Below are 60,948 nucleotides of genomic sequence, written 5' to 3'. Positions count from 1 at the left end.
TGTGGCTTGAGAAAGGTGGGGGGCTCTCTTGCCGGGTGGCTGTTTAGCGGTGGCCACCCTATTGTATCTTGAAGGAGGCAGGGACCATATTTGTTCGAAGCTGCAGGAGGCTGATGAGGTGCTAATCTGTTGAGAGGCTGTGTCATTGGGCCCCTGTTCCCAATAGCCTGTTAGCTGTCAGGGCCTGTAAAAAAGGCACAATTTATGGGCCCCAGGCCAGGACTCAGCCATCGGTGTCTACGGGTAAGCAAACACAGATTGGACACTTATGTTGTTGCTTTGGAAGGGTGGGCTTTAACACCAGGCTCCTGGGGTGACACGTAGACAGCCCCTTTTGAGCCCTCCTTATGAGTCTCCATCCCGTCTTTGCTCCTCTGTAAACACCACAAATTAGCCATCTGCATATGGATGGGCTCCCAGTCCATACAGGAAGCAGGATGAAGCCTGAAGATATCAGCTCTCCCGTAATGTAGGCCAGATATAAATTCTATACTATCTGCTTCATGTATGCAAAAAAAAGGATGAAAGATTAAAGCTCACCGGTGTTAGATATGCCTGCAGTGATTCTCTACTCAAGAGAGAAAAAGATTTTGTTATATGGTGCTTTGAAGCGTGAGAATAATGAAAGCACAGGGCTAGCCTGATGTGAGATGACTTCGGGTCAGCAGTCAGAGGTAATCCCAAACTTGAATTTCCCCATCAGCCTGGCATACAGATAAGACAGCAGCAGATATCACCCTCACACATCTGACTGACTGATGGAAAAGGGAAATGGGCCACTCAGATGAGTGAGATGTGTAGACATTGTTTGCCTTTTCTCAAGATGCTCATCAGTGATGACTATGGTCCAATAGATGTAAAGAGACAGACTGTACTTGTATCTCTTGGTATTAATTAAATCAAAACTAGATTGGGTAATTAATCTGTCTGTCATGGAAAGGATGCTACAAGTTGAGACGATTAAGATTAGAAAACCATTACTGATTCACAACTTTTTAATCGCAAGACCTAGTTTACCTTCTTGTCCACAATGACGGGATCCAACAGCATGATGGCCATGTTTGAATGGGAATAGCTCATCATGGATAATTGCATGGGTGTGATTGTAGAGATATTTAGACGCAGAAATTCCCATGAGAGCCTGGCACTTTAATTAACATAGCACTACTGCCCTCCCCTCCTGTTTTAATTGCCTCCAGTCTGTGATTAAATGTGTATTGACTCTGCAGTTGGTCCACTAATGAATAACAATGTGCTGATTTGATGATTATTAAATGTTCTGGCTCTAATACACATCCATCCATGGTTCGTTGAAAGTTCAGTTGTGGCTTCTGAGCTGATCTGTGTCAGAGTTCAGGTGTAAGATTTCTTATTTTAATTTAATTCTTGTAGCTTTACTTTAGTTTTAAATCTGACATACATATACATTTTAGGTATATTTGTTTTTTAAATTCACTTTACAAAATGCCTAATAAAATAGCTAAAATCATCAATATATTGCCCCATTGTGAGGTTTTATGTACTATGTGCATCTATAATTGTTGTTATCATAATTTGTAATCCATACACATGAGCTTATCTAATTTTGGTTCATTTTATCTTGAGCATACAAAAAAAATGCCATAGCCTTTCAAGGTAAATATTTAGGAAAATATTCATCAATTTCTAACAAAGCCATTAGATGCATCTTATTATCATTTTATAAAAGGTCTTGTTGGAAAATGGTACTTGAAATTTCTAAGTAAATTTGAAATTGTAATAATCTAATCCCTCAAAGACCCTGATGTGGTGCAGAGGCATTCTTCAGTGTCATCTAATCCATGCATCTCTCAGGAACCCACCTTCCTCGCTCTACTCCTGTGGTCTAATAGATAAAGTGTCACCTTGTTTGATAGATGAAGGGCAGCGGTCAACATTGGGTCCCTTAACATGACAAGTACTGAATCTGCAATGCCCTGGATACAGTCAACACAAAACACAGCAAATGGCATTCCTCACCACATTCCTCTCAATATCAAAAAGGTGCGTATTTGAGGATATCCTTAGTGCATTTACGCCTGTGTTTGCCCCCCGACCCACTGGGGCCAGTGCAATAACTTTGGACTCCCTCCCACTGCCTCTCATTGCAGTGACCACTCTCAGTTTTTATTTAGCTGGGTTGTGTGCCTTCCCAGTCCGGCCGCTTTTCAGATTCATTTCCAGGTAAACACAGTGTGGCCAGCTACAAACCTGAAGCCAACAGGCGTTGTCACAGCTGTGGCAGATAATGGCAAGTCCAAACTCCAGCCCGGCTCTGGAATGTTTACTGTCACCACAGGCAAGTTGGCAGCAAACATCTCTTTTTTTTCCAGCACTTTCCAAGAGGAAGACTCTTCCCTTTATTAATTTTATTTTGATGAATTACATGCTTAACCCTATGCCCTGTGCTGTTTTGTGTGACTTAGTGTACTCAGAAGGATACAAAGGCACAAAAAAGGACAGTCTTAATGGATCCTTTATGTTTTTTTAGTTAAAAAAAGAAGAAATCTTCACTTTGAAAGCTGAAACTAAAAGTTAACACATTCCCGCCAACAACTCCTGGGTGTTTGAAGGAATGTTCGAAGAGTTCCGCCTTCCTTCTCTCACAGAGCAGAGGTCAGTCTGTTTCCATCCCCCTGCATTGCACCCAAGAAAATCTACCAGTTACATTTCGGGGCCTTGCTCATGTAGGTGTTGTTCCTTTCACCTCTGTAACTGAATCATTAAACTTTCACCACTTAGTGCCTCTCCTTGTCATAACCAGTAAAGTAATGACATCTGAATGTGTGAAATGTGACACAGATCATTATGGAGGCTAACTGATCAAGAAAGTGCCAAATCTAGCAGGAAAATCTGGTCTGGGCACTACAAGAAACATGTCAGTCAAAAAGATAATAATCCATGCCAGTGTTCCAACTGATTCTGGTAAAGTAAAAGGTATTCTGCTCTCTTTACTAGGAAATGCATGGCTATCAAAGCCTGAGCTGGGATCACATTGACATCCAACAAATATTGCATGTTGCAATCAGGTTCTCAGGCATGAATAATCATTGAGCTGCAATCGATATGTTGAAATTAACTCTTGAAAAGACAGATTAGATTTTTTAACTTGATGGTTGGAGGTTTGCTGTCTTCCACTTGGCATCACGATTAAAAAAAAAACTCACTGTAATTGTATCTAAGGAAGCATTTTCAAACACAAGACACAATATTTTGGCTGATAAGAAAGATTAAATGTTATAAAATGTGATTTGCATTTACTTTTTTGTGTGTGTTTATTTTTCTTTATCATCAGTTTGCATTTCACAACAGTTTATACCAAATACAGAAGTGCAATTTTCTTTAATTACAGGCTTACATGTCGCTATCCAGATCAAAAATCACTGCCAAGAATTAATATGCAAACAGGCTTACATGCCTTCTCGTCATCTGACATTCAATCATAAAGGTTAAATTAATTAAATGCATCCTGATTTCAAACACCAACATCGTCTTTGTTGTTGGAGCTACGACTGACAACATGCTCACTTAAAGTAGATATCTCTTGGTGATCAAATCATCAGCATCTTGGTATGTTTCTAAAAGTAATATAGCATATTAGACTCTTTTTAATGTGCTCCTGGATAATTAAATTTTCATTGACAAGCCAAACAAAAAATAAACAAAACACTGACTGATGTTCCTCTGTGTGGCATGGAATGATGTTGGCCAATTTTTCTGTGCCACTTGTGAAATCAGCTCAGTTAGCTGATATCTTGACAAATATGTGTTACAACAGAGAAAAAGAAAAACAAAAAATACAAAATAGGGTGAGGGCAACTGCAGAAGTTTTTTTTTTTTTTTTTGCTTTTGACTACATCCAAATTGTGACCTTCACCCGTATGAGTGGACTCTGGCAGGTTGATGATTAACTGTGGAATCAACGACCTGTCTCAGTCAGGAACATTAAGGCATGCAGGTCATGGAAAATTCTTAGAATATTCAAGATTTGCCTGTAATTCTAAAATGATCATGTGTTTATATAATGATAATCGCTATAATGAATACTTTATAAACAGTCTAGGTAAGGTTTTTACTCTAGAAAAGGCCCTAAACTGTTATTTAAAAAAAACAACAAAAAAACAACATTTGCTTGTGTAACACACACCATCAGCTAGTGTCTGCGTGTCTTCCTGCACACAGAGAAATGACCCATTTCTATTAGACGGCATTAATGCGAAAAAAATAAATAAATAAATACATAAATAATTTGAATGTGTGTGAAATATGTTTTTTATTCAGAAATTTGAATCATGTATTACTCGCCCATTTCTTGATAATCGTGAATATTTTTTTAAATAGAGTCTGAATATCTGCTCACGAAATTGTGCAAATACTTGACCTATAGCATATAAAAATAACAGTGAAATATTCATACATATTTGCAGGTTAAATAATATTTTTTAAAATGTAGTTCTGGCTGAGTCAAGAGGGAAAGCCCAGATTTGACCATCTCCAGCTCTCCGTCGGTGCAATCCCAAATCCTCAAACACACAGAGCTTTTTCTCATGATCTCATTTCCAAGTTAAGCAGACTGTGTTAGTCCCTCGTCAACACGACAGGTTTACTCGCCTTTACTAATGGGGCTCTATACTGATAGTTATGCTCTTGCGTAAATATGCATTCAAATAGATGTACAACTACCGACACGTGGCTGACAGCGCTCTGCAGCCTCACCTTGATGTTTGTTTCATACAAATACTGTATGGGCAGCGAGAATTAAGAGGCCCTCAACACTCCCAGCCTTTTCTTCTTCTTTTTGACGGACGATTAACACATTAGGTAAACTCTCATTATTTAAAAATCCTCAGAAAACCAAAATAAACAAAAATGATAGCCTACAACGCACGCTTTCATTTGACTTACTTAAGATGGAATTAATTTTCAGTGCATACATTTGTCTAAAGGAATTTGAGTTTGACATTTTCCCACTCTTCTTTACTATGTTTCATATAGCCTGAAAAACTAAAAGAAAATACACGCAAATTATATCGAATTGAAAATATTTCCCGGACGTTTATGAGTTTAAAGAATTGTCTTCTGTGCCACAAACAGCAAAAACATTTCGAGTTAACGTCCAAGAGAGGGCGCTCTAAAGCTATCCCTGACATATTTAACAGTAATAAAAACATAAAGAAAGCATAATTTAGTAATTCAGGCTGAGGAAGCAAGTACAAAAATGTGTTTTATGACAAATGTCTGTTGACTTATGCGGAAAATGTTAGATTAACTGTGTTTTTTATTTGCTTTTAATCTAATTGTTAAACAGTTGAGACAAAGTGATGACATTTACTTGCTTTTTAGCTTTAAATTAACTCAGGTTGTAACAGCTGTTTGCTCTCCTGCGCACAAATATATATACAGGCTCTCATTCTGCATAGGATCTTTATTATCTCTAGATTTACACGAAAGACATTTAAAAGTAAGGTTTTAACTTGTAAATAGCCCAAAGACACGTATGCCTGAAAATACGCCCTTTCTGACAGTCTAATGCATCATACAAATAAATAGTTGTTTAATCCGGCTAAAATAATTCCTTTATGCATATTTATACTCTCACACACCTAATATGTAGATATTCATGTCCTGACTTCTCGTTGGGGTAAAACTATCAAGAATCCAGTTTAAGACTATAAATTTCTTGAACTGCAATGGACCACAAATGAAACTCAGTTGTCATGGAATTAGCTTGTTGTAGTATAAAAAGGCACACAAAGGAAGTGCACCAAACATTCCTTTTATAGTTCCTCAAAAAAAAAAAAAAAAAAAAAAAAAAAAGAAAGAAAACCACAACAACAACAAAAACCCCTTTAAGGTTAGTTTATAATGAAGCTTTTCATATGAAACTGTTCTTTTCAGCCAATGCAGGTGTACAATTGAGGGGGGGTGGGGGGAAGCTTGAGGAGTCTCACGCCTAGGTGCGAGGAGATCATTCAAATAGGGCCCAAGGCGTAGAAGTAGGGATTGGAGGCTTGCCTAGCGCACAGAGCTATATCACAGCGTTAACAAGCAGTGCGGAGCGTCATTTGAACTCCAGTCACTGACAGGACGCATCACGGCTGGCTCCGTAAGACACATGCACCATTCCTTGACGAAGGGACACACCGACGACCCAAATACTCTCAGTGGTCCCTAGTTACTGGCTATTAGAGAGACTTTTGGCTTTTCCTCTGCTGGGAGACGCTTTGTGAAAGTCCTCCATGATGCTTGGAGCAGTTAAAATGGAAGGACACGAACACACCGACTGGAGCACCTACTACGGAGAGCCTGAGGTGGGTACCTTAAATATATATTTTTTTCCTGTCTAAAGCCGATCCCATTTTATACAACTCAATATTAGCCCTGAGATAATATTAACTTTGTGATCAAATATTGACTTGAGGCGCCTCCAAATCCTCCCCCATCTCCACGCAGCGCACTATCCTAACAAAGTTGCTTGACATGAAGTGAGGGAAACTTTTCTCTCGGATTATAATTTCATATGTCTATCGATGTCACTACTAAATATGATTATTTTTGGTCACGTTTACACTCGATTTTAGTGTTTGGTTTTGGGGGAGATGGGCTCAAATATTTGAGCTGCAGACGCTATTTGCGTGAGCAGCGTCTTGTTAAGTGTAAACATTTTTAGAGAAATGGCGCATTTAAGCGGATTATTTAATTCACTTTATTTACCATACAGGTTGATTACATTGTTAAGCACGTACATTTGTAACTTAAAACTATCTTCGGCAAAAGAAAGCGCTCATAAGACGATGCCAGTCTTTACAAATTGCGCTATTATTCTGAATTAAAAACAAAAACATGATTTATAAGATTTAAATAATAACTGTATATGTATACATTTAAATACATTTCCTCTGTTTAGCTACCAGTGCTGAACTCATCTATGCCTGTTTTCTTCACTGACAGTGTTACACCTCGGTTGGCAACATGAACACAGGCCTGGGAATGAACTCTATGAATACCTACATGAGCATGTCCGGTATGAGCACCACGGCCAACATGACGGCCAACTCAATGAACATGTCATACGTCAACACGGGCATGAGTCCCTCCATGACCGGCATGTCACCGGGAACTGGAGCCATGAACGGCATGGGCGCCGGCATGACGGCCATGAGCGCAGCCTTGAGTCCCAGTATGAGTCCCATGACCGCACAGCCCGCAGCTATGAATCCCCTGACATCGTACACTAACATGAACGCCATGAGCCCCATTTACGGACAGTCTAACATCAACAGGTCCAGAGATCCCAAAACCTACCGCAGGAGCTACACACACGCCAAACCTCCATATTCCTACATTTCTCTCATCACCATGGCTATCCAGCAGTCTCCCAGTAAGATGCTCACACTGGCCGAGATCTATCAGTGGATAATGGACCTATTTCCTTTTTATCGACAGAACCAGCAGCGCTGGCAGAACTCCATTCGCCACTCTTTGTCGTTCAATGACTGTTTCCTCAAAGTACCCAGATCGCCGGATAAACCCGGGAAAGGCTCCTTTTGGACTCTCCACCCGGACTCCGGGAACATGTTTGAAAACGGCTGCTACCTGAGGAGGCAGAAGCGCTTCAAGTGCGAGAAGAAGGTTGCAATGAAGGACGGCACTCGCAAGCCGGGAGACGGCGGCTCCTCAAACAGTAGCTCAGAGAGCTGCAACGGCAACGAGTCCCCGCACTCCAACTCCTCCTCCAGCGACCACAAAAGGTCCCTGTCGGACATGAAGACGAGCCAGGCCCTGAGCCCGGAGCACGCCGCCGCCTCCCCGGTGTCGCAGGGGCAGCACCTCATGTCTCAGCATCACTCGGTCCTTGCGCACGAAGCCCACCTGAAGCCAGAGCACCACTACTCCTTTAACCACCCGTTCTCCATCAATAACCTCATGTCCTCAGAGCAGCAGCATCACAAAATGGACCTTAAGACTTATGAGCAGGTGATGCACTACTCTGGATATGGCTCCCCAATGACCGGAGCTCTCTCTATGGGCTCGATGGCGGGTAAAGCCGGTCTGGATTCTGCATCTATACCTGACACATCTTACTACCAAGGTGTCTATTCCAGGCCAATCATGAACTCCTCATAAACTCTTCACCCCGCCATCCGGCGTGGACTTTCTTCCCATTCGATTTGTACATTTGTATAAAACAAAAACAAACAAAAAAAAATATAGACTTTGTTGTACAATATGTATTTCAGATATTTTTGACGTTTCCCTTCGTTTTAGTTGTCGAGTTTGTTAGTAGCCTTAATTATTTTAAGAGATGATGTTGATGATAATAATTAAAGTAATGATAATAATGTGACAAAATCTGTTCGGCTTCAGGAATGGACCCCAAAGACAAACAAACAAACAACAACAACAACAACAGCTTGCTGTAAGATAGCTTACATCTGCATAACTGGATTCCTCAATGAATTTAAATGCCTCGCAGGATTTGTTCAATCATTTGTGTAATTCCTATTTATGGCTTGTATATGTGTATTCTTGTAGTGACAAGAACAGAATCTATATTAAAGTGTTAATGGTTTTGTTTTCTGAATATGATGGCTTATTATTATTATTATTATGATTATTATTATTATTATTATACAAGAATAGTCTATATATTATTAACTTATCTATATCATAAAAAAGTTTAGAACAGTTTCTATTGCGATGAGAGTGCACAGGAAAAACATATCACCTGTACAAACATATAGAATCATTTGTAATTAATCATTTTAAAAAGTTTACAGCAAATAAAAATTAGAGGTTAAAAGAGATAAATTTAAATTGGATGTACAACCAAAAACGGAACTATGTTTTATTTAGATCTCGTTTTTGCAAGTCAGTGCAAACGAGTTCGATATAAGTGCATCAGATATACATTTATTTCCATTTTTCTAAATTGTGGAATTTATTTTCACCCACGTGCTGTTGTAATGAGGCGTATTCTTTCAGCGGGGGATTAATAGCTTTGCTGGATAAAACCGGGAACAATGCTCTCAATTTGTCTCTCAGGAAATGCAAACAAAACAAATATATGCTCATTAATCCCAAACACAAATGGCGATATTGATGGGAAAAAAGGTTTATCGAACACATTAACTATTTTCTTATATTTTTGTAAAATGATAAAATAAAACATAAGAAAGGATACGCATATGGAAAAGTTTATAAAGAAAAAAAAATAGGTCAACGCTATTCATTCAAAACTATAAATTGGACGTGCAACCCATGTATTGGGCGTGCACATATAGCTGTACCACTCAACTTCGCAAATTCTGCCACTGAAAATATGATAAATAAAAACATACACAAATATAATCAGTAGATTGAATTCCCACACATACAGTGACCCATATAAGTCAAACTTCTAAACACTATACATGCATGTCAGTCACCCTTGCTACACACTTATCTTATCTCTCTCTCTCTCTCTCTCTCTCTCTCTCTCTCTCTCTCTCTCTCTCTCTCTCTCTCTCTCTCTCTCGCTCTCTCTCTCTCTCACACACACACACACACACTGCAAAGTTTAGATCAGTGAATAAGATTAAGTGTCATTGTCTCATAAAACAGCCTCCTGTGGCGCAGGAGAATAGTTGCTGGAAAAGGGGGCTGATTCAGGAACACAGTCGCCTGAATGTGATGCTCTAACTTCTCTCCCCTACAATCTGGGAGCCCCATTGTCTACTCCCTATTTTTAAAGTAGTCTGGCCCTCCCCTCTTGTTAGACAAGACAAGCTAGTTGTCTTTCACATGAATCCCAACTCCCCTTTCTGCCTGCTTTTCCCCCGCTGAGCTCAAATCCAAGGCCGGTGATGCAGTTTGGGGACATTTGCGCTCCTTTTTTTTCCCATAATGACACCCCTTCGACTTCTGAACACGTAGGGCCTAAAGTGTGCGTTTATTCTCCAGACCCTCTTTACAGATCGTACTTTAAACAGCGTGATCTGCGAATAAACAAAGCCAGTAAACAATAGAGTGGAGGCTATGCCCACATATAGGAAGAGTACACACACAAACCAAATTGCACAAGTGTAAACTTTAAATAGGATGCCGCAGCTCTGTAAATTTACACAGACATTAAATTTCGTTCTATTCATTTTAGACATATAATGCTAAGCTGATTTTTTTTATAGCACGCTGATCGATATCTCTGTAAAATAATCTTTTTTTTAACTAGCGGGGCAGTGAAATCTTTGCTTTGTGCTAAAGTCAACAGTGACAGAGTTTGAGCTCAAATAAATGCTGTGATGTCTGAAGCCCTTTGCAGAAGGCAGAAGGCGAGCTTCTACAAAGGGCTCCTGTGTGGCTTGCCAACAACATACACCGGCTATTTTGCACAGGTATGAAACGTTTTATTTTCGTATAATTCATTCTCTCTTAAGCTTTTACTTTTCTATTTGGAGGGCGAGGTAATTTGATTGCGCTTCCCGGGCATGCATGAGGATGGGGGGGGTGCAGAGGTCGATATCCTAAAATCATGGGAAAGGAGACGTATTGGATTTTGAAGTCTGGGTGGTACAAAGCTGAGGGGATCTGCAGATTGTGTGTTTGATAGAGGCTGCTTCATGTTTTGTGTCTATGAGTTGCATGCTGCTTAGAGAGATGATGCTGCACTAAAAAAAAACAACTGCCACTGACATGTTGAAATGTGTTTCTTAACAAAGGCATAAACCATCTACACGAGGAGGCCAACTATTTTCTCACTTCCACTGTGATACATTTTCCGAGGAGGTCATCCAACGAACGTTTTTCTAACCTCATTCTGGAAAACACAATTTTGCTTTTAAACGGGAAACAAGCGTGACAAGCGAATTTCTGCACTTGCAAAAAGAAATATTGGTCTAATTGCTCTCCTGGTGACTTTCTGATGGATATTTTTTGCAGTGTGCGGTTGATAAATACCATGTTGCTGCACAGATGTCAACAAACCAGTTAACGCAGATTCAGTTTCTGCTTTTCCTGAACAGTGTAACTCTATAAATCAATTTAATTTAATTTTCTTCTTGATCTTTTTGAACAATATTTACATTTGATTTTTTTAAAATAAAATGACTGATAAAATGAAAAAGAAATAACAGTAATTTACAGCTAATAAATAGCAAAGTTATTAATACAACAACAACAATGATAACAACAACAACAACAACAACAACAATAATAATAATAATAATAATAATAATAATAATATTGTTGTTGTTGTTGTTATTACTATCAGGGCAAAAGATGTTCAAGCGGCCCTAGTTCTAAATCATAAGTGGATGGAGAGCCCTCGGCATTAAATATTTGTTTCTCTATCCGACCCTTTGAAGGCGGGATAACCCCTGTCAAGCCCCCCTCATGCGCACTTTGAGACTGGAATGGCCTTTTGGATCTTTGCCGGTTCAAAGGTAACTAGCCTCAATCTTGTTGTGTCGGACAAAAGTGCACTGAGGCCACAACACTGCACCGTCTCCGTCTTCCCACTTAAGAAAAAAAAACAAAAAAAAAAAAAACGTTTTCTTTTTCCCATCAAGGAGGATACCTCTGCAGCTTCTGGCCTGCCGGCGCACATCTGTTGTTATAGCAACAGAATAAGCACCCCCTCCCCCTTTTGCCCGTTAACCTAATTTCTCTGCATTACTTGGAGTCGTATTTGCATATTTCTTGCCCAGGGCCTGGAATATACCTATAGACCTCCTTTCTCACAGACGCACAATACATCCGCGTCTTTTGCAGGCAGTTTGACTCCGGCCGCAAACATCCACGGCACAATAACCAGTTGTCAACAGATAGGCTACAATATAGTTAATGTAAGTAAATGTAGTCTTTCATTCATTTTGAAAAAAACCAAAAACAAAACGAAACAAAAAAAAAACAAACAAAAAAAAAACAAAACAAAACAAACAAAAAAATTATTACAAAAACATAAAAAACAAACAAACACACCAACGAAAAAAAACTAAACAAAACAAACAAAACAAAAAAACAAAAACAAAACAAAACAAAACAAGTGAGATTCTTTGACTTTTTAAAGTCTGGGCGAGTTTGGGCCTCTGTTTCAATGAGTGACTCAGTATCCTAAGCTCTAGGCATCCACCCATGGGCGTCAGCTCAATAAACTACAGCACATTTATGGCGCTACTATTCGTAAAATGAGTTATACAGCCTTAAAGGACAAAATACAAATAGGAAACAAAAATAATTAGATAGCTTTGCTGTTCATTACCATCAGGGCAGAAGCCGTGATGCAATATGATCTGTATGTGCAACTGAGTTCAACAGGCCTAACGACTAAACAAAGAAACAAACAAAAAGAGACTTCAATTCTTAGTGGTGTATTTATTAAATCAGGTGTAGCGTTTTTTAAGCGAGTCATATGGTGTTGCAGACACAGCAGGCTGTGCCGCACCTATAGGCTCTGCGCCGCAGCCCGCAGACTGGAACACCCAAGTAGAGCTGTCTCCATGGTGACGGCGGGACACCGGTCCAACAAGCTGTAATTCTGTCTCAGCCTTTTGCAGGGGAGGGACCGTCCACACTAGCTCGACTTAACTCCTCTTTCACCAGAAATACTCCTAATCCCATATCTTAGCAAGGCAAACTGTCATCCCTCAGTATATTAAAGGGACCACAAAGTCAGAACTCAGAGCCACCCATGGTCTCTCAGCAGGCGGCCCATTCCGGTGTCTTCGCTGCCCCGTCCGTCCATTCAGCGTATGCAATTTCTCCGCGAAATCACAAATAAATAAATAAATAAAATAATAAAGCGAAATTTAAATGATTATTTCCCATTATTATTATTGTTTTATTATTTCCACAAAATTGTATACATGCTATATTTACAGTATAGCTAAATTTAACATATAAAGAAAATATAGGCTTTGATTGGATGTTGACGTAAGAAATCAATAAACATTTCGTAGTTGGCTTTAATATTCTGCTCTTGATAAATCTAAAGGAGAAACGAAAAACAAAAATAATATTATCGTAACTGAAATATTTAAGAGATGATGTGACATAAATACTAAGCTGCATGATAAATCATGTAAATGCAATTTTATCCATTTAGTTGAAATGTAAAAATGATCCATAAACGCAAATAAACATACATGTTTAAGACCCTGTATTACAGATCAATATAGCTACTATTTACAGTCACAGAAAAAAAAGTAAAAAAGGGTAAATATAGTAACTATATTTTAACTATTAGAAGTTGTATTCTGGTTGCATTGCAGTTTGGTGTTTTGTAAGGCCTAATCCGCAAATGATTATTTTTTCTTATTTACCTATGTTTAAATCTTTATAAAATTATTTTGTTTTGTTTTAATGTCCTATTAATCATATTATAATTTTTAAAAAAGGAAGTTTTTGCATTTTTGATAAAAGTCAAGAAATGTATAAATCAAAGAGGGGCTGTTTAACTATTATGGCATTTTTATATAAATCATAATAACATTTTTATATTAAATGTAATGTAGTTTATTTTAATTTAATTTAATTGAAAATCTGCAAATTATTCTATTTTTCTTTTTAAAACAAATAACATAAGCTCTTTCAGTAGTAATTTGTTATAGTGTGTTGACATTTAATGCACCAATCAAGAGTAAAAAACACAGACTTCTGTTCTTCTGTTCATGACCTGGAATATCCTCCTAAAGTATAATCAGGGATTTAGAGATTTGTACCTTAGACAAACACCTTCCTCTAAAATTTGACTTATTTTCTGTGCTGATTTGATCTTTGTTTTTTCCTCTTATGATGCACTTTACAAAATCAATTAAACCTTGTCAAATTTTTTCATAGTTTTGTTTATAACTGATAGAATTGTTTTCTTTTTATCTTTGGAAATAAACGTCCATCTGTGGATGTTCTTGTGATAATGACGATGCTGATGATGAAAGGGAGGAGGTGTATCTATGTGAGGAAAAAAGGGAGACCACCAGAGAGAAAATGAGAGCAATGGGTAGATGGACAGGGTGAGAATGCGGATGCTAACTGTGATGTGTCCGCACTTTTCTGACACGACTCTGTGACATTCCAGTGCAGGACTCCTTCATGTCCTGAGAGAGAAAGAGACGGAGAAAGAAAGATCCATCAACAATGCCCATTGAGTACTGTGAGGCAACAGCTGGTGGGACATGCAGTGACCTAAAGGCAGTCTATTCAGGGCTGGACGGGGTGCCTCTCACTACCCTGCTGCTTTTATACGGCTGGAAGTGGATGGATGGTCAGTGTTTATCCACATCATGCAAATGGAAGAGAAACAGTCCCCACCTTACCAATCCAGTTGGGAACTGCTGAAAATCAATGGTGGTGAACTTAATGTAAACTTTTGAGGGAAAGAGTTCCATTTTATGTTAGTCTGACTGAGATAAATTGAATCACTGTCTAAGTTTTTGTTTCACAAGAGCAGTGAGATGAGTCTCAATCCCACACTGGAAGAGATTACCTTCTCAAGGAAAATAAAGAATACAAAGAAGAAGAAGAAGAAGAAGAGGAAGAAGAAGAAGAAACAAAGCAAAAATGACTTCCACACCAGATAATCAAAGTGTGATCAACCAAGCAGAAAAATTCTAGATTGAATACAGATCAAGGACTCTCAAAATGTGAAGTTAGGCATAGGTATGTGTATACTGCTTGAATGATTTGTGTTTCTGCATGGACTCATGCTTCTAGCTCCTCTTTGACAATTCCACAGGCATTTCCCTGTGGGCCTCATGCCTGTCTTAGAGATCAAACCTTGCTGGCGAAGCCACCATAAAACGATATGTCAGTCAGGAGTGGTAAAGGGATGCCTGCTTGACTGTGATTGATCTGCCATGGTTTCTTTATTCCCCTTGAGACTCAATACATCCAGGTTTTAGATTCAGCTCCTGCCAGTGCAGATGAATAGCACCATATACAGAGCCACATTACTCCCCATTTTCTGTGCCATTTTCACCCATTGTGGCACATTCAGCTGCACATGGTCATAACATGGAAGCCAACATGCTGCTATATCCCCTCACTTCCCCCTCAGCTCCAGTTCCAGGAAGTGAAGGCAGAGCTTTGCCAGCCAATCACAGCGAAGGACACCCAACTCATTAAAAGTTAATGAAACCTATAAACGTGGTGCGCCAGTGATTCATTTAAACCCCCAATCCAATCTCCTCTCCCAGCAAAGGCAAACAAGCCTGTGTGCCCCCAGTGCTGTCCTCAGAATAACAAACTACAGAATATTTTGCCCAGCATATGTTCTGCTATGCAGACATGTGCACACTGATAGGATATCTTACAATGGGACTTGTCCAATTTAGAAAATGCCATGGTGGTGTTCTGCAGGGGTAAATTCTGTAATCTGCGTTGGAGCTGAATTTAATGCCTTCGCCTTACACTGCACTGCTTGTCAGGAAAGGCTGCAATAGATATGCCATTTCAACATTCATGAGAATCACTGACATTCAAATAATGTGCTCATCTTAATACCATACATGAGTGAGAGGCAAACCTGTGTGAAAAAGCTGTTTATACTTCCCCCTGTTCATCCAAGGGTCTTCAACTATGCAGATAGACAAGGCCGAATCAGAGTGTAAGCCTTTTTTCTTCAGATAAACCAATCTCTCGCTGTCGAACAAGCTCTATCCATTTCACAGCACTCTCACCTAAAAGCAGTGCTGCTCTCAATTTGATAACAACCCCTCAAAAGCAATAAAGTTCCACTTTACGGGTGTTGAAATCTTGAGAGTGGAACAACATCCACCCTTGTCTTTTAGAGCTCTATTTCAACACAGCTTCAGTGCCTTATAAAGCTTCCCTTGGGGCATTCAAATTAAATTCCCTCCATGTATAGTGTCACTGTCAGCCCACTAATGAATTCCCATACCCTGACGTGAATCAAATTAATCCCCAATTTAATCCCATATAAATGGCTGTGTTATTTAAAATGGAAAGACGGATGTTCAGTTGAAGGATTGAGGAAAGCTGGGAGGTGTCTATAGGGCTGTTGAGCAGATTATAGTGAAGGATGAGGCCTGTATGTTTTCCCCACTGCAGAGTGGTCCCCTGATACACACTATTTAACCCTCGACTGCTTGACGCTGACAGATACATCAGGGAGTTTGTCACCTAATATCTGCTCAGATTAAAGAGTTGACTGGGAGATTTATTGGTCAGAGCTGAGACACTCTTATCTAGAAGTGCCCAATAGATAAAGTGTGAAAGTGCACTTATTGCACAAAATAAATTTATACCAACGGTTAAACTTGCTGTGTTCAGACTTGTTAGAACCAAAAATTGTTTGAAGTTACAGGGTCAGAGTCAGTTGCATCTATGTAATTAGGCAAATTCTACACAGACTTCCCTTCATATGCAAATCTTTAACATAAAGAGAAGTTGCATATTTTTTTTAGGAAATTTTTAGGATTATTTTTTCCTGACAGTAATGAGTGATTGATGGGTAGTTTGTTAAAGGGCTTATTCAAACAAATAGCATAACATCATGTGGTACAGTAAAATTTTGCTAATGTTTTTTTTTTTGGATGCAAATATGACGGTTCACTACACTACCTCTTTTAGAAAAGGTGGTGGCTTTTGGTTTAGTCATTGATGGGTGGCTGAAAAGACTACTGTAACTGTTTAACTGTCCATTCTTGTTCTGGTCAAAATGGAACCAAAATATCCATAGATGTCAACAGTGTGATGTTTAGAAAAAGAGTCAGCAGTGTAGTAATTGTTTATTATTACTGATTTGTGCACATGTTTCCAACTGTATCAAAAGTGTGACTTTGACATTTAACAAGAAAAAAAGAGGTCTCAACAGGGCAAGTCCTTTCTATGTTGAGCCCATTACAAAGTCTGGCTGTATTTATGTTTAAATTGAGTGACAAAGAGAAAAAACTGCCTGGAATAAAGAAAGAAAAAAAACTTTTATGGTACACTTACTTTATTTCAGTTGCAACAAATCTCTTAGAAACACAGAAGTTTGTGGAACAGTTTCTTATTTACTTCCTAATTTTCATTTGGTAAAAATGTCATAATAAAGACTTGTAATTAAATTTAGGAAACACCTTTCATTCATAGTGCCAAGTTTACTCAGTTTGGCTTTACAGATGTGGAGCTGCAATTGTTAGATTTTAAGGATTTAAAAAAAAAAAGTTCATAACAACAAAATAGCCTCAGGTTCAAGGTGCTAATTGACCTTTTTCAGATCATGAAGTAGTTGCTATATACAGCCTGGTTAAGTAAATATGTTGGAGGCATAGGTAATTAGTGACATGGGATGGATATATGAATGACAGACGGTTGTGAAAGTCAGGTTGGCAGTTTAGGGGACAGTTTGGAGCCTTTAAAGCTTGGTCCACCAAATGTCTGAACATCTATGGTTTATTGAGGCATCTGTAAGCGTACTCATTTTGTTGCCAAGCTTGGCTCGTGCACCTACCATCATGGAAAAGAAGACAACACACACAAAAGTTTGCTGTTTGCTCTCATTTCCCCAAATCCTTGACAGCCGTGCTATACCTCATCACTATTCACACCATTGTGCTGTCACAACAACTAAACACATCATTTGTGTTGCTGAAAGTCATCCTGTATGTATCCAATACCAAATGTTTGTCGACTCAGAAAGGAGATGGTGGGGGTTCTGCATAATTTGCTAGGAAACATTTTACCGAACATTTGGTGATAAAAACGCCGGCGTCGGCCCCAAGGCTTAAAGCAATTAATTCAGGATCCTGACATAAACTCTCCAATCCTTTGACAGCTTGGAGCTGAAATAAAAATGCTAGTTCTCCTGGGAACGGCAGGAGATAGCTGGCTCTTTTCTGGACTGTTTGCTCACTGGCCCTGAGAGCAATCTTCCCCAGTCAGAATGAAATGCAAGGACACAAACAATGTACCGGCGAGAGAATGGGAGATGGGGAATGAACAGTTTGGACTATTTGCTCAGCAGAAGGGCAGCCACAATGGCCGGCCCATGGCTTTCCCATGCATCAAGCCTCTTAGTCGTAGGCCTCCCTTTGTTGCCTGGTTTCTTCTTCCCTGGCCAGATAAGAGCCCAGCTGCCCTATACTTCTAATGCCCATTGTATGCCATACTGTATGATCATTTATCTGTCCACATTCTGCTTGCCATGACGCTGCTGTCTAATTGAATGGGTTATCGTGTGTGTATCTCAGTTCACCTTAGCATGTGTACTCGTTTAGGGGTTGAATTGCTCTCACTTTGCCATAAAAGGCAGGGTTGTGGCTGGGGAGGGGGATAAGGGGTGACCCCTCTCTTCGTCTTAGAGAGCGAAGCACAAGTCAAGAACTTTTGTGATAATGATGCAGGCCCGAGGCGGAATTTTAACTTCAGAGTAGTTTAATCAGTGTTAATATAAAACAAAACAAAAACAAACAAACAAACAAAAGGTTGGTAGATTTATTTAGAATGCATTATGCAATGCAGAATTGGACAAAGATGTGCTTTTCCAGCCAAGGACAGAAAGCTGAAGAGTGCCCTTGAGGGAGAAATGAGATGTGGCATTAAATGACCTGATGGCAACTCCAGGAGAGGGCAAATACTACAAGAGTTGTGGTTCTGGCTGAGAGAAGGATACATATTGTGCTCTTTTGTTTTGCTGTGTGGTTTTGCATTTACATTGACCTGTTCTCTGCTTAATGTGTATTCACACTCATGTAATGCAGTCTGCATAGCAGGAAATGGAAGCAGTGAGCTTCCCCGCTGCAGTCTGTCAGGAAGAAAATAATAAAACAAACAAAATAAAATAAAAAAAAAGGGGTAGAGGGATGCACAGGAGGATCAATTCACATAAGATGAAGGAGCGTATTCATGCATGTGAGCAGACACTTGCCAAAATACAAACACACACAGAAACCCATCCCCCTCTGTAAAGGTTGTGGTGTCAGGACCCCCTGGGTGGTCAGACTGAGAATGATTCAACACAATATGATGTTGTGAAGCAACACTGAAAAAAGATGTTCACCGGTTGATTTTACTGTCACTTTTGAGTGAAACACATACATCGTATATGCTTTTTCTTTAGGGTTGTATTGTATTTGAAAGTGATGAACTGGTTACAAAAGGTTTTTACACTCACAGACACTGCATTAAAAACTGTTCTTTTTTCTCCAGAGAGAAAACACAACCCATGATGACTCCACAATGGTTTATTCGAGCTCTTAATCTCTTAATCTATCAGATCAGATTTCAAAGTGCTATTTGCTGTGCCAAGACAGGCCCCAGGAAGGAAAGCCCTTTTGTTTGGGGCAGAAATTTTAAATTTAAGACCAGACTTTATACACAGGGACCAAAAAAGAGAAAAGAAAGAAAAAAGAAAAACAAGGGAAGACCTGTTACGGAAGCAATACGTTAAGAGCAACATCATTAAGAAACAGTAAGTACTTGTTTTTACATCCACCCTTGGTGCACCAACAGCGCTTTGCCAGCATGTCAGACCTCAGGTATGGCAAGATAAATAGCTGTCTTATGTGCTTGTGAGAGCCAGGCTCCTTGTGGGGTGGTGCTCTCAGCTTCACGCTCCAGCAACGCTGAAATAAAGCTCTGTTCGAGGCATTTCAACACTGCTTAAGGTTGTCTGTTGCCGTGTAATTTATGAGCTGAGAGAACTTCTTTTCTAAAGTTAACTACGACCTACAATCTTCCAGCATTCATGGGTGGAGAAAGAAGCTGTGTGAGTCATAGGAAACTTACAACACTCCTCCAATTACGTTTGGAGGTGAAGGTCTGAAGGATGCCTTTAGATTTTTGGTGTGTGGTTCAGTTGCTAAACCTGGAGGTGATATGACCTAAAGTAATTAGATGTCCAGGCACTTTACCGGGTTATTGTTTTGTCACCTGAAGGTTGGTGTATAGAGCTTGTAGGATAAAGTTAGGGCCATTTACTTCCATCCCTGGAGCTCTCAGTGGGTGGTCATTTGGACAGACATGCAGACATGCAGACAGACAGACAGACAGACAGACAGGGTATTTAGTTGTACTGGTATTTTGTCTTTTTTATTTTAAAAAAAGAAAACATAACAAAAAATATTGAGAACATTTGTAATATTTCTTTTTTATATGTCTAGCCATTTCAGACTTTCAGTTTTTCAGACTTTGAATACTCATGGGGTTTACATTAAAGAAAGAAGAAAAAAGTAGTTATTTATGCCTTTTTTACTGTCTGTTAAAATACTATTATACCATCAATTATCACGCATAATCCCCTCTGTCATTAAGTCTTTATTTATACAAATAAACTAACAAAGAAACAAAAAAAAAAGCAATCATACCGCTAAAAACAATAGCAAACAAACAATAAAAAACAAAAAAACAAACAAAAATAAAAACAGCATACCTCGAGAGTCTATGCTCATATTTTTATGAAAATCAGAGAATTGATAATAAAATGGAAATTTTGTATTTTAAAAATGTTAACATGCAAATAAAAGAAAATAACAGCTATTTTAAATGTGTTAAAAAATTTTTAAACAGTATTTTGTGTCAGATTTTTGATTAAAAAATAATACATTTAATACCTCAGAAATCAACACCTTTTTCATTAATGTGCACAGCAAAATTCACTACCAAAGCCACTTTACTTTTTGTATTATAATTAATATAATATTTTAATTAATATAATAATGTAAATAATTAAAAAAAAAAGCAAATGATAAAGGATTTAATTGCTAAAAAACCTAAGTCATTAAATTAAAATAACTACAGCATCACTGTCAGTAATAAATCTAAACATTTAGACTTCAGATTGTTAATTCATAATTCTATTAAAGATTAAATAAAATATATTTTCTAAAAAATGTATTCCTTCTTTAATATTAAAGAAAACTGAAGAGGGAAAAAAGTAATCCATGTCTGTGTGAGAATATTATTACATAAATTCGGAAGATTACTAGGTTAAAAATTAACTCGGTGTCGGGTCATACTGCAATACTGGGTTATCTTAAACACTACCAACCGGTTGCTGTAACCCAGTGTCAGTGTTATTTAAACATTATTGTTGGATTAATGGATAAAAGCTGTGTTTACTTGTATGGCTTTCAGCCTCCTGAGATCTGGTCCAGTTTAACACGTTACTGCATTTGTGCTTTATTAAGTTACTGCCGTGTCAAATTTAACTCAATAATTTTATATTCTTATTCAAATTTAATCCAAAATAAATAATTTCATCATGTATTATTTAAAATTTGAACTGCGGTTTTGCCAAAATAAATATTAAAACACATCAATGTGCTCTTCATAATTAATGTCTGATAATTTACAATTATTTACCTTTTTGTGGCAATGCAAAAACAAATGTTTAGTATTGTTTACAAATGCTGATGCAATAAGAATTAAGAAAAGACAAATAATTATAGGAATATTTTCAGATTCTTTGGCTAAATGTCACAGTTTATGCTGTAGCATTTTAGGGTTTGGCGTCACATCATTTCTGTTGAAAATTTTATTTGTGAGCTTCTCAACCGGATATGCTATATTATTCACATTACTTCTCTACCAGTGCGTGAATGTCAACACCCTGTAAACACCTTTGACACACATGCTTGAATGCGACGGGCGAGCTAACTAAACATTCCTGGGTGTTCTCTGTAAAGATTTACCACTCACCCACCAGACTGCACTGACCCATCTCCCTCGGGTGCTCCAAATTGCACCCGAGGAAAAAGCATTATGAACCCATTATTTTGCTTCAATTTTCCCAATTTATTTGTTGCATCTACAAACAACAATACAACATTTTAAATTACATAAAACAGCACTTACATTTCTTCATAATTCTATAACAGCTGTCCATTTCTCTTCTATGAATGCTTTAAAGTAGAATGGAACAATGCTCTATAAGGATTTGGGAGTATAATTCCAGCCCCGTGCTTATCTGCACACCCAGACTATTTGAGTGTTTTGAGATGCGGGCTCCCTGAGGATGGATCGAAGGCGTCCTAGTAGAACTGCACATCAAATAAATAGGAGGATGGGATTTATATGGAGGCTGTGTCTCTGTCAAACAGGGCTCTACTGACTGAAGTGATCCCCACGGCCCGAGTGGAGGAAAGGAGGGAGAGAAAGCCTTAGAGGGAAGAAGGATAGCTTTGGAGGATACACGCTGACACACTCACGCACACAAGCACACTCAAAAACTCACACAATGTCCCTCTCAGTCCTGGGCTGTGACCGGCCCATGGCATTGCCCAGGTATGTCAGCTATGTTTGCCAAGCCATCTATCACCCATGCACCTTCCCTCCAGAAACAGGAACTTTTGTTTGAAACATACACTTGTTAAGCCCATCCTTTGACTCCACTCACCCTAATTCATTTTCATATAACAGAGACAGAGGATTTATTAGTACCTATGTTTTTTCTTTATTTTCCTCTTGTTGCAGGTTGCACAGTACAAATGTGCTGTTAGGAACATAGACATACTGAGACGGTGAGCTACAGTACAGTTTAAGGTAGCGTCATCGGCGGCTCTTATCACTGGTGACCAGGGTTAGCAAATAAACACATTGTAGTGAAGTCAAGCTACATGGAAGGGAAAGATTTATGGCTGCATGATGCTCACATGATTGAGGAAATGTTTTTATTTTTTGGTTAAGTCTCTGCATCATGTTGAAATGAAAACAAATGTTAGATGGTTTAAAATTGTTGTTTGGGATTGAGTTATATATTAATAAAAGTGTAAGCTTCAAGTGCATGAAAAACTGGCATATTTAATGTTGACAGGGTGACATCTTTCTGTCAAAGATTATAGGGAGTACTTTATTGAGTCATTTTGCTGTTGCTGGCCAGCTTGGGGCATATTGTCTTAGAGCGTCATGAGAACAGACAATAAACATCTCAAAAGAAGCCTATGTGTGGGCTGGTATGTTTGCTAAAGCACCTAAGTTGGTAAGTTGGAGCCTGACTTCATTCCACAAAACACAACCTTCATTTATCTTTTGACTTCTACTCAGTGTGTGCGAGCAGATATCACTAAATGTGCCATGTTAATGATTGACTCTCGGCACACTAAGCATCCTGCATTGAGTGGCCACTTTGCCTGCACTTGTGCTGCATTTTAGCTGTAAATGTTTGTGGTCCCACTATCCTCTCCAAGTCCCATACAGGATTATTAGCACCGGAGGGGTGGGGGGTTAGGGTGGGATCGAGACTAACTTTCAATAAAGAACCATTGGCATGCAGAGGTAAATGGAAGATGAGAGTTTGTTTCTGACCCTTTTAGTGCTTTCTATGAATGTGGCTGTGCAAACCTCCCTGTCTAGATAAATGTGGCCCTGCTTTGTGGAAGCAAGATCAAGCATTTGTATTTCCCTCCCTTATTCTAAAGCCTACGTTGACAGGCGTGAAATGAGTCCAAGACTTTTCATTGACAGTTCAAGATGGAGAGCAAACTGAGATTAGGGAGTCTTAATTAATTGCAGGGTTGGTAAAATGGCCTTCAGTCCTAAAGACTTACTCCATTTATTACCATCCTGCCAATCAGTGACAAAGCTGCAATCATGAATCTATTTCAGATTTTCTGGTATACACAAACACTGAACTCACCTGAACTTGGCAGCTCATTTTCAAACCCACATTCTACAGCGGGATCATAATTATTATATAGTGCAATTACAGCAAAGTGCATGTATTGTGATGTAAAATTAATCAGTGTTTTTTTTGTATCCTCTACAGATGCACATGGCTTTCCATGTGATGGACACTTCCACTGCTGTTCACTTTCATCACCCTGCATCATGCGACCTGAAAGCTCTTTCCTGTCGATGTACTTGGCTATATCTGCGTCTGACCTGTCTGCCATATGTAATATCAAAGCCTCTGTCAGCGTGGAGCTGAATGGGGACAAAAGAGAGGCCTCCATTAATGATTAACTGTTCTAAAAGCCCCGGCTTTTGTATTCCCATGGTGCCCAGGCTATCTGGCCACCATGTGACATGCTCACAGCATTTTTCGAGCAGATTGGGGGAAAGCTAGTGAGCAAACACAGGTGCTTTGGAGCAGCGTTGCCGACGCTGTCAGGGACAACCACAAACAAGAGCAGCTATGCCTGGCTAAATGAATCCACCCCTCCCATCACCATCACCACAGCCACCCCCCACTCTGTCACCAGCTAACTTGTTTGCTAGCTCCCTATAGCTTTCTCCCTGCAAAGCCTTCCTTCTGGATGGTCGCCGTAACACACCACCCCCCCATTCCCGCACAAGTGCAATGTCCACTGCAGGCAGGCTCCACAACTTCTCACACCCTCCAAAGAAACAAACAAATAAAAGTGAAGACGGCCGTCCACTTCTTTGAGGTGATGGCATTTGCTGTGGTCATGACTAGTGGCAGAGCAAACAAATTAATGGTGTCCAAGTTTTCACTTTCCAAACCAAACTAAATGTCTTTTAGTTCAAGTGGGGCAATTCTACTGACCCTGGTGTCAAATGCTGCATAAGGGTTGCACACTCTTGCACTTGAAATGTTGAGAGGAGGCCATAAGAAATTTAACAGGGATTGAGTATTAGTCTAAATTAACCTTATACCTCAAAATGGCAATGATATAATCGATAAATTAAAATAACATTTTTGTTAATTGCTGCTTTTAAGTATTTTGGGAGCAAACTATAAGAAGAGGTACTTAACCTTTTCAGCAGAATGATGGGGGGACGCTGTGTCGTTCAACTTTGATAAGACAATCAGATGATAGAATGGCGTTATCTTAACATGGCTTTCCGGCAGGGAGACAAACGAACAGTGTGTGATAACAGGAACAAAGGCTTTGCTCTTATTGGCTGGTTCCCTCAAAGAAAGGAAGATTTATCAGTGGAAAAGTCACAATAAGCACTGTTTATTTCATTTTCAATTTTCTACTTAAGCCAGTGCAGGAACATTTTTTTTTCTTTATCACTCAAATATTTATATTGTCTCTTGCTAGCATTTTGGTTTGACAATCTGCAATTACCTGAGCCTATAAAGCAGTTATCACTGGAAAGATGATAAAAATGTTTCAAAACAAACAAATTAAATCAACAGGAGAGGAAATGAAGTTGTAAAAGTGAGAGATGCAGATACAAAAAGAGAGGCAGAAAGCCAAGGAAGGAAAAACATGGAATAAGAGAAAATGTCAGGTGTCTATTTTTGAGAAACGAAAAGGTGATTATAGGAAAAAGGTTAAAAGTAGTTTCCCTTTGGCTGATCAGAAAAACATCCGTCTGGGTTTTTCAGACTTTTGCAGACGTATTACCAGAGACAGAGAGGCGTATGTATACTCAAGGATTCACTCAAGGCTTTGTTTGCTTTATTCTCCCAAAAATGATTGGAAAAAAATATTGGTGCCCTACCATGAAATGTTAGCACTTTGAAAGGAAAGAAAAAAAATCCTTGGAAATGGGTTTAAAAAAAAAATTAATAAAAAGTATCTTTAAATAAAAAGTGTTGTGTTATTTGTAATATTTTTTTTTTGTTAATTTCAACCATTATTTAAATATTTAACTTCCTTGAAATAACCACATTTTAAAATCCAGCCACCTTAAACCATCCTTCTTCAAACTATCAAAAAGGGTTTAAAATGGGCAGCTCATCTCATCCCTGCTCTGCTGCTGGTTGCCTGCAGGGATTTAGCCTCCGCCGGCCGTGAGCTGAGTCTGATCAGAGGAGTTACAAATCCTCACTTTTAGGAGACTTACTGTAATTCACAGGCCTGTAGGCCACAGTAAAGTGTTGGGGCCCAACATCTCGAGAGGGATTTGAGACAACATCTTTGTTGCCTTCCCATTGTATAATGCTGAAAGTCGTCCAGCTCCATTGTCTGACCAGACTCTGCTCAGACCTCAGCTCAGTCAAAGAAAAGTTTTCCAGTAATGAGGTAAGACATGAAAGCTCACTGAACACAGCGACATGTTGAAAGGACTCGTTTGATCTTGCCATGCACAATAGTAAAAATTGAAAAGAGCAAAGTGTGCTTTAAGCAGCAATGCACTGCATTAACCCCTTGTCTTTTCACAAGTCCACACCTAGAAAGATGTAATATTCCACTCTATGAAAAATGTAGTTCATGAGTAATGACCCCCTTGTGGGGAGGAAACCTTTGTCCTAAATCTACCTGCTGCCTTTATAGGTTGCCTGCTCAAGAAACAGATGGAGTTGGCCTCTTTTCAAAGTTTTGTTTTATAGCAACCCATTTCTTGTGTGTTGTTTTAGGTGGCAACTTATATTAATAACTTATTTCTATGTAGAAAACAAAATGTGTCAGTGCTGATTTAAAAAGTATTATGGCCTAAAAAGAGGCATCATAAAAAAGCAATAATTTAAAAAATCAGACAAGAGATTAAAGACAATAGTACTCCCAAACTGCCTGTCTTTTGAACAAAAAAAAAAAGTTAATGGCAGTGTGGGGCTGACAGATTACCCAGCAGCCAGCCATGGCAGTCACGGGTCAGTGCAGGCCGTCTCTGTCCCTAGACTCTGTTAACTAAGTGGGCCGGCACTATCTCTGTCCATCCGCCAGCCAGTTTGTTGACTTCTCAAAGAACGCTAATAAAACACATCTCCAATTTTGAGAGGCTGTTTTATTGCTCCTACTCGACATCTGCTAGCTTCTTTGTCTTAAATGGTCTTTTTTATGTTGAGTTTATTGGCTTTAAATTAGTTTTCAGTCTATTTTGCAGCTTATTTAAACAGCTTTAATAATTAATACTAAACAATTTATACGTTATAAGATTTTATTTAAAAAAATACTGCCATATTCTCATCATCCAAAATCTCCAAAGCCCACACTCAAACTATCCATTGATAGCTTGGCCTGGACAGTTTTATATTATATGATGACGTTAACCCATAATGGAGTGAGACCTATCCAACCATCGTCATGCCTGAACTCCAGTCAATGACAGACACAGAGCCTGATGCCTCTCTTAAACAAAACAAAACAAAACAAAAAAAAAAAAAACAAAAAAAACATGTCAACCTAGCTGCCAGAAGCTTCTCACGGCTGTTCCAATATACCTCTATTCACTGAAATGTCTCTGCCTCTTTTATGAATACAGCCTCTGCCCCTTGTGTTCAATTACCTGAGTCAATATGGATGTATTGAACCCCAACATATGAGTCAAATCATAAAGTGTATATAGAAGAACAGGGTTGTTATGGCTGTCTCAGATGGGCAGTGAAAATTAAACAGGTGATTTGCAGCCCAGGAAGTAAACAAACTGGTAATATATGAGGGTAATAATGGAAAAAAAAGGTTCCACTGGACAGCATGTGATCAGTTGTTTCAGTTTGCCTAAATGTATTGATCTACTTCACAGTATTGCATCCTGTAAATTTAATTAGTGTGATAAAAAAGTTTACATGCTAAATTAAAGCCTGTGTGAAAGGGTTCACATGAGACCATGTGCGCATTGCGTGCATGAAACAGCTGCCTTTTTTGCCACACATACACATATACAATCAGACACACTCAGGTAGCAGCTGGGCAGGCTCACCTGTCATATTAATAAAACTAGACAATCCCTTCCATCAGCGGTAACGCAGCAGCCGCAGAAGCCAAAACAGAGGGAGCCACAGAACAAAAGAACAGAGCGAAGAGCCATGAGGGAGAAAATGAGCAGGATGAGAGGAGGAGTTAGTAACATTATCTATGAAAAATATTGTAGATATAGCATTAAAAGCTCCTCTGTAAGCCCTGACAATGCCTTATCTTGTCTAACAGTGGATTATAAAACCTACATTTTTAAACATACACACGTGTTTTGCTCTGTCTCATATGTTCATAACGATCAGTATACTCTTAAATTTCTTGAAAAAGAGTCTGGTTGTTAGAGTCCACCTACATTGTGATAAAAAAGTATATTGTAAAAATGTCCAAAATTATTAGAAAAGTATCTGACATGATTTTTTTTTAAATTATGAAATCAAGCACATTGGAAGTACTTGTAATGCTTAGGTAGTGGAGAGGACAAAAAATATTATAGGGTCAGCTCTTACAATTCTGTTGTATATCTTATAGATAAAATCCTTATACACTGGACATAACCTACTATATAGACCTAACAAAAAAAAAAAGCTTAATCAATATTCCTGTTTATACAACCAGACCATATTATTCACAAAGATTCACAAATCATTATTGGTATTTGGAGGTTTACATGGTCAATGTAAAAAAAACAAACAACAAAAAACAAAACAAACAAACAAACAAACAAACACAAAAAACCCAGATCTGTCAAAGGCATTTTACGATGATTTTAAAGATGCTAAAAATGTGTTTCTCTAAGACAAGTAAAGGCAAAATTAGATTCCCAATAGCCTTTTATTCCAGCTTATAGTGGTAACATATAAAATATCATAGGGGTTGAGAACCTCACTGGAAGGAGCAAAAAAATCCCTCTATGCTCTATGAGTAATTTTAATTGTGACTGGAGCCTTTGTGGACACTTGACAGCTAAAAATGAGTAATTAAATCATGTCTGATGGCATTTATCTCTCTACTATAGTGAGGCATTGCATCCCTCCATTCCTTATACACATCCCAGAATACTTATATTATGTCTAGTTTACCCCACAGAGCCATCTTTTTAAAGGAAAACTTTTAGTTTTTACTAGCATACTTGTAATGTTTCTATATATTTTTTTAATTGGTTAAAATTCAAACATAATTGATGAATACATTTTGAATTAAAAGTCATTAATTCATGAAAAGTCATTTGCTGCATTTTGCAAGTTGCTGCAAAATTTCTCCTCACTTTCTGACAGAAATGCTGTATGTTTTTACTTCTGAGGACCCAATTTGATGTGATTGGTCAGATGATCAAAATGGCAATGTGAAGTAGCTTCTCAATCTCTGTTGAAGGGGCGCCAATTTAACCTTCATGTTTTATGTAAATATTTTATGGCGATTGGATAAGTCAGGGAAGATAAAAGCCTGAACTACAAAAGTATTTCTAATAAAAAGCAGCTTATTTGTTGGAGAAAATGACTCCCTTTGGTAAGGACTTTGGCTTTTTAGGTTTATACATGCAAAGCTACATTACACCGTTTTGGAAGAATCTATATGTTATGACATATTTCTAAACAAATCTAAGTTAAAAAAAAGCAGAGCCCAATATTTAATGTTGAAAAGATATAGAAAAAAAGACAGTTTTAAGCCCTAAATTTGAGATCTTTTTTTTTTGTGGAAAAATTTAATTTAAATTTAAACTTTTATCTATAAGCCAGAAAACTTTTTTGCATTTTTTTGAGTCAGTTTTTTAAACAACAAAAATTTTGGTCACAAAACTGCTCTCTTTTATACCTGCCTGTGCATTTTCGAAAAAAACTTGCTCTTATCACTGTAGAATTAAATAAAGTTATCACCCATTCAAATGTTATCTCTAAGTGTAAGTTTATTCCAAATATCCCCTTCTCTGGGAGAATCCCTGCACAATCAGACAAGGGGATTGGCTGCAGATGATAGAGCGGTGACAATACTGATAAGATAGGAAAGCTCTTTCTGATTGAGTGTTTGTGTGTGTCTGTCTTCTGTGTCTTTGTTTCTGTGTCTGTCTTTATGAAACTGTGTTGACGCGACAGTGCATGTTGCCGCTTGCTTGTGTGCGTTCTCTTAGCATCAGAAAAGCCATTGGACAGAATGAAGAGTAGGTCCAGGAAAGGAGTAAGAAGGAGAAAGGTAGAGTGAGAGAGAAACATGGGGTGGAACAAAGAGAGGTGGTTGAAAATGACAAGCCTGGTGAAGGAGGTGTTCCTGAAAGCAACACGTATAACAGAGGAGCTGTGCTGTAGACAAGGCAGACCTCCTCTTCCTCCTGCACTTCCAAAGCGCCTACTGCTCAGGTAGAGTTGAGCTTATTGAAGCCACTGACAGCTGCTCCATGGGTGGGATCCTGTGTGTTTACTTTTACCTGCAGAGAACTCATCCTAAGCCAGTGAAAGCTCTAATGTGTCATAACTGACAGCAAAATGAAAACACTCTCACAGACTCACAAGATCATCTGACAGCCTGGCGAGATTGAAGCTAATTAATCTAGCCTTTTGTTGTCATCAGAAATAAAAATACAATGATTGATTTTTTCCCTTTACTTTCAAATGAATTAAATTAGTGGTGTATCTGCAATGCTTTGTGGAAGAAATATTTGCATCCTAGCAGCTTCTAAATCAGCTCTATCTGATCAGGCTGATTACCTACATGGGTGAATTCAGAAAACATGCCAGAAAGAAGAAGTAGGAAATGCTCCATAAAGAATCTTTTGAGACAGACTGACAGGGCCCAGTGAGTGAGCACCAATTTATAGATGGTAGGACAATAAAGAATGTTCCCAGTGTTCATTGGAGGCCAGTGAATCCAAAATGAACTCCTTTTATGAGGCTGACTTTGCCTCCATGATGGTGCTGGCACAAAGCAGCCAACAAAGAGTGGCAGTAAAGGGGGAGTTGTGACAAGATAGCGACACAAAGAAAGAATCAACTTTCACGTGGCTGAATGCAGGCAGGAGTCAGGCCCAGCTGTTTTTAATGGCAATGCATTGACAGGAGGCCAAGCTATTTTTAACCGTGTGCTCTTCTTTCACACACACACAAAACACCCCTTTCAACAAGCCTTGTCAGTAACCTGTGGTGAACTGCATTCAAAGCTGTGCTAGGGCGCTCTGGACAAAAGACTCTGGAAGACAGGGGTACAGGGACCTCTGCAGCTGGAAGTCCACTCCAGAGCCATGATATTCCTCATTAGGCCACCAGACCACCACAGACCTGCAGAATGGAGATGAGAATATTGAGTTAAAGCTTAACTATGGATAGAGGGATGTAAAAAACCATACTAATACCACTTGCAATATTTCACACAAAATAAATATCTATATGTCTGTGCAAACAATCAAAACATACACCCCCCAACACACACACACACACACACACACACACACACACACACACACACACACACACACACACACACACACACACACACACACACACACAAAGAATGTACAAACAAGTCAGAAAACAAAGGGCTCTTGTTACAAGGCTTGGGATCTTGATGAAAAATTCAAACAATATTAAATGGGGAGTGTCAACAGCAGACACACTCCTGCTGAGGGCCCTTCAAACAGACAGAGTAACTCGGCACACACATTACGCCACCACAATTCAACCTCTTAGTGTAATGATGATGGCAGCTTTAACTGGGGCACAGCTTTTAAACCACCTCTCTTGCAAGCACTCTCCTGCAGTGTTGGTGGATAAAAGCTGAGGAGTTGTTGAGTCCAGACATGCCATCTCCTCAAGAGTTGTGAGCGTCAAGGGCCACCTGGATCCTCTGCAACTCCTTCTTCCGACTCTGGTGACCACTTCATCAGGACTTGCACTTCTGAAACATGCAGATTAAGATATCAGTGTTGAAGGATTCCAACTGTGCTCCTGCACAACATGGAGCAGTAATGCGTCCTGACAGGAGAGATTTAGAGACTGGAGACAGCAGACTTGAGATTCTCACATCCATCAGCAACTAGGCTATTTACCTCAGAGAGGTGAAAAGAAAAGCAACATATATACATACATACATACATACATACATACATACATACATACATACATACATACATACATACATAATACACAATAATATTATAATAATATATTACACAATAATAACAGCAATAACAAAAAACAAAAAAATGGTGAAAATTAAAAAAAAAAAAAATAAATAAATAAATAAATAATAATAATAATAATAATGGTGGCTCTGTATTCTTTGTTCTGTGAGATTCTGGGTTTGCTTTTTTTTTCTTTTTTGGGTGGGGGGGTTCACCTTTGAAATGAGGTGTGAAGCGCTTATGATGAGTTGCCAGTGTTTTACCTGCAGCAGACAGCAGTCAGAGCTCTCTTCATTTGGAGAATCAGACAAATTTCTGTTAAGGATTTGCAAAATTTAAACTTACGCAGAAGGGAATCAACTTACTTTCAACATCTAAGACAACTCAAACCTAAATAAAACAATCAAGATGATTGGCGCAAACACTGCAGAGCCAGTAACACATACTGGGTATGAATAACAGGATGGTAACCAGGACCTTTTCGGAATAGACCTTCCATGGTTAAGAAAGTGTAGTGATAAAACAAACTAACTGATGCAGAAGAGACTTGGTTTAGAAATACATAATGTAGTGTGGCTGAAAAGATAAAATAACTACCCAGTAATTATTTATTTATTAGTAATTAGTAATGTATTAGTATTTTTTTATCATTGCAAGTGTCTGCTGAAGACCCATTTCCCTTACAGTTAAAAGCAATGCAGAAAATTATGCCATTTTTATTCCGATGTTGGAAGAATATCAAGAATTACTGAGAGGAAGCACACATTTGGCCTCCCTCTAATAAACCAGAGCTGGGATGACTTTCTGAGAAGGACACAGGAGGGAATAAAACAACACAGCATCTAAGAGTGAATAAAAAGTTGATGCACACATGTGCAGTAAGTCTGCACTAAATAAACATGATCTGGCTAAAAGAAATTGGGTCTTTTCTCTCTCTCTCTCTCTCTCTCTCTCTCTCTCTCTCTCTCTCTCTCTCTCTCTCTCTCTCTCTTTTTTTCTCTTATATTTTGACTTTCTTTAAAAGTCAGAATATCTTTTTGAAATTTGGGTGAAATTTATATTATTTGCATATTAGCTTTTGCTCATACTGCTACAAAAATTTCTTAAGTTTGAATTGTTTTAGATGGAGGAAGATTTATTCTTCTGTTGCCTACTTTAGAGTAACCATAAGCTTTAGCTCATCCACCAAAAAAACCCTTATTCTTCAAATGGAGACCATTGACTGCTGTCTACAGGTCTAACACTACTCATAAAATACGACACAATCATTCTTCACCAATAATACAGAAAAAAAAACATAAAAATTAAACAAATAATAATAAAAAAATATTTACAACTATATTTCGATCAGGAGTGCCTAAACTTTTGTGTACCACTTTCAGGCTGTTATAATTTTATTTTCCTTATTTAAAGATGTCAGACTGTAATAACATACATTTAATTATCAAAGAAAGATGATACTGTTCTCTCATGTTTAATGGACATATAGCCCAGCAGAGTACCCCTTTAAGGCAATACATGGAACAGCATTTACGTTAGCACTAATCCTGAATAAGAACGTGGCCATTTAACAAGCTGTTGGCAAATGTGTGCATCCGGCATCACTGCAGGGTCAGTAGCTCCACCACCACCTGCAGGCAGACAACCGTGCTGACTAGGCGGGGCTCGACAACCTGTGCTCAGACGCAGGAAGTGGAGACAGCAGGTGCACTGTTATCACCTCCATGGAAAGGTAATGAAGCCACATCACAATCAGCAGGAAATGAGGCAGTGCAGCTGAGTCTGATATGAACTCTATGAAATTGAACAATATTTCAATCATGCATATGATCTGACAATTGATAGTAGCTTCTAACTCTTTGATGCAATCAAGGGAAATCTGTTAACTTCTGTGCCTTGCAGTTGTATCCCTTTTGTTTATGAGTGCTCTGCAGACAAGGCGCCTGCTTTGAAGAGGAGCCAACTGCTCTCCAAGCAGTAAAAGAGCCACCTGCCTCGCCTCACCTGGCCTCCTGTGAAGGCTTAGTGAATAAAAACTCCAGAGGCTCAGAGTCAGCTAGATCATGCCTAGTAGCAACTGTACAGTGCAGCACACCTTCAAAATCCCCCCCAATTTTGGTTCTTGCAACAGACAGAAAAGAAGATATAAAGAAAGGGAGCTGTTTTCTTTTCAGTGTCTCCCCTCGGCTAAGTCTGGGGTAAGCTCACTAATCCTGCTTGGTGTGATGACTCACAACGGGTGTGGCCAATGTGTTCCCAAAGATATCTTTTCCACAGCCAGAATATCAATAGGAATGTTTATGTTGGCTTTGTGAATCATGTTGTGTGGCATTTCATAATTTCTAAAGGTGGCAAATCCCCTTCGCTGGTGTATATCTATATGTCTTACAACCACAACTGAAACAACCACATATAAAAAAGTTTTGCTTTTTGTTATATTTATACATTTTTTTTTTTTGGATTTAGTGGTATTGCATGAGTATGTGTTTTTGATATGTTTGTGCATGTGCAAGAGGGAGAGAATTGGGCCAGTGTTCCACCTAATTGTTATTGCGCCCATGTTTGGCCTGGAGACAGTCGATAGGAATCAGCAGTGAGCCTGGTGGTGCTGGTGAAAAGGGGGGGTAGGTATGGAGAGCTGTGTCTCCCACTTCTCAGTGTCTTAGTTGTAATGCATCCCTCCACTAACAGGGATCAAGGTATTAGGGATTCAGGTTATTTGTATTGATTTTATGTGCTGTCATGCCGGACTTGAGGACGCCCTCATATTTGTGGAAATTGCAAATTCCACCTCGGAAATGTCACCAGCGTTTAATCTTTTCTTGAGTGGTCAATATGGGACCCCTACTCTGGTCAGACCACGTTTATTAAACAGAGATCAAGTGTTTCCACGGTTACCAAGACACCATGCAGTTTGGAGCGAAATTGGTCCAGACGAGATGGTAACATGGGAGAGAAGAAGTTGAACTTCAATACTGATAACTTTTGATTGGATCTGTGTTGGTAGTTATGAGATTGCACATGGATAAAGAGAATTGACTCTGGATTAGGTTCAGCACAAGGAGGAGAATTCATCTGAATATAATCACAGGTGATTTTAAAGATCTGTAAACTTAACTTATTCACTGTAAATCAGTGGTTCCCAATATCATGCATTTAAAAGACTTTAGTGTGTGGGATATAAGAAACTTGTACACTGACAGGAGTAATGCTTGTTCACTGACTAAGGTCTGTGTCATTATTCTATGAGGACTCTTCAAGGTCCGTAAAAGCAAACTGCTTTGTTGCATCTGCCAACATTTGCATGCCATTATCATCTTTGCTTTATCCGTGTCATAGCAAATGTTTCTCTTTCTCCAGTGTTTACAGGAATGGCCAGTCACCCCCTCTCTCTCCATTCACCACAATCAAATTTACTCTGGCTTGAGTACACGTTTAGTGGGGACCATTTGTTTGAGGCAAACACTTAGGGCCCTCATATGTCATTGACCAGTGTCCACAAATATAATCCTATCAAGTTCAATCTTAGGATGTCCTGCACCATTGTTTTCCTAATGCAATAAATGAAAATAATCCCATCTGTCTTGTTTTAATATAGAGCTCTCCTCTTCTTTTGAGCACATTATGAACTTCCTGAATCCCCCGTCAGCTTAGCTCTTTTGAGTGGGTCTGCAGAAATGTGTTGATGATATTGTGATTGTTTGACTGAAATCTTCCTGTTGACATAAACCACGCTTGAAGTATTTACAGTATGAGTACAAGAACGACACATCTAACAAACATGAACCTGACGGAATGAACGGCATGAGCCAAGGCACTCTTTCTTGCTTGTTGATAAACCCCTGCTTCTTCCAAAAGCCCTCAGTTGACATGTACCTACAGAGAAAGCCTTAGCAAAACAAGCAGGACCCTTGTAAATATGCAGTGCCCAACAGTGGCACACGCAGTGTTGGCTTACATACTGCTAGTGGTGTTTTTCTTTTTACCTCCAAATTTGCTCAGAAAACTAATCATGGTCTGATAAAGCCCATGGTAAATATGGGTGAGATTGACACCCACATGTCAAAGTTTACATAGCCAGACCAAGTGTACATATAGGGCAAGGGAACTGTGAGGCTGACTGGGACTAAACTGGTCTGACCTCGATGAGTCTGCACCAGTGAAATAGATACTTTGTAAAAAAAAGCCAAAAAGGAGGAAGATTATTGGGCAAAAAATGAAAGTCATCTGAAAATTAATTTTACATCAGCTTGTTGTGGAAAAGCAGAGGAAAAAAATGTGCAAAATTGCTGTGGATATTAAGTTGTATTTTAGTGAGGCTTTAATGCTTGCATTTGTCCTTTGAAATACACCAAAATTTAAACTGTGGATTGCCTCTTTCTCGCTTGCCGCTGTCAGCTTCCCATTTGCTTGATAATCCACAGCAAAGACAGTGCAGCTAACAGAAAAGGTTAACCCCTGACTGATGTGTCTGATGTTAATCTATAGATCAATTAGAGAGAGGCGCACTGGGTCAAGCTACAGATATTGCAGCGGCCATTAGTTCGTCTATCTGCCATTATTACACAGTCACATGCTCAAACATTGTGCTGGGTTGGTATGCTAGGCACAGATGCCTAGGGTAAACAGACAGGCCTACAAGGCTTGCACAAAATATTGATCTGACAGCAGATGGGAACCTTGATATCAGCTATTCAGTTTTATGATGTCTGAATTCTTATGTGTTAGAACCTTTGTGCCAAATGTGTTTAAGAATATATTTCTTATGGCTTGAAGTTGATATAGAGTGTATTACTTAAATGGTTTGTCTTCTATTATAAATCTACATGGCAGCAAATAATATATAAGCTGACAATGTGCATTCTTTTCATTTTTTTCTTATTTACATGCAAGATTTCTGAGAAAACGTGCATAATTCAAGTTAAACATATTATATTCAGTGCATAGTGCTATGTATTCTGATCATTATTTCCCAGGTGTTGGTAGCAATTTTCACTGACTTCGGTATTGTGCTGCTTTAGCCCTTAAATTAGTAAAAGCTTCTATATATGAATTAGAACCAGCAGTTCTCATCCCAGATTTGCATTTTAAGTCATTCTTTGACTTTATTTCAATAAACAACTGCTCACCTCCACAGTAATCCAAACCTAGAAGCATTTAGCCCCCTCAAAAAAAAATACCAAACAAAGCATGAAACACATGCATTAGCTTCTTTTGTTGCATTAAGCTACATCTTAGAGGGAAAGGTTGTTAGTGAGAAAAGATGGATTGAAATTTTCCATTACCTCACTCAAAGCTTCTCTTTCAATTTCAGTGAATTAGCCCAATGGTAAAAAATAACTAAGTGGAGTTGAAATGAGACCCTGTCTATCAGCAGACCGAAGGAATAAAGTTCTTAAATCCTCTTTCTTGGAATCTGAACTCATAGATATTTTGGGTGATCAAAATGGCTCCTGCTGGGAAAAATGTCAACAGGGCTGACCCGTTTATTGGCAAAGGATGGGTTCTTTCTTTTCTAAAGCTGGTGATAAGATTGAAACATCATATTATGATGAAGAGATGCAAGTGCTCTTAGTGGTTATGAATAGGCAGTCAATATAAAATTTCAATTTGAAGATAGGGTTCGGCAGGGTCACATATTTCTTCGGACTATTCGTGTGCGCTACAATGCAACCAACTTGTCCAAATAGCACTGATGGGTAATCCAGCATTCCTCGATCCTAAAATCTTAGGATCATCACAGCAGGGGTATGAAGGCATATTCATGACTAATTATGTTTCTATATCTTGCTGCTCCGCCTCTCTGTGTTCACAGCTCCATAGGGATCAATCACGTTGAGCTGCCTGGCCAAACACCATTGAAAGGGCAGACGCAATGCAAAGCTGGTCCAGCGCCTTTATGGCATGCCACCATTCAATTAGTCTTGGTCAGCGGGAGACATGATTATTCCAAAATTAGCGATTATTTCCCTGGGTAAACAGGCCAGATTGGGGGTGTGTCATCCCTTGTGATCCTTGCTGGTCACTGGGCCTTCACAAAAGGAGGCTGGAGTCTAGAAAAAGGCCAGGGTACAGAAGACTGCTTCCTCTGAAAGAGCAGTGCTCTCCCCCCTCCTCATTGCCAGAACCTGCAGCTCGACACAACCCTCTGTGATAAAGTGGTATTTCCCGCATACAAAGGAGGCATCGGGCTTAATCCCCAACCACCCACACCCCCTTCTTTCTTCCCAGCAAAAGAGCACAATGAGCATAGACCTTGTCTTAATCCAAAGGTGCGCTATCACAGCCATCAGATAATACATGCTGATCAAAGTCCATTCAATGTTAATCAGGACAACAGATCAGCATTATGATCTAATTAGGGAAAGCAACTGAAGTGAAATGCCAAAGCATTGTAAATACTAGAGGATGGCACAGAGATTCTGCAGGAAAACAAAAGGCTGAACGTAATGCTGTGGCATAATCCTTACCAGAACTTGCCAAAGAAAGTAAATAGCGGTGTGTTAAATGATTGTTGAATTAATTTAAGGTTTCAGGAGCTCAGGTCAAGATGTAAATCATGTAGGATTTTATAGATCTTATAGTGATGATGACTAAAAGATTTTTTTTGTTTGTTTTATAGACGTAAATGTGACATTTATTTCTGTGAATTTTCTTTTTCTTCTCTTTTTTAATCAGTTCTGTGGTGGACAGATGCTACTCCTCTTATAAAGCATTATGAATACACTTGAAGTCAACCGTGGTATCCTGTCTTACAAAATGTCATATGTTCTAATTCAAGTCATGGTTAAAAAAAAAAAAAAAAAAAAGACCAGCACTCTATCAATCTAGAGATGGTGATAAACCCCCTTGATAGTTTGGGCCATTCTGTACTTTGCTTTTCTTACACTTGTTGGTATGCTCAATTAGTCATGAGCTATTAACAAAGCATCCAAATCAATTAACCACTTGCCTTTCGGAAGTCACTCTTCTCCTCTGGGAGGCGCATCAGTCACGCCTTGCCTGCAGAGTCATCCCAAGCAGCTCTTGCAAATCTGGGTGGCCATGGCTCTTTCAAAACAGCACAATACAGCTCCTACATTTGGATAAACTAAGTCTACTATAACAAGGCTTCCAGCAATGGCTAATCCTATCAAAATGGACTCCTTTTAGAAATACAATAAAAGCAAGTGCCCACTAACGACAGTGAAATGTCACGCATGGAATGCAGGAAAGACAGAAATCAGTGTGCAATGAAAATTCCTTTTGCAGCGACCGACATCCCTTCCACCTGGCCTTAAAACAACAAAACTGTTTTCAGATTCGGCCCTGTTTAGATACTCCTTGGCTACGAAAATAAAAAGCCAGATGTGCTGGCAGGGGACTCATGTGGCTACATGTAGGCTACTTGTGTGTGACGACGAAAGGCAGCCTTGTCGACAACCATTGCTTTGCAAACTGACTTTCCCTTTCAGCCAGTGTACAAAGAAAAGTTTAACCCTTCAGTCTCAGCAAAATGTACAAACATGACTGAGAGCGAAACTTTGCAGACAGTTGCTGTTTAAGTTGCGGTGCCTATACATCACTCATAACATATATATATATATATATATATATATATATATATGTACGCCTGCTTTGAACTATATGTATTAATAACATAGTTTGGTATTTTTAAAGATATCATGTCTAGACAAAAAAGTAGATTAACCAGATTAGTCATTGTAATAATCTGATGACTCTAAATAAGTCAAATAGAAAAAGTGTTACACAGACAGATTAAAACACAGACCTACATTTCAGTTTAACCCCTGAGCAGCTTCTGAGTTGCTTGAAGTTTAAACGTTGTCCTGTGTGGGTCAGCTCAAAAGAACTGCCCCCACCCCCATTCTTAGCCCAACTCCCACACACAGGCAGGGACAAAAAGACCCACCTCAGTGTGGCCCTATCAATGTCACCGCTTTGTGCAGCAGTCTTTCAGGGTACATGAAGTGTCTTTAGCCACAATGGGATCAATAGCACAGCCAACTGTGCAGCAGCCAGTGGCAGTAGCAGCAGCCGCAGAGGAGCTACAAGGCTGAGAAGATAAAGCCGATCAGACAAGACTCATTGTCAGATCTCTATCTTTGATCTGCTTGTGTGCTCTTTGCTTATTAGAGAACTTTTCAGTCGGGTTCCTCTTTTTCACTTGCTGCACTGGAAAGGGAATACTGCAGACGAGGGGCAATATTGATGCAGCATATCTCCATTTAGTTATAAATGTCCCTGAGGACCTTCCAAAGTTTTCTGTTTACTCTGCTGAGCCAGATCTTTCCCGACTGTGACCTCAGTCAGCCTATAGGTACACTGGCTTGGACAGGTCAGTTCCATTGATTTCCCATTCCCTCTTGGCACGATAAAGACTGTCAACGAACCACTGAGATGTGTCCTTGACTAAAGTGTAACCCATGCTGTTATATCACGTCTACTTGGGCACTGTTAACTCAGTAAGGGGTTGTTCATGGTGCAATGATCCTGTGAAGAAAATGCAGATTTAACTGTCCATTTTCTGTTACTTTGATTGTTGCCTTCAGTAATTGTGTAAACTGTAGGTGAATATATCATTAGGAATAAATGGAGACCACCATGTTAGACCTTAAAGGTTTCTCCTCTTTTTCCCAAGCTCAAGCCTAATTTGCCATCATCAGCTTCTTTTGTTCAAACAGGGGCTGGTATTTGAGAATAATCCTCCTTCCATAGATGAAATAGTGTCTCGACAGGCAGCGGCAAGACTCTGTCAAAACCTTTTCCAGGGGCGAATCTTTGCGAGATCTGCAATGTTTGAGGCAGAAAAATGATCTTGTTAATGACAAAATAAACTTGCCAACCGGATTTGGAAACAGGAAACCAACTTAAACAGTATGTTTACTATAATGCTGGATTTTTTACTGTTCTCTGGAAATCTATTTATAGATAACAAAGTTATAAATACTTCTACATGTTTAAAAAAACAAATTCTCTGTCATTTAGAAATGCAATATCAATTGACCCAACATGAAAGTAAAACGGATCCCTTTGCTTTATATTCAGCCTCTAGTTATCCGTTCAAAAATGCCACGTATAATGTCATGCAATATCTGACAAAATGACCTTAATTTAAAGGGCTGCCATTGATGTCAACACCTGGTAAATACCAAGTTGCAAATGTGCATTGATTGTTTAGATGCTCCAGGTGACCCCCATGCCAGCAGAGAGAACGTTTGTTTACCTCTCAAATTTCACAGAATGTTGAAGCAGCACTAAAAATAATTATTGACTTATTGTCAGAGACAAATTGGAGAATAAAGATTAGATGTCAAACTACTGTAATTTTTTTTTAGAATGACTTTTTTAAAAAGTGAAAATATACCCAAACGGTCCTCATAGAGATGCACTTTACAAATAATGTATGATGTTGATGTAATTTGTAAAATGCTTAATATAGCATGGCATATGGTTCCAATGTATAAATAAATATTTAACAGTCAGGCATTCTCGCTATTCTTCTAGCTGTCTCAGCGGCAGCCTCCTGCTAGTGTTTACGGTACGGTTCAGTGAAATGAGATGCAAATTACTAAATACATCCAGGGCATAATATAAGAATGTTATTCGGTGTTTTGATCTAGACTCTCCCTTTGTTAGTTAAGATGTACAAACTATTTAAAATATTTTCTTGCTCTTAAGTGATGTAAGAAAGTGGAGAAAATATTTGGAATGCATTACGTTCCGAAAACCACCTGTTATGCCTGACAATAAAGAAAAGCCTAATAAATTTTAGCATTGATGGTAAAGAGAACAAAAAGAAGCCTCTCTCTGTTGTGTGCTGCCTGCCCAGTGCAACTAAAAATGAATCCATTTACTTCAGGCTGTTTACTTTGTACTTTTGGCTGTAAAGGCAGAGAAAATAACAAAACTCAATTCACGAGGTGCAGGAGCCAAGGCCTCAGCTTCTCTTTCATGGGCCACGTTTTTTCAGCTTTTAAAAAACTTACACGCCAAGCGCCCTGGCAGCCAATGCTGACAAGATGCAGGGGTGAGAGAAAAGACGACGCAAGGAAACAAAACCAAGCACAAAAACAGTAACATCTGCAGCTGCTTCCAGCCAGACAGTTTGATGTGAATAACTCAGCACTTTGTGCCCTGACCTTGGCGAACAAAGCGGGGGTGGGGTAGGGAGATGCCTCAGGAGTGGAGTGTGATGCCCTGGGAGGCGAGTGTCCAGTGAACACCCCTGGTCGTTTCGCTGAGTTGGAGTTATTATCCCCCTCAGCAAAGCAAAGAGGTGCCATCGGGGCACACAGGCACTGCATGCCACATGGACTGTCATAGCTGCAGCACAAAGATGGCTGCTTGACAAATGAAGCAGAGCGGCGCAGGAATAAAATGTCATTTTCAGAGTGGTTCACTGCCGGGATCCCCATGCCATATGAATGCAGATCAGGGTCAGGCAAATAACCATAGAAGTGTCTTTTAAAGAGTCTGGTAAATGTGGAGATAAATCAGAGCAAAGGGGAGTAGATGAATATTTATCATCCTGCCAGAAGATGCTAATATATATACAGATTTATTTCACCTCAGTCCAAAGTTAGAAAAGGCAAATTCCTCCCCATCAAATCAAAGAGAAACACAACAAAGCCACTGTGTACTTCAAGACTTAAATCTTACAAGTTCCTAATCCTTCTGAAGTCCACACGGGACCTTTGGTCTCCATGGCAACAACAGAGCATTCAACCAAGTGATTGCCTCCAATGAATTTCAGATAAGACAAAATGGAAGTGAATTGATGTGATTTTAATGCAGAAGTGAGCGGTGGAGGGGAGGTCCACTTGGTTCATATTTGAATAAAGCAAACAGAGCAGACAAAAGGCTGACAGCCGTAAATGACATTGTCAGTACAAAAATTATCAGCCAGTTTACAATCTGTTTGCTCATGTAGAACAAACAGAATGTGTGTGGCATCCCGGGCTTTGTGAACGGCAGGGCCGGCAGCCGGTGGCGAGAGAAAAGCAGATATCAGCTCCCCCTGCAGCCCTGCAACAATTAGATAGCAATTTGACAGGCACACTCAAAATGTGAGTTTGTTGTTCTCTTCCAAGGGCACCTCATCTTTTTTTAAATCAAAAAGGAAATACATAATTGAAGCATTGATGAAAAAAGACAAATTGTGTGACCTATGGCCAGTGGACATGCAGGGTGGGATATCGCAGTCATAATGAGACACACATTCCAAACATGGGACCCTCAGTTACCTAGCAAGGACTCAAACCAAGGTCTCTTTTTCTGCTTCGCCCTCCTTTGGTGGTAGGGAACCAACAGGGAGATCCTCCTTAAAGACAGCCCAGTTCACTCCCTGGTACTCTTTGTTGCATTTTGTCACTTGTTTTGTTTTGAGCTTGTTAACGTCTCAATGGCCACATGGACAAGCAGCAGCTGGTAAGCTTGCGGTGGGCTGCAAGACATCAATTTTATCCCCCAGACAAGGTAGGAAAACAGGCCAGGGTTGGTTTTGAAAGCACCTTGACCTTCTCACTGTAATGCTACCAGACTACCAAGCAGCCAGGAGGTGCCAAAAGGACCCTGAGCTATATCACTTCTCTTTGGTGAGGTAGCACATTTCCACCTGAATTGGATTTTATTTGTTTTAGTGTGAAATTTTCAAAAATGCAAAATGAAATCTAAAAACTAGCATACTGACCAAGTTTGCAAGGTTTAACTGAAAACTTAGAAATGTTCACATTATGGCTAAAATATTTAAAAAAAAAAAAAAGGGAAATGGAAACTGCAGCATAATCCTGGCTGTAAAGGTGCAAATTCAACTGTAGCAAACAAAGCAGCTCTGGAAGACATTCAGCTAAACTGAAAACAAGTTTAATCTTTTCTTGCTGGCGAGCAAAAGCCCAGTTTGAAGAGGCTGTGGCTTTGTGAGTCACAGCCTGCCTGACAGATCTGAAAGCAGCAAAGTCAGCTGATCGTTCTTGATACTGTGTCAAACTTCTGATCACAGAAAACCAACATGTCACAGAGTTACTTGATATTCATCCCAAGATTCTCCTCACTGTTCTGTGAAGCCCTGCTCTGTTCTCTGGCGGTGGAGATGCTGTTTAGTCTTATTAAAAGTTGTTTGATTAGCCGGCCCTGGAATTGAGGCTGTGGAAAGGTCTGGCAGCAGCAGATAAAAGGGGAATGATAAATAGGCGAAAAACCAGCCGATTGCCAGTCAGCCACTAGAGCATCAAAACACATCCATTTCTCTGCAAAGTTGATCCAATTATTGTCAACCACTCACAGATAGCTACTATGCTTTACTTCTTTCATTCCAGGCTAAATTGCTCTTCCCCTTTTTTGCCGATACGGCAATTGGTCATAAAGGGCCAGCCATCATTAGTGCTGTTTGAATTGGAACCCTGTAGTGTTTGGTTAAGAGGGTAAATGCAAATTTGATGAAAGAATAAGGCTGCATTTACATATCAGCCTCAGCTCACATGGGGAGGGTAAACATTCTGTTTATCTCAAGTGTCATTTTATGATTTCAGTCAAATTTAAAGTCGACCTTGGACCAGCCAGAGCAAAAGACCAAGAAAATTTACTGTTGATCAAATAGAATTTATTCAAGTAGAACTTGTCAACAAATATATAGCTCAACAAAGAAGAATATCAAGATGTGTCTTGTAGAAATGAGATTGCACATTGTAAGGATCCCTCTTTTTGCTTTTGCTCTAAAATGATATTAAAGGTAGTTTTCTTATTATTCAACATTTTAAAACCGCAAAATAATTTTCAAAAAGAGCCTAAAAATAATCACCTCCATTCCATAGTAGACTAAATGAAAGAAATGACAAAACCATAACATGATCAGAGAGAGCCTCTTGAAAATATAATACAATTTTAAAGATTTCTTTTGCTTTACATTTGCATACAGAAAAAAAACAAAAAACAAAAAACTGATGCTCCCAGGCTTTAACGACAACCTTGAAAAGTGTAATTACAGCAAAGAAAACATGTAAAATAAAAGAAAATAGGCTCATTGTTGTAGGAAAAATTGGAAAAATAATATGAAGTTTAAAACTGATTTTACTGGAGACATACATGCATAATTTACAATGGTCTCTTGTCAATGTACTCATTTGTAAATTAATACTGTCATTATTGTGTTGATTTTCTAAATTCAGCAAATTTATCTCCAGCAATTCAAAAGGAAGTCTGATAAAACCTTACCATAAAAATATAATACACGCTCCAATTAAAAGGTATATATTCCACAGAAACAGCATTTAATTTCTGTATCTCCGCAGAGCTGAGTGAGCTGTTAAAAATAAGGCAAAACACTGCCATCTATGGCTACATTCCTAGGACTGCTGAGGTCCTGTGCAGCCAGCACAAAGACAAACAAGAATTCCAAGAAAAAAAAAAGTATGGTTTTATATTTGTAAAAAAGACTAATACTATATAAATGTAATAAAAAAATGCAGACACATGCCTGTCATTTCTCAATGTAGAAGAGTAAAGAAGTGTTCTGGAACAGGGTTAACACCAAAGTTTCGAGCAGTGCTCATGAAGCTGACACGTTTTTGGCTTCCGAAAATGACAGATTAAACTGAAACCTAGATTTTCATCCAAATGGGCATCTGGTGGCCATATCCTTTAAGCAACACAATTCTGCACAAATCAGGGGTTCTGTCAGAGCTTTTCCTACCACCTGCTGTGTATATTCCTCTCAAAACGATTGAGCCTGCCTTTATTGTCTCATCATAATTTTATCTTTACAGTTTATTGACCAAAATGCAACACACATTGCACATTTGTACTAAAATGGGCAGCAAAAAACATACTGCTAGCATCATATACTGCATGTTGATATAAGTTATGATAGATACTTTATATCAGATAAATTTTATTGGCAATAAAATGACATATCAGGACTTAATTTTGACTGTGATTCAAAAGCGCATTAAGGCACAATAATGAAGTGCATATAGCTGCCAGACTGGGGTAGCAGGTTGGCGATGAAGCATAGAAGAAAGCCAGATGTCAGGGCTTCTATAGCTTAGGCCTTGACCAGGCCTACGTCTGCAGCGGTCCTTTATGTGGCTCTCTGTGTGATGCACTGGTCCCTTATGGGAGCCCCGAGGCTTTAGTGGTGATGAGACGCGATCTGTCCCGTCTGTCACCTCTCTCCAAGTTATTCATACACCATCCATACAGTCGGCCCTCCAAGGCCTCTAATCCCCATCTCCCGAGGTGGAGTACAGACAGGGGAGCAGACAAGCAGGCAGGTTGCAAGTCTGTTCATAGGATGTTTAACACGCTGAGCATGACTGAGCATTTCATATTTACAACATTACAGCAATCGTATTAGCACAAGGCTGCAAAACATGGTGCAAGAGGGGAGCCTGGTTCTCTCTATCGTGTGCAAATGTATAAGTTTGAAAATGCAGGAAGAGCTGCATGCTGATTTCTCATCTGCCTTTACGGATACTGTGAAACAAGTTAGGACTGGGACAGTACTCTAAATTTGGACTTTGCATCCAAATTTTCATTATATGCACTTGATGGTGAAAAATATTTCCATGATGTTACAGCCACATTTTAACAGTCAACAGTCTCCCCAGGAAAAAAGTTTTATTCTTTTAAGATGTTAAAGTAAGCTGATCCCTATTGTTTACAAATTTAATTTTTACAAACAATTCAGAAAGACTTAATGTAATGCATTACTTAAACAAAACCTAAGAAATGAGCAAATAAATGGATTTTTTGCTTTGCAAATAAACCAAAAGTTTGACTGTATGCCAAAGTTTTCGAGGTAAGTAGAGCTGTGACTGACAGCTGAAAGTGGTTTCTCTTTGCTCTTATGTGTGTGTGTGAGTGCGGGAGAGAAAGAGGGCAAGAAAAAGCCATATATAAAGAAGTTAAGCAAGTCTCACTGTGTGGTGCTTGTTTTCACCTCCCTCCTTCCTGGAAGCACCATCAATTTACAGAGGACAACTTGACCACTCCCTTCAAGGATCAACAGAAAAAGACTGACCTGGGACAGACACACAGGTTTTACCTCAGAGCCCATTAATCAAGTTTCATAGTTGTGTGTGGATGAGGTCAGATCCTGGCATGCTGTGTTGCAACTGCTAGGTCACGTACAGGGCACTGGGCAAAACCCACAATATCTTAATAATGCAGAAGTTAAAAAAACAAAACAAAACAAAACAAAACGTTGGGAGTGTGTTGCTGTTTTCCTTTGGAATGTGTGATCAGGAATGTTTGTCAAACTCAAATAGTATTGGTTTTTTTCCTGTAGGGATTAACCTGTTTAATGCAGAGAGCAATCAGCCATTGGAGGTGTAAGTTGTCAGTGCACATGTGCATGGGTGAGCGTGCTGTTGAGCACGAGTGAAACAAAGACCACCTGTGCAGTGGAAGCAGTTAGTGAATTTGGAGCCAGTGTGCTCTGCCAATTGACATTTGATTTGTCACTCAGCAGTCGGGCTCCGACTGAGTCACTTAGAAGGCCACACCTGCTTGTCCTCCATCTCTTTTTCTGCCTTTCCCTTTTTTTCTTCCTCTGCACAAGTTGTATCCAAAAGTTCATCTGCAGGCCAGCACTATTGACACACACATACCTTATTGCAAGTGGCTAACACCCATATATTTGAAAGGTTTGTGCTAAGCATCAGAAAGTCAAACTCAATGTAGAATGTAAATTCTTCACTATCAAAGTTTGGTGTCCATAATTTCTTTGTGAGATTGTCAAAAATATATTACTACTGGCAGCTTGGGAAAAGATGAGACATTTTTTTTTAAATAACAAAACACTTACACTGCAAATGTGACCATCTGGTGAGACTTACGTGTCTTTATTGTCCTTAAATCATGGGAGGTTGTGTGTTCCATAGAGGGTTTTGATTTTCAGTGCACACCTACCAATGTAATGCATGTCTGGATCTGAAATGAGAGGACCACAGTGCAGGTATTAGTAAAAGCCACATCTGAGCGGGACCACAGGGAGGCAGGTGGCAGACAGAAGCATGCTCTACCAGTAAGCTGAATGGATATTGCAGCCAAAAAAACATCACAGATGCGCACAGTATCCAAAAAGCCTGTTTATTGTATGCAATGAGATGATGAAAAGGTGCCAATGAGACAATAACTCAAAGGCAATGGTAGATAACAAACTATATTCATATTTTAAGCATGCAATCATAGTTGAAGTAACAGTACAAATATATTGGTCTTAGAGCAAACAAAGAAAACCAAAATTCTTGACTGAAGTTCAACAGGTTCATTCATGAAGACTTAAAGGGTGTGGAGCACAACACGAGGCCAGCCACATCAAACAACTGATTAATTGATGATGTGATGCGAGAGGAGCTGCAACATGAATTATAAGGGATAGTCTAGTTCTGAATTCTTCCTGAACCCTCTTTCATCACACTGCTGCAACAAACCTAATTCCAGTTCAGAAAACAACACAGACAAATAGCCCTTCACTTCTCTTACTGCTCATATTTTTCTTTACCTTATCTTTACTAGTTTTGTGACAAAGACACAAAACATACCTATGCGGTACCGGTGGGATTCAGGTGAAATCTCTGCCTCTGAAAGTTATATAAGTTGGCATATCAGAGTTTTCGTTGAAAACGTGAATTTTTTCTCATGCACTTTTTCTATGTGTTAGTTCAAGTTAGTCCAAGGGAGTTAAAAAGTAAAAAATAAAATAAAAAACAAAAAGATCTAATATGATAATCCTGAGAGCTTGAACAAAAGGCCACTGGACTTTCTTTGTCTTTCGAAAACATTTCACCCTATCATCCTAAAGGCTACTTCTGTAAACTGACTAGCGAGGAGTTCCAGGCTTATAAGCAGTGGTTTGACCATTCACAATTTCCAAGAGAAGTCCAGATGCATTTGATTCAAGTTCTTAGAATCACTATGACCTGGATGACTGAGAAACAAACTATTAGGATATATATACCAAAAATATAAACAATAAAAAAAGTCTTTTTCGTGGATAAAGACTTTATAACAGAGGATAGGTTTTTCCAGCTGCGGAAACAAACATGACACAGGGTATTCATTGCAGTGAGCAGCCAATTGATAAGGTTGCTCAGACAATGGATGGGTGCCACCCGGTCACATTCCTCACATGCCAGTCAGTCTGTCAGTGACCCTGAAACAGAGCCCACTTTCCCAATTAGGGTCATTAGTGTGAGCCACTAAGTGCCCCAGTCACACATGGCTGCAAACCAGGCCCACTTTGGCTCTGAGGAAAGACCCCAAGCTAAACAGCACAAAAAGGGCCATCTCAGTGTTTTCACCAAGGATTGCCTGAGATGTCCATCAAGACATGTGGGGGTTCTTCAGTGGAAATGCAATGGATTTGTCTCTCTCCTCAAGGAAGATAGACATAGTTTCACTGAGTAGAGCTACTCAGTGAAAACCTTAACATATTGAATAGAAAGAAATATTATTAATTAAGAAATTGTATGAAAAGAAATTGTTGTTGGCAGTTAGAAAGCTGCTCCCTTTTGTCTTACAGGCCCCAGACTGACAGTTGTGGCAGTTGCTAAATTGCTGAATGATGTAGAAAACAAGACCACAAGATTCACCACACTATGGTGTGTTTATAGGGACACAAACCTATGAAACACCCCTTAACCGCCGTTCGTTGTCCGATCATGTGCATGAGATTGTAGGCCTATTATCATTCTTATGACATATGGAAATAGATATTTATTCCTGGAATGATATTTTCCTATTCCTCACAATAGTCATCCAAAGGATGGAACCAAGTTAAATCCAGGGTTTGAGAAGAAAAGAGAGGCATTTGAATCTGCGGTCACATCTCTTTTTGAGCTGTCTCTGTAAAGTATTTTTGACGTTAACGTATCGCAGATGTTGTTGCTCATTTGACTGTTAATTTGGTTAAACAATTAAAAAGTTGCATCGAGACATCCGTTTATGGATATGAGGAGGAGGATGTTGATGGACCAGCATCATCAGAGGCATCCGGCTGTTGTAAGACAGCTGGGATGTCTTTTGTTTGACTTCAAGACATCTACAGTACAGATAGAGAAAATAATAATAATAAAAAATAATAATAATAATAATAAAAGTAAAAAAAAGAATATATATATATATATATATATATATATATATATATATATATATATATATATATATATATATATATATATACACATATATATATAGATATATCTATATATCTATATATATATATAGATATATAGATATATATATATCAGTATGTGTCAAAGTATCTTTTAATGAGTATGCAACATCATTCTTTTACTTAATTTCTTACTTAAACTCCAGTTTATGCTAAACCAGACTAATATAATTTGAATCAATTATATTGATATATATATAATTATATATGTATATAGTCCTAATACAAATCATGTTTCCTTATGCTAGGCAGAATTTAAAACTTGCAGTAATTTCAAGGATTTGTAGCAGCAATCAGTATGTGCACCTTCATTTACTTAAACTTTTAACAGTGTGGTTTATCTTCAGAAACGTCATGCTGAAAGATTTGGAAGGTGACAGAACACTAAAATAATCATTCATCAACTCCAATATTCAACATACAATAACGCAAAATGAAAGAGAAAACTGCAGAACAGGAGATTAGTGCTGGAGTTACTGCCAGGGTCTACTCTGCAGCTGGGAGCTGTGCAGATTCATCAGGTGAGACTCAGATAGCAAGTCCAACCAGCTAGCAAGGTGCTGAAAGGTGCTAAAGCTCATAGAAGAAAAAAATGGCACCTCCCTGTGTGCTGTATAAACACTTAATGTTTCTCAATACTACAAGTGTCAAGACAGGAATTAAGTCGGCAGCTTGTAATCTTCAATGAAAATGGAGAAGATGGGAAAAATGCAGAGGGCATGTTCACACCAGACACCAATGTGGAGAAATACTGTCATGAATGAGACAACATGTATATTTGTTATGACTAGATAATGTACACTTCCGTACTTAAATGTGTTAAGAGACAATATTAGCATTGTATTTATTGATAGAAAGCTGTAATCCTATACAAATGTCAATAAATTCTCTAATAACACAAGTCAGATGGTACAGAGTGAGTGTACTCAGTGCCTTTAGGATGTTTGTTTGATGAGTTGTCTGGCTTGCAGTGTTTGAAGCCACTCACCTCACTCTCTGTCATAAAGAGGCTGTTTGCACAGAGATCCTCAACCTTACCACACATCATACTGAAAAGCAGAACACTCAAAAAGCTGGCTGTTGATCTGTTGATCTGAGTGGCATGTTGGTAAATCAAAGCAAAAATAATCAGCTGGCCCTGTTTGTACAACCGCCAAGCCAAAGCAACCTCTGCGGGACAGCAAGCATTTGTGCACAACTCCTGCTGTGATACTTTGCAGATTATCTTGTAAAAGCAAGCCTTATCTGTTTTATGCAAATAATCTGTGTTCACACACACTGCAAGACATGTCATTCACACCATCTACGTTTTAATTCCTTTAAATTTTCTGAGGTTTTGGATTTAGATGACAACTGAAAAGTGTGCATTTTTATTTAAAAAGTGCTACAAAAATAATTGATTTGGATGAAATAATAATACTAAAAATGACTCTTATAGTGAGTAGCACTGCCCTCAAGTGGATAACTTGTGACACACTCAGGCTACAAATAGAAAGCCATATACGTTTTTGCTAATTACACACACACACACACACACACACACATATATATATATGTGTATATATATAAAATGAAGAAGCATAATTTACCAAACCAAATGAAAATCTTCTAAACCACACACAGACATGCACACACACATTGGACTAAACCAACAAGGCCACAATCATGCAAACACTGCAGTTTATTATTACTACAGCCATTGCCAGTGCTTGCCAGGCTATAACTACACACAATCCCTCTTATTGTCTTATCATTGTTCCGACAGGTGGTCTTACCTGCCTGCGGCTGGGAAGCAGACAGATATGAAGGGGATGTGTGGGGCAATAAAGCCATAACTTGCTGGTTGTATGGGGAGGACGTTACATACAGAGCACCACCTGCTAGATGTGAGGACAATTTATCACCAGCTGGCCAGTGTTTTATAGCACTTGTTTTACAGTGGCTGTGATTAGCAGAAAGGGTCATGACGAAAATGGAGAAGCAGTCTCATCATCCGAACGTGCGATAAAAAGTTCATATCAGTTAATACAAGCTTTAACTTCTGATAATATTGCATTCTAATTGTCTGTGTCTCAGTGCTTCATCCAGTGGTCTAGTGACACAAGCCATGTCATACCCAATTCTGCAGCACCACCCTGTGTTATATATAGTGAACTGCAAATTGCTGCAGGACTTGTACACACATTTTTTCTGAGTTTTGACATATTTAGCTCCATGATGGTCTGTTTCTGAAATTCCTCTGTATTGTTAACAGGGATTTAGAAAAAAATATTTCTGCTCTGCACATAAGCTATAAAATCCTATTTGCACACGTAACTATGTTTACACTAACAGTCCCATTCAAAATGCACCAGAGAATCATAAAACCTTTCCAAATCAGTTTTGTTGACAAAATTAAACTACCTGTTGATAAAATCTATATTATTGTCCTAGCATGAAATATATAGTTTAATTTAAATTGAGCTATAGAAATACAGCTGATAAAGTGTCCCAGTGTTTGAGCAGCTTTGGTTCTTCAGACTGATGTTTCCAACCTCATCTCTGGTTGATTGGCTCCTGCTAAAGATTTATTACCCCATCAAAAATGAACACTCATGGATTTTAAATGTTTTTATGAAAAGTTAACAAAAATAGTCTTGATTTTAAACAATTATTTGGATGTGAATTTGAATTTCTGTTTACTGACACTAAGGTTGAAGAAACAATGATTTCACTGGTTTGTGTTACAGAGATACACGTGGGTAAGGTATAGTTACCTTCCAGCTGTGCAGGTTTCATCCCTTTTGTCATGAAACATCAGACCAGTTTCAGGATCTCATTGTGTCAGCTGACTTGCAGTGACACTGTCGTGGCTAACCTGATAATTTGAATAGAACAGAAACATCACATATATTGTGCTTTGCCTACCATACCATGGTTTACTTTAAGCCTTCTTTGAAACTAAATGACTGGCCAACACACAAAGATCTTGCAAATTTGCGATTTGCAGCTTTTGGTTTGACCACACAGACAATTAATGTAAATTTTACTGCCCTAAAAAGACTGCCATTGGGAAAATGTCTCAACATGCAAAGCACATTTTGTTCCAGTGTGCGTGTGCAGATTATATTGTATAGATGTCATGATGTAAATGAGTACATGTAAATTTTGTTTCACTGAAGACAAAAGGTCTCCAGCTGAACTCCAGGCTGGTTGATGTGCTTTGTTCAGCTTGTTCTGTTAGCTTCAAGCTGTCTCATCCAACTGTGCCTTTTAGTAATTACATGTTTTGTCACCTCTACCTTTTGTGAGGAAACTTGGTTGTAATTGTCAGTAAAATCACTAACAAAGTATGCATGCTGCCTTTAAATTAAGTAAAATTACTCCCACACAGAAATGGGATTTTAAGCTATTCTTGGTGATAAGAGTTGATTGAACAGATTGGTTTGTACCATGTTCCAACAAACTCCAATCTACAACAGCTGTCAGTCAGACTTAGATTTATAAAGGAGAGATTGACTTTTTGGACTAAGCCAACTTAACTTTTATGTCTCAAACTTGAATCTATATTCTGTATACTGTTTAAAAACTATTTCTTGGAAAACATCATTCATGGTTTACTGAAAAAGAAAATGTTGTGCAACAAAACAAAAACTTTAATGCTAGAGACGGTTGCAGCATGTTCAAAATTACATTTCACAAATGGGCTTCTTTTGGTCTGAACAAGCTCAAGTACAAGTATTTGGGAAAGAGTGCATTAATTTGTTCCAGCTGTCTTCATTACTGGGCGCACTTACCTCAACATGTGCTGGTTATGCCTCTTAGAAGCCAACAAAAAATATATCAAAGTTTTGCTAAGGCCAAGAAAGCCTCTCATAACCCTGAACCAGTGTCATCAAAATGTGTAATTTTCTGACATATTTTAGCATGTAAATAATGTATATATATATACATATATATATATATATATATACATAATTGCAGACTTGCAGACACTGAGTAATGCTGCTTATGTTTTTGAAGGTGGGGCTGTTTTTCTAAAAGAAAGTCTGTTACTCAGTTAACATTGACGCGGCACATACTTTTGATGGTTTAAAGCTTCTTTATGTTTAAAGGAGATTTTCAGATACTTCTTTAATTATATTTGGCTGGTCAACACAAAGATTTAGAATAATTTTTTTAAGTTTATTTACATTTTTCAAACCAAAGCATGTATGTTGAAATGTAAGTTTCGTCTTGTAATGGGGAGCATCTCTGAATAATAATCAGTATGAAGTAATGAAAAAACTCCTTCCATTTTTGCCTCTATTTTTTCAAACAACCATGCTCTGCTAATGGCTTTGGATCATGGCTAAGCCTTCCTGCAAATGGCTCCTAATCCAGTGGGCCTGCATTTGGTTACCTGAGGGAAATACTATCCAAGCTCTCTCTGCAACCCCCACTGCAAGCCTCCAGATTAGTCCAATATATATTAATCCCTCCATTTATCTTTGTCAACTAAAGGCCAAAAATAATTTGAGAGTGAGTAAATAGAAGCGGATGCAATAAGAGAGGCATGCTTGAGACAGAAGGCAGGTGCTTGTCACCTCGCACGACTCATCAATGGGATTGGCTCCCTAATGAGCCTCTCTGTATGGTAAATATGGCTGTGCTCATTTTGCTCATCAACATTTTATGTGGTGGGTGATTATCCTTTTCAAGCAAACATGGGATGTTTCAGAGTTTCTAAAATGGAAAAATAGTCATCAAAAGCACATGATGCCTCACAGCTTAAGTGTTTGCTCTGGAAATGAAAGGAATGGAGAACTTTTGCAAACGATGACGTTTAGAATAAGCTCCAAACCTCTTCTTCAAGAAAACAGAGGGGAGAGGTTAATATTCTGACTAAATAAAGCACAATCACACATTTTTCATTAACTTAACCTTTAAGTTTCTGAAAAATTCTTCTCATGTGCTTGTACACACACACAGCAGCTGAACCCTGCAGGACATGTCCAAAGTTTGACATTTACTGTAAGGTGGGCGACTAATAAATACAACAGTATAGTATATCACTGAGAGAATTTGTCTGATGTTTCGCCAAAAGGCCAAAATATGATTTCAATGTGATTTCAGGAGGTTATTAGCTTCAAATATATTTTTAAAAGAAGCTGTAAACTTCAGCCATAGGCACTGCAGTCATCAGGGTATTTCTTTACAAGAGATTTTTTGGGGACGACTCAGCAGAAATGAAAGTCTCTTCGCGTCTACATCGGGGATGTCCCTCTAGTTGAACTCATTACAAGTGGCAGGTCTGCACAACACACCAACTGAGTCACTGGTGCAACCCCATGGTTTCTGTGACATGATGCAGCTTTACCATCAAAGGTTGGGATACCCATGTAAAAGACCTCATGAGGTTCAAGAATGCTACTAGACTGCTTTAAACATTTAATTGGCTTCAGATTTGCCCAGTAATCTTAGCTGAAAAACTGGAAATAGTTTCTTACAGAATAGGTTGATATCCCATAAGCACATGATGGATATGAAATATACTTGTACTTTAAGTTGTGGGATTTTGCATATTTTCCTAAATGTAACTGAACAACTTGTACAGAATTCCTGTGAAGAAGGAGGAAAATATTTATTCACCAATGACTTCATTAGGTCAACCTTGCCTAGCTGACTGGTAGTGGCACAAGATGTGGTCTTCTGTTGTTGCAGCCCATCTGCTTTAAGGTTTGATGTGTTGTGCATTCAGAGATTGTATTCTGCACTGATTGTAAACAGTGGCTATTTGAGTCACTGTTGCCTTTTATAATCTCCAATCTGTCCCTTCTTCTCAGACATCAACGCCTTGTTGTCCAGGCAACTACTGCTCATTGGATATTTTATCTTTTTCAGAGCATTCCCTGTAAACCTAAAGCTGGATTTATACTCGTGCGGTGTATGTGTTAGGTTGGTACGGTGTAGCTGACACTGGTAAAGTGTGCTCTCGCACTCTAGTGTAGGGGGTACACATCGTTTTGGTGTCGTGTTGCAGTTTGTCTTCCTAATCTGAAGTTGGCAGCAGAGGTAGTATCAGCTGGTAAACGCAACATGACAGAGTTTATTTTAATGGTGCACTCAAGTTCTGATTGGTATTTCCTCTTTTTAACAACAGTGGCATCCTGTCCGGGGCAGAGAATGGTTTGGTCTGCTGGCTTGGGGTCCGGGCCGGCATCACAGCTGGGCCTGAAGCCTTCCTGGGTTCCTGGGGTACCGTGCTTCTGAAAGGGGAGTACATGCTGTCACTTAAATGGGTCCCCAGGGGACCCTGTAAATGTATATGTGTGTATGAGGGTCTGTTTTGCATACTTATGAAGGGCAGATGTATCTGGATGTTGGTATGGATGGACAAAATAGATGAAGTGGAGTTGTGTATGGTTGTTTGTTGATGTGGCTGTCTGGGGCTCCCTACCCTCTGGCCCACTTGGGCTGCTCCCTCAGAGGTGGGTGGGGCGTGGAGCCTAGGGGCTGGATGGGTATAGGAGTATGGATTGGGATTGGATGGAATGGGATGGTGGCAATGATGTGGATGGGAAGGTGGGAGGGATGGGTTGGGCTGGGTCTGAGGTGTGAATTTTAGAGGGATGGGTGGGGTAGGGGCATTGTGATCTTTGGGGTGCCTAGCCGGGGACGCTGGAATGAGTGTTGGCCCGTGGTGGGCGGATATCTGGACTAGCCCTGCCTGACACCTGGGGGTTTGGGGGGTGTGGGTGGCTCTGGGTTTTGTCCCTGGTTCATGCAGGGAAGGCGGGTACCTGGGGGGGCTGCGTACCCTAACTCCCTCCCTCAGTTGCGACCTTCCTATGGCTCTTTCTGTTTGGACGCATTGCCATGTCTTTCTGTTCTCTGTAGGTGGCTGCTGGTTGCCTGGAGCTTGGGACCCTTTCGGTCTGCCTCTGATCCTTGGAGGGAGCGCGGTTGTATTTGCATCATGACTCAACACAACTCACCCCCCATGCTTATTACACATACTTACATACACACCCACACACAGACACATACACACATGCAGGCACACACCCACACTCATATATTAGTTGCTGTTGTGTTCATTGCTGTTCATGGTTTTCAGTTTTTCTTCTCACAGATACCCCTATAGATTATCAGTTGTGTTCTCTTAGAAGACTTTAGGATGTTTCCTGTGTCTTTACCGGTGTAGCAGTTTAGTTTGTCTGCTTAACTTTGATTGCAGCTGTTGTGGTTTGTTTTCTTCCTTTTATTTTGTTCTCCCCTTTTCTATCTTTTCTCATCCTATATCTCCTCTATCCACCTTTTTCCTTCTGCTATTTCTCCGGTCTAGTCCAGAGGTTATAAGTAATAATAAAGAACAACCTTTTAGATTCAAGGGGAGCCTCGTATCCAAAAGGCTCCTTTTTGGCAGAGTAAATTTGTTCAGCACAATACAACAGCCAGATTGATGGTTTACCCAGTGTTAACAGCGCTTAGCCATTTCTACTTTCAGTTTGTCAGTCATTTCCCTCAGCCTTTGTCTAATTGTCTGTTTGCTCCTCTCAGGAACCCAGACCTGCCTGCCTTTCACACCATCATCATTCTTCTTCTCATCTCTGGCCTGTTATACAATAAACCTTTTTCTCTTGTACTGTCCACACTTGGATCCTAATTTCACCCTAAACACACAACACTTGTAAACTATGTGATTTCAGCTTCAACTTCACAGCTTGTTACATTACAGTTTTCTAAACCCTTACCTCACTACTTATGCCTACAAATAACTCTAAAGCATAGAAGTAAATTTTAAAAATAAAAACACGATAAACTAAAAAAATTAAATACTTTATACTTTAATTAATAGAAAAATGATTTTATAACTGTTTAAATCATACCAATAAATGAGCTTCACTTCTGGTAACTGAAAAAAATACTGTGTAAAAACCTTATATGTTATAACCTTTATGTAACATATATAAGTATAGATCATTGTTTTCACTGACCAGTGTCACTGCATTTAGAAAATATAAACAAATCTACAATTTGATACCAGCAACACTCATCTCTGACATGTCTACTATTCTGTTCAATCACCCTTCCTAAATATTACTTTTTGATTGTTTGGGAACTGAGTAGCTATCAGGTTCAAGTTGTGCAAGTGCAGTCTGTGTTTATTCTTGCCAAAAACAAAATGTAGTTACTCAACAATTTGTGATTGTTGTTTAATTTCCCTGTTTCTTATGCACCAACACTTGCAATGGAATAAATCGTGTAGAATCTCTTCTTTCCCTTCATCATTGCATATGTTGAAGCATGCTAAGGTGAAAGTTGTGGAGCAGTATTGTGGTATGAAAAATAAAGAAACAAAGGGGCTTGGGTGCTATATACTTGTGCACATCATATGTTTTCCTCTATGTTTAGCTTACTCTGGCTTAAAATAATATTTTAGATTTAGATTTCAGATTAAAATTTAGATATATCCTGGTTTTACATTAATATTTAAGTAATAGCAATGCAATTATTGGGCACTAGTGGGCACTGTCAACCAACATGAAGGTTTGTCATGTTCTTCCTCTATTAGCATGACTTCTCTGGATACTCTGTCTTCCTCCCACACTAATGTTGACAAGTAATTCCAGTTTTGACCATGAGGGTAAGTGTGCATGGTTGTTTGTCTCTGTTGGTCATGTGATAGACTGGCAACCTGTCCAGAGTGTAAAGGTCTAAAAGTGGAAGTTTTTGAGTGTAGTTGTATTTACAAGAGAATACTGTACTTTTATAGTGTGGTATTAGCTCTTTCACTAGAGTAAAGGAAATTAATCCTTCTTGCACCACTGCAGGCGACTAATGCAAATGAAAAGACTCAGAAACCACTGTTTATAACCACATGCTATAAATGAACATGTGTATATAGACCTATTAAGGTCCAGATTTTATAACAAACCAAATATTATGCTTTATATTTGAAAAGAGACTTTTATAGAAACACTTTTAAGCTATTTATTTATTTACATATAATTCAGCAGCGCCATCAGTAGAAAAGTAGGACTGCTTTAGCCCAGGATGAGTCAGAGTGACTGTAGCTTTGGAGGTAGATCGGTCATTTTTAAAGCTAAAGGTTGCTGGCTTGATTCCTCTAAGTCTATATATTTAAGTGTCTTCAGACAAGGTATTTAGCCCCACATTAATCCCTTAATGCCCCTTATAAAGCCATTCCTCACTTGTAATATAGTTTGGATAAGAGCATCTGCTAAATGAGTGGAATGGATGGAAACATAACAGTAGTGTTTTTTGTTGTTTAAGAAAAAATACTTAAATTCCTCATGATTATTGTAAAAAAATCAACATCTCTTGAATCAACTGACCTAATTCACCAAAAAACATGATAGTAAAGTGTATGTCAGTATGAGTGTGTTACAAGCAGCCATGTTACTTTTCTAAAAAAACAAAAAACAGAAATACATGCAGTGTACATTCTGTCTTTAGATCTTTTTCATCTTTCGAACACACATAGTGTCTAAAACGCTAAGTTTCAAGCAACAGTTTTTCTTTTTTTTTTTTCTTTTTTTTAAATTTTTTATATATATAATGCAAGGCCAACTATTTCAACATGAACCATAACCATATAGTTTATGTCCTTACCTTGACTTTGTATTTTCTAAGCTTTAGAAGAGAAAATATAATGAATAAGTAAGACTGGAAAAACTGCTGTGACAGTCTTTACCACATGTTGAAACATGCATATCCACAGAAAAACGACAAAAAACATTTTTCTGCTGGCGTGGAAGTCCTTCTAAGGACCTCAAATTTATTTGTTCTTTGCCCCATAAATAAAAAAGTAATGCAAAATACATACACATATTTAGATAAGGCAGGTAGACAATGTGTGAATGCATTAGAATAATAATAATATAAACATGTACATTTGGTTCACAAACAAATGAACAGGTAACCCTTTAACTGTGTTACCAAGAAGCTGTCCAAGGATTTGAGCTGATTTTTATCCGAAGTAATCAAGATTCAGAAAAATGTACTCAAAAGATAAATGAACTGATAGACATTGGATGAGCTGAAAGCAATAGAAGAAATTTCTTTTTCCAGCTATTCTTTTTTGGCAAGGAAAATACCATGTCTAATTTTTATTTATTTTCTGATCCAAGATTTATAAGCTGCCATCTGCCAGTGGGTAACGCTTAGATGGATTATTTACCCAAAGAAAATATGGCAGTGAAAAATTCATGTCTGCGTGTCAGTCTGACCCTTGGTCATCTCCTGTCTATCCCACCTCCGGGATGAGAAAAGCCCCTCAGTGCTGATGAGTGATGAATGCTAGAGAGGAGGCAGGCCAGACGGTCGTCTCTCTGCGGCCTTTGACATCCTCTCTTGCTCTCCCCATTTTCACCCCGTCAGAACAAGCTGCAGACAACCAAACATGTATAACTGTGTAATGTGCATCTTACAGGCTGAGCTTATTGTTTGGTTCATAAACCATTTTTTAAAAATCTTTCCCCCTCCATAATATGACAAATGTTTACTTTGATACACTTTCTAATGGTTAACTTTTATTAGTTCAAAATTTAATTTGAGATCACCTCATTTTGTGCTTCTTGTATCCAAGTTCGAGACAATTTTGGGGGTTGTGACACTGAAGGCGATGCATTTCACTAAAAAACAAATAGCCTCTGTGCTGATCCATTGCGCTTTACTTGGTGAAAACTGAAGGCATGCTTTGAGCCTTGGGACTTCCATCAAGCAATAAGTGTCAAGTTCACAAGGAAGTCAAATATTCAGTGTGAGGAGTGAAAAGTGGCTCTTTGCATCTGTTTGGCTGTTGGTATCAATTCAACTAAAGCCCACATGATGTGCTATGTGTATTTTAATTGAAAGTCGTGTTTCCCTAGTGCAACATCTCTGTTAAACACTTGTCTAAATAGTCATAAATCATACACTGGACTGTTGCTTTAATTAAGAGGGCACACGCTTCCAAACCTATAAACAGTTCTCTTGTTTTATACAAGAATTCAATAAATGACAAATCATGCATGCAAAGACTTTGTCAATCATAAAAATAGATTTATTTTCTATTTTTTGAGGGAGAGAAATGCATGTTCACAAAAGCAGTTTCTGCTTTCCAGCTCCAGAGTAACTCTTACAATCCTTAGGGAAGGAAATCAGCCACCACTTAGTAAAGAAGACTTACTGAGTGATCCATTTTCCCTCCC

At 38.8% G+C, this 60,948-nt stretch overlaps 1 protein-coding gene and 1 long non-coding RNA gene across 2 annotated transcripts; both read left to right on the top strand.

Annotated features, from left to right (window-relative positions):
* Positions 1-6,034: 6,034 nt before the first annotated feature.
* foxa2 (forkhead box A2) lies at positions 6,035-8,602 on the top strand. Its single transcript, XM_041972780.1, has 2 exons — positions 6,035-6,329; positions 6,970-8,602. Exons 1-2 carry the CDS (start codon positions 6,258-6,260, stop codon positions 8,143-8,145), a joined length of 1,248 nt encoding a protein of 415 aa, XP_041828714.1. The 5' UTR covers positions 6,035-6,257; the 3' UTR covers positions 8,146-8,602.
* Positions 8,603-10,150: 1,548 nt separating this feature from the next.
* On the top strand, positions 10,151-25,377 carry LOC121631036. The gene is made up of 2 exons (XR_006008655.1): positions 10,151-10,391; positions 23,702-25,377. It is a non-coding gene; the product is annotated as an uncharacterized LOC121631036 (long non-coding RNA).
* Positions 25,378-60,948: the final 35,571 nt, after the last annotated feature.

This window comes from Melanotaenia boesemani, chromosome 20, assembly GCF_017639745.1.
Source record: "Melanotaenia boesemani isolate fMelBoe1 chromosome 20, fMelBoe1.pri, whole genome shotgun sequence".
Taxonomy (NCBI): domain Eukaryota; kingdom Metazoa; phylum Chordata; class Actinopteri; order Atheriniformes; family Melanotaeniidae; genus Melanotaenia; species Melanotaenia boesemani.
The sequence above is the reverse complement of the archived record's forward strand: the minus strand, read 5'-3'. Positions and strand labels throughout refer to the sequence as shown.

Excerpts from the sequence above, each read along its gene's own strand:
- foxa2 (XM_041972780.1), top strand. The coding sequence starts at position 6,258 with ATGATGCTTGGAGCAGTTAAAATGGAAGGACACGAACACACCGACTGG. Across the intron at positions 6,330-6,969 it reads CCTACTACGGAGAGCCTGAG|TGTTACACCTCGGTTGGCAA; the intron begins GTGGGTACCTTA and ends CTTCACTGACAG.